The 72,089-nt window shown below is 44.5% G+C and overlaps 1 protein-coding gene across 2 annotated transcripts; it reads left to right on the top strand.

Annotated features, from left to right (window-relative positions):
* The first annotated feature begins 15,879 nt into the window (after nt 1-15,879).
* On the top strand, nt 15,880-70,002 carry TGM6 (transglutaminase 6). 2 transcript variants are annotated; one of them, XM_010379015.2, is made up of 13 exons: nt 15,880-15,952; nt 29,402-29,575; nt 30,144-30,386; nt 31,448-31,566; nt 32,846-32,974; nt 34,489-34,666; nt 35,228-35,366; nt 38,275-38,378; nt 38,460-38,702; nt 54,151-54,492; nt 68,209-68,363; nt 68,657-68,790; nt 69,739-70,002. In XM_010379015.2, the coding sequence occupies exons 1-13, from the start codon at nt 15,946-15,948 to the stop codon at nt 69,890-69,892; spliced, it is 2,121 nt and encodes a 706-aa protein (XP_010377317.2). In that variant the 5' UTR covers nt 15,880-15,945; the 3' UTR covers nt 69,893-70,002. The 2 variants fall into 2 exon arrangements, with proteins under 2 accessions (XP_010377317.2, XP_010377318.1); XM_010379016.2 differs by lacking the exon at nt 68,657-68,790.
* Nucleotides 70,003-72,089: the final 2,087 nt, after the last annotated feature.

Below are 72,089 nucleotides of genomic sequence, written 5' to 3'. Positions count from 1 at the left end.
TTCTGCTATATTGGTCTATGTGTCTGTTTTTGTACCTGTACCATGCTGTTTTGGTTACTGGTAGCTTTGTAGTATAGATTGATGTTGAGTAATGTGATGCCTCTAGCTTTGTTCTTTTTGCTTAGGATTGCTTTGGCTCTTCAGGCTGTTTGGGTTCCATATGGATTTTAGAATGGTTTTTCTAATTCTGTAAAAAAAGTCATCAAAAGTTTGATAGAAATAGCATTGAATCTGTACATTGCTTTGAGCAGTATGGCCATTTTAACAAGATTGATTCTTCCTACATTTGATGAGTTTTGATAATTGTACACACTATGTAAATACCACCCAAATCAAGATGTAGAACACTTCCATCTCCTCCCTAAAATAGAGGGTTTTTTTTTTTTTTCAATTTTTTATTGTGGTAAAATATGCATAGCATAAAATTACCTATTTTAACCATTTTTAAATGTACAGTTTAGTGGTATTAAATACATTCATATTTTTGTGCAACATCACCATCATTCATCTCAAAACCTCTTTTCATCATGCAAAAATAAAATTCTATACTCATTAAACAATAACTCTCCATTCCCCTTTTCCCTGTCCTGGAATTTACCATTTTACTTTCTGTCTCTATAAATTTGACTACTGTAAGTACCTCATATAACTGAAAGCACCCCATGGCTATTTTCTTTGTGTGACCATGGGGGTTACATTTAACATCCTAAAGTCATAGCACTCTAATTTGAATGTATACCACCTTAACTTCAGTCATACACAAAAATTCTGCTTCTTTACAGTTCCATCCCCACCCTTTCAGTTGTAAATATCACAAAATTAATCTCTTAAATCATGTGTAAAACAAAAAAAGGAGTTATAAACCACTGTTACAATAATACTAGCTTTTATACTTGCCCATGTATTTACCTTTACTGAGATTGCTATTTCTTCAAACAGCTTTGAGTCACTATATACTGTCCTTTTATTTCACCTAGAACAGGTTCAGCAGTGACACAGTCCTTCAGCTTTTGTTTATCTAGGGATGTCTTAATTTCTCTCTCATCCAAAGGACGGTTTTGCTGGATACAAGACTCTTAGTTGATAGTTTTTTTCTTTTAGCCCTTTTAGTATATCAGCTCACTGCCTTTGGGCCTCTAAAAGATTTTATGAGAAATTTACTTTTAATCTTTTTGAGATTCCCTTGTATGTGATGAGTTGCTTGTCTTTTGCTGCTCTTAAGATTTTCTGTCTTTGATTTTTGAGAGTTTGATTTTAATGTGTCTTGGTGTAGGTCTCTTTGAGTTCATTCTACTTGAAGTTCATTGAGCTTCTTGGATGTTTATATTCATATCTTCATCAAATTTGGGGAGTTTTCAGCAATTATTTCTTCAAATGTCGTCTCTGGCCCTTTCTCTCATTCTTCTCCTTTTGGGATTCTCACAATGCTTATGTTGGCCCACTTAATGGTGTACCACAGGTTTGTTAGGTTATGTTTACTTTTCTTCAATCTTTTTTTTTTCTGTTTCTTATATTCAATAATTTCAATTGTCCTGTCTTCAAGTTTGCTGATTCTTTCTTCTGCCTGTTCAAATAGACTTTTGAATCCCTCTATCAAATGTTTTTTTATTTCCTTTCCTGTACTTTTCAGTTCCAGAGTTTCTGATTCTCTTTTGGTTTTTATCTCTTTTATTAATATTTCCATTTTATTTATACATTTGTTCTTTACTTTCACTGCATTTTTCTTTAGTTCTTTGAGTATCTTTAAGACAGTTATTCTAAAGTCTTTGTCCAGTAGATCAAACCTTTTCCAGAGACAGTTTCTGCAAATTTATTTTTTCCTTTAAATGGGCCACACTTTCATGTTTCTTTGTACACGTTGTGATTTTTTGTTGAAAACTGGACATTTGAATCTAACAATGTGGTAACTCTGGAAATCCAATTCCCCTTAACCCAGAGTTTGCAGGTTTTTTGTTTTGTTTACGGCTTTTGACTTTTTTTCTTATAGACGGTCTCTGTGCTGAAAATCAGCCTAAGGTATAAACTTAAGGTTGTATTGGGTCTTTGCTGAGCCTGCGCCTTTTGGGAGCATGTGCAGTCGTTTTTTAATTTCCTCCATAAATACAGTTGCTTTTGAATGTCCTAGTGTCTAATGTCTGGTCCCCCAAATCACAAAAACAGAAAAATGAAGGGAAAGTCAGATGTCTCACCCCTTTAAGTACCCTGGAATTTGCTTCAGCTGGAGGGAGAGGGGCTTGCAGCAATGACAGGAGGTGTAACAACAGTGATTGCCCGCCTCTTTGGCTGTACCTCTGTGATTAGAAGCAGCAATCGGCAATCAGAGCACAGATTCCTGATATTTGGAGGACACCCTTTTGCCCACTCTGGCTCTTTTAAGTTGCTCCCAGAATGCATGCAAAGTTTCCTACTATGGAGAATGGGTAGTTGCTACTGCACTAAAAGCTAAAATTTAGTAAAATTAATTGCAATTTACCATCCAAACCTTCCCTTGGAATTTACAAGCCTTAGGTAGACTCCAGAGTTTCAAAATAGTTATATCAGACAGAGTCTGGCAGTTCAATTGTTGCCTAGGTGAGGAGACAGATTCCTGGTGCTTCTTATTCTTCCATGGCCCTAGAATCTTCTATGTACTTAATTTTGTTACTTAATATATTTCTTTAACGCAACTGCCCCCTTTTTCTTAGCATAATACTAAGCAATAATATTTATCTTTTATGGGAAGCCAGACCCAGCTCTAAACTGACACCAGGCCTCATTCTCCAAGTTGACCACCTGTTATATTCCTCATGAGTCTTTCAAAAACATGCAAAGAAAAGATGAAATAAAAATAAAGTTCACTTTTTTCTTTCTTTAGAAACAGGATCTCACTCTTTTGCCCAGGCTGGAGTGCAGTAGCACCATCGTAGCTCATTGTAACCTTGAACTCCTGGGTTCAAGCAGTCCTCTTGCCTCAGCCTCCCAAGTAGTTGGGACTACAGGCACTCATCGCCACACCTGCCTAACTAAAAAAAAAAATTTTTTTTGGAGACAAGGTCTCACTGTGCTGCACATTGCTTGACCTCCTGGTCTCAAGTGATCTTCCCACCTCAGCCTCCCAAAGCGCTGGAATTATAGGTGTGAGTCACCTTGCCTGGCCCCGAAGTTCACTTTTCTAATCAGCTTACTAAAAGGTGAAACAATAAAATGCTTTTCCCTCTTTTAAAGAAAGTATTTTTATTTTTACTTCTTATTAATGACTTATACGCTTATCAGGCCTGTCCTTAGCAATTGCCAGGCTGGGGCAAGAGTAGAAACGGAGGCTTATGAATTTGGTATGCAAATATTTAAAAGTCATAAGTCATGTTAATAAGCTGCTGAAAAATATGTATTCTCTACTCCAGCCTTGACAAATACGTATATTCAAAATGACCTAGAAGACCCAGTGTAAATTTTAGACAGCTCCAATTTTGTTTCATAAATAATAGTGTAGAAAAAACTCCCTACCCCGGCCCTAGATCATCTCTGTCTTCCTTCCCACCTGTGGCTCTGTGCCACCCTTCAGAGTATAAAATGACACCTCAGGACTCCCAGTTTAAACAACACATCATAGACTTGATCACCCCACTTGTCCCCACTGAGTACAACAATAAGCCCCAGAAATAACTCAAGAGGCAACCAAAGGAGAACTCTGAGAGATGGTAAGAAGAAGAGGAACTAGTTAGAGATCCCAGGACTAGAGGAACAACACAGCAGCCAAGCATCTTACAACTCACACCCATCAGAGGAAGGTTACCCAGCCCCAGCCCCAGTATAGCAACTGAAGGTGGCTCACGTTTCTGTAGGAAACATAAAAGACAGCACTACCCCAGTTTTGTTTGTTTGTCTGTTTGTTTTTTACTGCCTTTCTCTGGTTTTGCTATCATGGTAATACTGGCCTCTGACTTGTCGTGCATATCAACAGTTTGTTCCTCTTTGTAGCTGCGTAGAGGAACACAGTACAGATGTACCATGGTTTAACAATTCATCCGCGGAAGGACTGGCTGTTTTCAGCGTTGGAGTATTAAGAATAAAGTTGCTATGGACATTCATGTGCAGGTTTTAGTGTGAACATAAGTTTTCATCTCTCTAAGTTAAATGCCAAAGAGGACAATTGCTGAGTCATACGGAAATTGTATGTTTAGTTTTGTAAGAAACTGTCAAACTGTTTCCAGAGACGCTGTATTATTTTATATTCTCACCTGAAATGCATGACTGATCCTGGTTCTCTGCATCCTGGCCAGCATTTGGAAGAAACTATTAATACATATAACAATTGGAAGAATCCCATGGGAGTTACACTGTGTAGGAAAAAAAAGTTAACCCTAAAAAGTTACATACTGTATGTTTCTATTTATATAACATTCTTGAAATGACAAAAATTATAGAAATGAAGAACAGCCTAGTGGTTGCCAGTAGGACAGAGGGAGTGTGGGGCAGAAGTTGGTGAAGTTGATGTGGTTATAAAAGAACCTAAGAGGCCGGGTGCGGTGTGGCTCACGCCTGTAATCCCAGCACTTTGGGAGGCTGAGGCAGGTGGATCATGAGGTCAGGAGATCGAGACCATCCTGGCTAACACGGTGAAACCCCATCTCTACTAAAAATACAAAAAATTAGCCAGGCATGGCGGCGGGCACCTGTAGTCCCAGCTACTAGGGAGGCTGAGGCAGGAGAATGGTGTGAACCCAGGAGGCGGAGCTTGCAGTGAGCCGAGATCAAGCCACTGTACTCCAGCCTGGGCGACAGAGCGAGACTCCATCTCAAAAAAAAAAGAACATAAGGGAACCTTTTAGTGATGGGGTTGTTTTATACATTGGCTGTGGTGGTGGATATACAAACTTACACATTTAATAATATTTGCATACAAATAAACACACACACATCTGTAGGAGTAAAATCTAGGGAAATGTGCATAAGGTTGATGGGTTGCATCAATGTTAATATCAATTGGCCTTCTGATCATCTTTTTCTCTCTTGGACATCCTTGGTTTTCTTTTTAAACACCTTGCTGAGCAGTATCTTCAGCTTTATTGTCCTATCTGTATACTTTGAGATATTTTTATTTCCACTATCATATTTGTAAATTTCTAGAGCTTTTTTTGGTTTGGATGTTTCTTTTTTGTATCATATCCTGCTCTTGTTTTATGGTTGCGATATTTTTTCACAGCTCTGAAAACATCAAGAATAGTTTATTTTCCTGAATGTTCTTCTCCTCAAATAGGCTGTTTCCTCTGAGCTTCTTATTTTAGTATGTTTATTTTTTTTCCTTTCTGTTTCATGTTAGAAATTTTCTTTAGATGTCTGGCAAATCTTTTCTGCTCATATTTAAAAGGAGGGGCTAAAAACACTGATTGGGGCTGGGTGTGGTGGCTCACGCCTGTAATACCAATGCTTTGGGAAGCTGAGGCAGGATTGCTTGAGACTAAATTTAAGACCAGCATGGGCAACATAGTGAGACCCCAATCTTTACAAAACTTTTTTTTTTTTTTTTTTTTTTTTTTTTTTTTTTGAGACAGAGTCTCGCTCTGTCGCCCGGGCTGGAGTGCAGTGACCGGATCTCAGCTCACTGCAAGCTCCGCCTCCTGGGTTTACACCATTCTCCTGCCTCAGCCTCCCGAGTAGCTGGGACTACAGGCGCCCGCCACCTCGCCCAGCTAGTTTTTTGTATTTTTTAGTAGAGACAGGGTTTCACCGTGTTAGCCAGGATGGTCTCGATCTCCTGACCTCGTGATCCGCCCGTCTCGGCCTCCCAAAGTGCTGGGATTACAGGCTTGAGCCACCGCGCCCGGCCTACAAAACATTTTTAAATTAGCCAGGTGTGGTGGTGTGTGTCTGTGGTCCCAGCTCTTCAGGAGGCTGAGGTGGGAGGATCACTTGAGCCCAGGAAGGTCGAGGTGACAGTGAGCTGAGATGGCACCACTGCACTCCAGCCTGGGCAACAGAGTGAGACCCTTTCTCAAACATCAACAAGCAAACAAATAAAAAACTGGAAGTTCGGAGTGTGTGCTTGAGGGTGACCTTGTAGGGTGACTACACAGGGCTGTGGAGCTGAGGAAACTCCCATGTCAGTATCTTTAAGTCTATCCTTTGGAGCTGACAGATTCGTGAGCACTGTTTCCTCCTGGCTGCCGGCATCATGGTGGAGCACGTGGGCAGGTGGAGGTGGATGGGCCAGTGTCTCAGCATCCAGTAGACAAATGTCCCTTGAATGCGCCATTTTCAGCATAGGCCCGAGACCTCAGCTGAGCTTGCTGTGCTTTGGCCTGGAGACCCTCTCTTTTACTCTCACTGAAGAACAAAGTCGCAGACTTCTGTTGGGCCAAGGAAGGGGCAGTGATTCAGTTCACAGAGTGTGGAGGGGACCTGGGACCCAATACTTCATAAATAAGCTCTCAATTCTTATTTTCTTACACAAGCCCCTCCATCCCAACCTCCATCTACGGAGGCATCTGTCAAATTCCAGAGCTTTTCGGCTTGCTGCAAAGGAAGATTGGGTTGGTTTTCACCACTGCCTGGATTTCTCATTGCCAGGTAAGAACTCGTTTTTTGTTTTTTGTTTTCTGTTTTTCCCAGATCTGCTCGTTATTTACCTGTCTTCTCCCTGCTTTTGAGCTTTCGAGGTTTTGTTGCCGTTACTTTCTCTTTGAGTCTCCCAGTCCTTCTTGCCATACTGGTGAGGTTTCAGAAACTAACAGCAGGTGTTCACGCCAATATCTGTACCTGGAAGCCCCTTTTACTCCTCTGTTCTGCAAAGCTCTTGGTAAGCCATTTTTGTGTTTTAGGGAGCGGCATTCATGTCTGGCTTTCTGGAGTGACTGGCCTGAGGATGAGCCAGGCTGTACTGGCTGGGACACAGTCAGAGCTGGAAGATTATCACTCCTAACCATTTCATCTTTTTCTTCCTTGTTCATCTCCCTTGAGAGTTTGAAACATTCTTTAAGCACAGGAAAGACTGGGGATTCGATTGTAACAATATTTTTTTCAACTGATTTCCTTAAAAAACGCTTAGAATTTACAAGAAGTACATCATTCTCCCAACAGAATTAAATTACTTTCATTCTTTTTTCCCAGGAAAGTTTTGCTGGAAATGTCCTCTCCCAGCTCTGAGCTATTACAGCTCTCTGTTAATGTATTTCTTAGGAATCATCCGCTTCTACCATGGGCTGTCACTTTTGTGTATTTGTTTTTCTTTCTTATAGATAGTGAGTTCCTTTAAGGCTAGGAACTGTGTCTTATTCATTTTTAATCCTTCCCTCTTCCCCACCATTATCATCTGGATGAATGAATGAATGAATGAATGAATGAATGAATGAATGAATGAAAAGATTCTGAGCAAAGTAATGCCTGGTAGCAGGATCGGGTCTAATTCCTTACTCTTCCACAATGACTTGCCCACATAGGCACTAACATAGGCTTGGTGGTTGGCCAAATGAAGTGCAGAATCTTGAACAAAGTGATAACTGGAGCAGCAAAGCTAGAGCATGGCAACCTCCTTGTGTTTCTACCATGTCCATCCTTGCCCGTTTTAGCGCTAGCACCATGGTTAAGAAACTAGACACTAAACTCAGATTCTCTGGGTTCAAATTTTGACTCCATTCATTATCAACTTTGTGAACTTGAGAAGTATGTGTGTTCTTTCTGAGCCTCAGTTTTCCCTTCAGCAAAGTGGGAACAACACTGGTGCCTAGTAGTAGGTAAGATGCAAATTAGAGCAGCTCCTGACACATAGAAAGTGCATAGTAAATGGTAGCACTGCAGTTCTCCAATGGGTAATGAAATGATGACTTTATTTTTATCACTGAACTAATCTTTATTAGCCCTGGTCCTACTGGGCTCCAGAAAAGAAACACATTTTAAACTTGGGTCAATCATACCTTAGACTCTTCCAGTCCAAGCCGTCTTGCAATTATAATCCAGCCCCTGCTGAGTAAGTGCTTAATCTCTCAGACTCTTCCTCCTTCTGTTCTCCTCCAGGATTGCATCTAGGGAGCCTGGAATGGGAGCTTCTATGAGGGAGGTTGGGACCCACATGTTCTCTGTTTATAGACTTGTCTGGTTTGGCCTGGTCCTTGATTGGTGACAGTTGATGTGTGTCTGATCACATCTGGCCTTCTGGATGTGGTGCTGGCTCCCAGCACTGGAGGCTGTGGTCCCTGCCCTGTGCCTCCAGCTGAGAAGTCCTCACTTTCCATGGCTTCTGTGCCAACTCCAGGCTACAGCCATTTAACACGTTCTTTCAGCATCTCCATTCCCCTCCCTTGACCATGTGGGAACTTCTGGATCCCTACCTGCCGTGGACAGGAGGCTTGTTTCAGTCCTACCTCTCAAGTTCCTCTCTCTGCAAAAATGCATTTTTAAAAGGATAAAGGAGGACCCGCAGAATCATCAGGAGCACTCAGCTTCCAGGAATAAGATCCAGAACCTCAGAACCGGCTTGACGAGGAAATAGAAGCTGCTACCAACGCTCCTACCCCTGCTCTGCCAATGCTCCTCTGGGGCAGGAACTCATCCTGCAGCTACTAGTAACCATAATCCCCATGGAAGCTGGTCTCTGCCACCAGCCATGCCAATAGACCTGCTTCCTGCAACTAATCCATGCCATCCAATTGCATACTTCTGAGCTGGAGTCTTGCTTGCCTGGGTTTGATCTGATGAGTGCATGTGGCAGGCCTGCATCCTACCTACCAGGGAGGCTAGGCTTTGAGTTTTCTGTGTTCTGGCTTTGGATGGTGGGACTATTGAGGCTGGAAATTTGCAAAATACAGCAAAGGCATTCAAAAGGGTCTGCAAGCCATATGCAGTGGCATACGCCTGTAGTCCCAGCTACTCAGGAGGTTGACATGGAAGGATCTCTTGAGCCCAGGAATTCGAGTCCAGCCTGGGAAGCATAGCATAGACCTTGTTTCTTTAAAAAAAAATTGAAATAACAATAAAAAGAACTGGACAGCTGAACAACATGATGCTACATGAAGCAAAAACCCTTTTTTCATTTTATTATGAAAAATTTCAAACAGAGAGCAAAGTTAAAAGAATTTCATAGTGAACGCCATATGCCCCTCACCTAGGATCCTACCATTAACATTTTACTAAGCTTATTTTATCACTCTTCCATCCATCCATTCGTCCATCCACACATCCATCCAACCAAGTAATTTTTGGTGCATTTCAAAGTCAATTGCAGACATCGGTACACTTCCTTCTAAATACTTTAGCATGCCTATGGTTAACTAGAGTTTGTTTACAGTTTTTTTGTTTGTTTGTTTACAGTTTTTTTTTCTTGGTGTTAAATTCACATATAATGAGATATACAAATCTAAAGTGTACATTTGCTGCATTTTAATAAATGCCTATGTAACCAATATTCCAATCAAGATATAGAACAAATGGTCACTCCAGAAACTCCCCTCATGCCCCTTTCCAATCTCTGTCTCTAACCACCCCCAAAGGCAACCACCATTCTGATTTTCTTCCTACCATAGGTTGGTTGGCAAAGACCCTTTAATTTTGGCCTTTCCCTGAAACTATGGAAATTTGCCCCGGAAAGGTGAAACCAGATAGAGAATCTACAGGCTTCTCCTTCCTTGGTCTCACTTCTCTTCCCCCTACTCAGCAGAGATAGGCTCCCCTCAGTGCCCTGGCAGAAAAGACTTCCCTGAAATGGTATATCGAGGCCAGGTGCAGTGGTTCATGCCTGTAATCCCAACAACTGGGGAGACCAAGGCAGGAGGACCACTTGAGGCCAAGAGTTTGAGACAAGCCTGGGCAACACAGCGTGAGACGCTGCCTCTACAAAAAATAAAATACAATAAAAATTAGCCAGACATAGTGGCACATGCCTGTACTCCCAGCTACTCGGAAGGCTGAGGTGGGAGAATCACTTGAGCCCAGGAGATCCAGGCTACAATGAGCTATGATTCATTAAGCCTGGATCCTGATAGTTAATGGAAACTAAAAGAGTTTACTAAACCCTTTCTTGGCAAAGCCTAGCTTTAAAAACAACATTGTCTTATGAAGGACTAAACAAAACAAAACAGAAACCAAAAAACCTGATTGGGCAGTCCGTGCTGGATGATGACTCATTATAATTAGTCTCCTGTGCCCTTTCCCTGAAGCACAGAGACTCTTGGCTTCAGTGGGTGGGGAACCTCAGGGCAACATAATTTACCGGAAACATGGCTGAAAATATTTCAAAAACACTATCCTCATCACGGTGACTGAGCCGAACTGAACCAAGGGGATGATCTAGAATCAGATGACACTGAGACGTTGATAGACAAAGTGTCAGAACCACTGACATCTCAGTAAGTTCCACAGTGATTCTGCCTTTAGTGGGCATGAAGAAGTATTTGCTGAATGAGTTTTGACAGGAATGAATGAATGCAGAATAGATGACATGAATGAAGAGATAATAAGTGAGGTGATTCCTGAGCATCTAAAGCAGTGACACAGTGAGCTCTGCGGTCTTTGCAGCTTCAGAGCCACTTGTAGGAGCTAACAATGTGTGATGTATGGAAAGACAGATGGGGCCACAATAGGACACAGGTGACAGGGTTGAGGCCACCTCTTACCTCCAGGCTTGCCGCACAGCTCTGGCCTGCATAAGGTGGGCAAGGACGAAGGTCTGCTGATGACAGTACTAGAGCATCTTGCCTTCCGACTGGGTGAGCACCTCCCTGCAAGAGCTTGAACGCCAGCTGCCTATCACCTATGTCACCGGCTACAGGCATGGCCCTCAGGATGAGGTGATGTAGAGGTGAGTTAGAGCTTCACAATCTTTTATTAGCTGACGGATGACTTCACCCAAGGGTGAGAGAGAGCAGTATCGTCTTCCCTTTTATATCCAGGTAAACAGAGGCCCAGAGAGGGGAAGGGACACCCTGTTGCCCGACCAGTCCAGGTCTAGCTGTGATAGCTGTTCTAACTCATTGTCTTGTGAGGATGAATTCCCAAAACAACACAGGTGACTCCCAGCCAGAGTGCACAGGGAATCCTGTGTCCAGCTGATTACTTGGACCTTGGAACTCACCCATGGGCAGTACCAGGTCTGTGGTTGCTGGACCCATAGGGCTCTGTAAATGAGGGTTCCAAGCGGCAGAGAGGCCCGGGGTGCCACCCACAGAGTATAGCTGCTCTGGATTTTTCTGGCCAGCAGCCTCATCTTTACTTGAGTCCATAGCCTCAGGCCCCCTCCCCTGTGATTTGGGTCAGTCTGAAGTTTTCTCTTAAGGAACAGACCTGGAATCCTAGACGGGAAGTGCACTCTAGGCCAGCAGTTCTCAATCATTTGGGGCTCAACACCCCTTTACACTTTTAAAAATTATTGAGATTCCAAAGAGCACTTGCTTATGTGGGTTATATCTATAGATATTTACTGATTTGGAAGCTAACAATGAGAAACTTACAAAAATGTATGCATTAATTCACTTAGAAACTGAAAAACCTATTGCAGCTTAACACAAACAACATGTATTTATGAAAAATAATTGTACTGTCCAAGAACAAAAATAGCATTAGTAAGAGTGGCATTGTTTTAGATAAAAACTTTTTTTGCAAATTTCTTTAACTATTTAGTTCCATTTGGAAGGCTTAATAGAGAACAGCTGGATCCTTATAGCTGCTTTTGCATTCAATTTTTTAAACATTATATATCATGGAGCCTCTGGAAAATTCCACTGTACATTCAGGAGAAGATGAGAGTTAAACAGGCAAAAAACAAACAAAACCTTAATAGTAGCATTATAAAAATTCCCTAAAAGAGTCTTGAGGACCCTGGATCGCCCTTTAGGGACCACTGATGTAGATAGAGCACCCAAGGAACTGTTAAAATGCAGATTCTGGCTCAAGGGTCTTTCTTTTCTTTTTTTTGAGACAGGGTCTCATTCTCTCTCTCAGGCTGCCATGCAATGGTGTGATCTTGGCTCACTGCAACCTCAGCCTCCCGGGTTCAAGCGATTCCCCTGCCTTAGCCTCCCGAGTAGCTGGGATTACAGGAACACGCCACCACTCCCGGCTAATTTTTTGTATTTTTAGTAGAAACGAGGTTTCACTGTATTAGCCAGGATGGTATGGATCTCCTGACCTGGTGATCTGCCTGCCTCGGCCTCCCAAAGTGCTGGTAAAATATTTTTTTAAATTCAGGCCAGGCACAGTGGCTCAAGCCTGTTATCCCAGCACTTTGGGCAGATCCCTTGAGGCCAGGGTTTGAGACCAACCTGGCCAACATAGTGAAACCCCATCTCTACTAAAAACACAAAAAATTGGCTGGACGTGGTGGTGCACGCCTGTAATCCTAGCTACTCAGAGGCTGAAGCGGGAGAATCAAATCGCTTGAACCCAGGAGGCGGAGGTTGCAGTGAGCCAAGATCACACCACTGCACTCTAGCCTGGGGAACAAGAGTAAAACACCATCTCAAAAAAAAAAAAAAAAAAATTGTTTGCAAAGGCATTGAAGGCCACCATAAAGAGTTTGAACTTGGGACCTTATTGGCAGTGAGAAGCCACAGGGCCTTTGGAACCAGGAATGAAACAGAATAAAAATGGTGGTTTGAGAATACATATGTATCTAGGGGAAATTTGGCAAAATATACCATAATTTTGCTTGTTTATTTGTTTTTAGAGACAGAGTCTTGCTACGTTACCCAGGCTGGACCCAAACTGGGCTCAACGTATCTTCCCACCTCAGCCTCCCAAGTAGCTGGGACTACAGGTGCGCACCACCATGCCTGGCTTGTTATTTTAAAAAATAATAATAATGATGTTTTTGAAAGGTAGTATATACCCACAGTCAAACATTTCTAAGAGTTCAAAAATTAGGTTTCTCCCTGACTTCTCGTTTCTACCACCTCTTCTTTTTTTCACCTTACTTTTTGTTTTTAACTTGGCAATGTACCTAGGAGACCGTTTCACATCAACGTGTATCAGTCCGCCTCCACTTTTTAAATAACTACATAGTATTTTATTACATGGATAGATCATCATTTATCCCACTAATGAAGACAGGAGAGTTTTCACTCTTTCTGTTATAATTAATGTTGCAGTAAATATCCTTGTCCTTAAATCTTTCCACGCTTTTTGATCCATCTGTCGGACAAATTCCTGCACATGGAACTGCTGCCTTGAAGAGTGGGTTCACCTCAACAATTTCACTTTGCAGAAATTGTCACATCATAGAAGCACACAAAAATACACGCAAAGTTATATTTCTTTATAAGGACAAAAAAGTAGAAATGACCTAAATTCCTGTAAATTTAAGAGGGGTTAGTAAAATTATGTAAATTCACACAAGAGATGACATTTAATAATGACAATGCATAGCTATACTCTATGATTTAAAAAGCTGTAATCCCAGCACTTTGGGAGGCCAAGGCAGGTGGATCACAAGGTCTGGAGATTGAGAGCATCCTGGCTATGGTGAAACCCATCTCTACTAAAAATAAAAATAAAAAAATTAGCTGGGCATGGTGGCGGGGGCCTGTAGTCCCAGCTACTCGGGAGGCTGAGGCAGGAGAATGGTGTGACCCCCGGGAGGCGGAGCTTGCAGTGAGCCGAGATCAAGCCACGGCACTCCAGCTTGGGTGACAGAGCGAGACTCTGTCCCCCCCCAAAAAAAAAAGAAAAAAAGAAAAGGGAGCACCATATTTGGTCAAGCAAAAAGGACAGGTTACAAAACGGCTTCTGTGTACGATGCGGTTCATGTAAATTTATTGCCATGCGTATGCAGCAATATGCATGTATGCTTTCTTCATTCCCTGTATTGCTTGAATTTTGTACCTGAGTGTGTATTATCTTTATAGCCAGAAGAACAATTAAACTGCTTTTAAAGCATCTGATTATGCACCAGGCACAGATTTTAATTTGTGAAGCACCCACTTTATGCCTGGCATTGGGGTACCCTGAGCTGCCCAAGGCTTTGGCTCCTGTCATCTCTCTCCTGATCATCAGAATCAGAGCACGTTGGAACTGGTAACACCTAGTTCACACCCTTGTTTTACAGATGAAGGCAATAAGGCCCAAAGAAGGTAAGCAACCTGCTGAAGGTCACACAGCCAGTTTGGACCGGAGATAACAGAACCCAGGACTCTACTGCCAGGCTATGATGCTCACTTCTAAACTGAGTATGGGCCAGGTGCGGTGGCTCACACTTGTAATCTCAGCACTTCAGGAGGCTGAGGTGGGCAGATCATCTGAGGTCAGAAGTTTGAGACCAGCCTGGCCAACATGGTGAAACACTGTCTCTACTTTAAATACACAAAAAATTAGCAGGGCGTGGTGGCACACGCCTGTAGTCCCAGATACTCAGGAGGCTGAGGCAGGAGAATCGCTTGAACCCGGGAGGCAGAGGTTGCACCGAGCTGCACTCCACCCTGGGTGACAGAGCAAGACCCTGTCTCAAAAAAAACCTGAGGCATATGAATCATTATTTGGGGTCGCGAGGAGCAGGGCAGGGAGTGATTTTGATGCCCTGTCTTTTGGGAGCTCCCGTCCAAGCAAGCCCAGGATGAAAGATAAAAGGGCCCTGAATAAGACCATCATTAGTGGGGAGGAGCCTGACCCTGCATAGGCAGAAAAGCAGCTTCAGCAGGGCCTGGGGTCTGCAGAGCAGCAGCCTGCAGGGTGTTGAGGAAGGAGCTGCCCTGGGCTGGTGCCAGATGTCAGTAATTATAAGACTACGTGGGCCTGCAGACAGCCCATTAAAGATGCTTGATCTGCGTCAAACCAGGAAGCAGAACTCAGCCTCTTTGCCACTTTCTGTAAGAAATCCAACCACATCAAACACTTTGGGGTTTTTATGCAGTTTCCTGAATATTGGGGTGATCCCAGGGAGTGGCCTCATCATACTGTGCTCAGCAGACAGTCGTCTCCTTGCTCCTCCTTGTCTCTTTCCCTCAATTCTACCCCCTCCCACTTCCCATTCCTCACTGGCCCAGGCCACATCCAGCCTCCGATAGCCCCAAGTCATCCATCAAAACATTTCTCCAGCAAAAAGAAACCTACCCCACCAGCTCCCATGAGAATAAAATCCCCTCTATTTCATTACACAAAAGACTTCAGATGCCTTGAATTCTAGCATCTTCAAGCCCAGAATCTTAGACTTTGAGCTGGAATGGCCCTGAAGAATAATTGAGTCCAGTCCCTTTAGTTTATAGGTAGAAACACCAGGGTTCCAGGAGGGGAGAGGTCTTGCCCAATGTCACAGGACACCCATGGCCACCAGGCCTCTAAGCTCCTGGCTGGAGACCACTCACAAAGTCAGGGCAGATGGGCCTAGCTTCTGAATCAGAACCAGCCCTCCCCTTTTTCTTATCTACCTCCTCTCAAGAATCTAGTGTCCACTAGGGGAGTCTAGTGGCCCTGAAGGAGGATCATGGACCTCTGCCTCTTTAGATGCCTGCAGAACAGAGAGGAGCTGTGGGCCCAGGAATCTTCTGGTCTCACCCAGGAGGGCAGAGGGAGCCCTAGACTGACCCAGCTCTGCAGCATGTAACCATGTACCTTGGGGTCCTCGCGCTGGGCCTGCTTTTTCTCATCTGAGGGTTGTTGTGAAGGCTAAGAATAGTCAACCATAAATCCTAGTTCCCTCCCACTCTTCTCTCCTTCCCCATTCTGTTTCTTGCCAGCCTTGTGACCTTTCTGAGCCTCAGTTTCTCCACAGTCCCACTCGCAACTCCATGTTTCCAAGGTCTCTTGGATGGAGCCACTTCCACAGTGAACCCCTCTAGGTGCAATTACAGGATGATTTTGTGTCTCGTGGGTGTCACTGCTAGGGTGGAGGGCCACGCCTCCTCTTTTGAATTCTGACTTTCCAGCCTAGGAGTGTCCCAAGGTTTTCCTTGTTAAAATTGGTCTGGCTGGCTGCTGTGACATGCCACACTGCCCTGACGGTGCACACACCACTGTGGGGAGGAACAGAGGAGTCCAGCTGGCCATCGCATGGCAGGTGAGTGGGCAGAACCTGGGGCCTTGGGGCACCAGGGCATATGAGAGGGACTTCAAGAAACACGGGTCTGTGGGATGACGTTTGATCATTGATTGTTAGGGTTTTATAGCTGGACGGCCCACCATGAACACATGAACTCTTCATGTGTGTTCATGAGGCCCAGGACGAAAAAACCAGCCCTAGGCCACCCAGCAAGTCCATGGCAGAGGCTGGCTCAAGCGCTGTCTTCTGGGCTGGGGCCAGGTCTCACCCCTGTGCCTCACAGGACTGAAGGAGGCGGGCACAGGACGGCAGGGGCAGAAGAAAGAAAATCTTCTTGCACCCCATGCACATTCTATGGATCCAGAGACTTTTCTGGGCATAGTTGGGAATTGTGGCCTGGGTAGGAAGGAGTGAGAGGCCCCCACAGGCTGCATCCTCACCTGATTCCCACCCCAAGCACTTGGCAAGAGCAGCTCTGGCTGAAGTGAAAAGAGCTATATGACCTTGAGCAAGAAAATTTGCCTTTGGTACCTCTGTTTTCTGATCTGTGTAATGGGGATTATAATGCAAATTATCTCACAGCCCTGCTGTGAGGAGTTGGTGAGACCATGTGTGCTGTTCTCCCACCACACATCTCAAGTGGGGACTTGTAAACAGTAGACTCAGAAAATGTGGGTCGGGCACAGTGGCTCATGCCTCTAATCTCAGCATTTTTGGAGGCTGAGTTGGGAGTGGAATTATGGAGCTCAGGAGTTCGAAACCAGCCTGGGCAATGTGGCAAACCCCATCTATACAAAAAAAATACAACAATTAGCTGGGCATGGTGGTGGACACCTGAAGTCCCAGCTACTTGGGAGGCTGAGGTGAGAGGATCGCTTGAGCTCAGGGGGTCGAGGCTACAGTGAGCCAAGATGGCGCCACTGCACTGCAGCCTGGGCAACAGAGTGAGACCCTGTCTGAAGAAAAAGAAAAAAAGAAAACGTGTCCCCCATGACCTCAATATAGTGAGCAGCAAACTCCCCCTCAAGAAATTTTCTGTTAGATGCTGGGGCCCAGTAATGAGCAAGTCAGCAGAATCGGGGGTCCTACACTCAGGTATTCAAGGGGCTTGTCTGAGTCTGTGTCTGCCAGTTTTAATTGTTCAGCATTATGTGACAGTTTCATCAATCAACTATTTTTTTTTAACTTTCAAAGGCAGATATTTTAATTTCCTCATCATAGTCTAGCTCCCTCTTCCTATTTCCTCCTGGCAGTTAACAGCATTGCTGGACATGTTGGGCCCTTCAGGCTCCTAGGATAGGTCTGTTCTCCTGAAGACCAGGCCTTGCCAACCCAGCTCACAGTCCAGACTGCCTGTTTCCAGAGCTGGGGTTGCCTCCCTAATGGCCCTGGTACAGAAGGGATTGCCTCTGTTCCTCCAAGATCTGCTTCTCAAGGCTCACCTAGACGATTCCTCTTCCCTGGGCCTTTGACAACCTATCAGACTTAAACTTGACAGTGCCAAGGTTAATTGCTGAGGAAGGAAAAAAGTTGATGATGATGCCTTTTGTCAGGTCTGTAACTAACTTGCTGGGTTCCTCTCTCTGAATCTCTGTTTCTCTGTCTGTGAAATGTCAGCATCGGAGTTGTCATGCCTATGTAAATGGACTATGTGTTGGGTTGGATTCAATTCCCTGGGTCTTCTGGGTCCTCTTGGCTTCTTGGGAGGATCTGCTTATCAGAGCAGTAGGTCATGCCTACTACATGCTCTGTGCCTGAATGGCTGAGACATCAGATCCTAGATGGAAAGTGTATTCATCTTCCTGGAGCTCCTCCTATTCCCCCTCCCTCACTCCGTCCATGGTGGGCATCCCTAGTTGACCCCAGAGTTCTTCCCTCTGGAGCCTGGATGTGGCCCTAGAATGCTCAACCCAGTTCTTCAAGTACCAGTTGATCAGTTGGCAAAGGAGGTGAGACCCTTTTGCCATGATTAAATTATAATCATCTTTCAGCTCAGAGATTCCAAGAATTGAGTGGAAAACTGTGTGTGAGGTGGGCTCTGGCTGGGACATTGGGCTGGAGTTGATGCGTCACTGCCTCCTGGTGAGAGAGAGACCAGCAGCTTCCAACAATACCAGGAAGGAAAGGAAAATGGGGCAGTGGCCCCAGAAAGTCCCCAAGCAACTCCCAGTTAATCATTTAGTCATGGAGTTCAGGTGCCCATGATGCATACTAAGCATAGGATCATAATGGGGCCCATTAGAAACCAATTATGCTTAGTCCAGAGTCTGGGAGATGCTGCTGGCTTCAACAGAGCTTCCAGGGCTCAACCCCACTGGGCTGAGACAAAGCATTGGGGAGGATTATATCACTCAGCTCTCTGGTGTCACCCAAGGGCAGGAGAAGGAAGATGGATGAGCTAGGCCTTGGGGTGGGGATGGGTGGAGAGCTAAGTGGGCAGGAAGCAATGTTCTGCACATGGACACTTCCCTTTCTTAGGTGGAGCTCTGGGGCCAGCTGGTGAGCAAGTGAGATGGGGAGGAGGCGAGGAGGTCAGAGGGCCAGAAGTGATGGGCAGGGCCTGTCAAGGACCTTGAATGCCTACAAGATGGTTGTAGATTCCATGGTAATTGAGCAGGGAAAATGACATGCTGACACTCAGAAAAGTCCCTTCCCCTCTCTGAATCTCAGTTTCTCCATAGTGATGGGATGGATTGAACAGGATGAGCTGAAAATCTCTGAGGCTGTTGGGGCCATGCAGTCACTTAAGCAAGAGACAAAGAGGGGAGAATAACAAGAAACCCGGTGCATGTAGGAACTGGAGAGAGGAGGACCAAAGTGATGAGGGAGATGTGGGGAAAGGAGGTGATGATGTAAAAATCCCTGTTTGCAAGCCAGGCGCAGTGGCTCACGCCTGTAATCACAGCACTTTGGGAGGCTGAGGCAAGTGGATCACGAGGTCAGGAGATTGAGACCATCCTGGCTAACACGGTGAAACTCCATCACTACTAAAAATACAGAAAATTAGCCGGGCATGGTGGCGGGCGCCTGTAGTCCAAGCTACTCGGGAGGCTGAGGCAGGAGAATGGCATGAACCTGGGAGGCAGAGCTTGCAGTGAGCCGAGATCGTGCCACTGCACTCCAGCCTGGGTGACAGAGCGAGACTCTGTCTCAAAGAAAAAAAAAAAATCCCTGTTTGTAGAGCACATCACTGCGGACCCAGCACTAGGCTATGTACTCGATGAATAGGGAGACATTCATCCTTTTGGAAGCCTGTTGCCCTAGCGTGTTTATTAATGGCTTCTGCTTTCACTCTCAGAATTTCCTGGTTTAAGTGATGCATTTTATCACTACCCTATTTATAATTACTAATTCACTTAATCCTCCTCAAAGCCCTAGAAGAAAGATATTATTATTGCCACGTTCCAGAGGAGGAAATCAGATCCTCAGAGAGGCCCAGTAACTGATCCAGGGCCACACAGCCAACAAGGAGATGATTCAGGATGGCAGGAATTGGCAGAGCACTGGAATGGCAGCCAGGAGGTCCTGTGTAAGTACTAATGATGATAACACTCACATTTCCTGAGAACCTAGTATGTGCCTGGTATCAGTCTAAATACTCTATGTGAATCCTCCCAACCTGAGGAGGCGGGTACGATCATCACCCTCATTATCACCAGGAGACTAAGTTTCAGAGCTCACTCACTTGCCACACAGCCAACAAGGGGCAAAGCCTGCATGAGAGCTCAAGTGTGTACCTCCGAAATCAGGCTCCTAGTTGCTGTGCAGAGTGAAAGGAAGCCCCGAGAAGATGGTGAGAGGGAGAAGGGGAGGAGAACAGTCAAGCTGGAGGGGCTATGAGGCTTGGGATAACAGGCAGGTGGAGGGAGCACTCTTACCACATCCTTTCCCTGTGCCTAGGGGGTACAGCCTCAGCCCTCGGGTTGGCGAGCCTTCAGCCCTGGGCTGGGAGTTCACCCTGCATATCCCAAGGGTGAAGGCCCCCGGGGCTGAAAACAGGCTGCCCATTCTGTCCTCAGGGCCTTGGGTTCACTGTCAACTGGAGCAGTCTCAGAGCAGATGTTACCTCTCCCATCCCCTCCATTGGGCAGTGGGTGAGCTACCTCTCAGAGGTATGGCAAGCTGGGACCATAATCCAGTATCCACCAAGAATTTGGCCAAGGGAATTTGTGTCTGGGCAGGAAGTTGTGAGAGAGATAGTCCCTGAGATTTGAGGATAATGATGATAATGGCAGTTCTGACTCATCCCACCTCCTCTTGCACGTCTGTGATAAGGATGCAGATGCCTCAGAGGGTGATGGGAGCTGCTTTGGGCTGTGGCAGAGAAGGGGGAAAACCAGTGCAGGAAAACCATGTCCCAGGGGCGATGTGACAATCTTCACATCAGCACACTCTTGGTGGGGGGTGGGGGTGCGGGGGGAGGTGTCTTGTAGGGAGGAGCGCTGAGAAGGGTCCTTGCGGGTAATCAGAGGCACTTGCTTCAGCAAACCACAAACTATCCAAACCATAAGAGTCCTTCTGGGTCATTTCACAGAGAAGAAAACAGACCCAGAGAGGCAATGCGTGGGGGTGGGTGGTCAGTGATCCGTCTACCTGCCCATGTCAGAGGCCTCACACACCCTCCTCTTTCACACTCTGTGGAAGGAAAAAGTTAAGAAGGAAAGGCAGGCTTTGGAATGTGACAGCTTGAGAGAGAGGGATTATAGGGTGGGTGGGGTGTGGACTGTCGGAGCGTGAGCAGCTGACAGGGTGTGGGTGCTGATTCTCGAGGGCGGACCCAGGACACTGCAGAGCATCAGCTCCCCCTTCCATATCCCAGCCGAGGGATGAGGAAGGAGATTCATCCATTCATCCAACCAACATTCACTGAGTACCTAATATGCCCTGAGCCCTTAGCCAGGTTCTAGCAACCCAGAGAGGAGGAGACTCAGCCTTCGCCTTCATGGAGCTCTCAGTCCAGTGGGGGAGAGACATATGCAAGCAAACAACTATAACACAGCATCCCTGATCACAGATAAGGGACAGAAGCCTCCACCTTAACAGAATTTGAGCTGAGGACATGGAAGGGGTGATGCTGGGTTTATTTTGACAAGGGGCCTGGAAACCATCCCAAGTGCACATCTATCTCCTTGCCTTGGGCTGCCCTATACCTAGGAGCCTCTGCCTATGCCCATCAGTCTCACTGTCCCCATGAGGGCCAGGAAGGACACTGGCTAGGACAGAACTTATCTGTAATCACCAGTAGTTCCCCCTGCAGAATCTTGGACCCCAGGCCTGGCCATTACCCCACAAATGGCAGGTCATGGAGGTGAGATGCTGATGGGTGTGGGTGACTTAGATCACCAAAGCAGCAGCTCCAGGGACAGATTCCACAGGGATTATAACAGCGACCTCCTGGGTTATGGGGTGAGTGTAGAGTTGGGCAGGGGACGGGCCGGGGGCTGGCAGGTTGGGATTTCTAGGTAATGTTTCTGTAAAACCCCATCAAAGAGCAAAGGAAGAAGTGTGTTCTATGGGGGTGATAGGGAGCAAAATAGGGACAAATGAGAAGAAGTTGCAAGAAGAAAGCTTGGCTTAGCAGAAGGAAGGACTTTCTAACACTGGGCGGTGAGTGAGCTACCTCTCAGAGGTATGGCAAGCTAGGACCATGATCAAGTATCCACCAAGGATTCGGCCAAGGGAATTTGCACCTGGGCAGGAAGTTGTGAGAGAGATGGTCTCTGAGATTCGAGGACAGTGATGATAATGACAGTTCTGACTCATCCCACCATCTCCTCTTGGCTGTCTGTGATAAGGATGCAGATGCCTCAGAGGGTGATGGGAGCTGCTTTGGGCTGTGGCAGGGAAGAGGGGAAACCAGTGCAGGATCCATAGAGTTTAAACCCATGACCCAGGATCCAGCAGTCCTCATCCAATCCCAAACTCCCCTTGTATCCAGCCTTGGGGCATACCAGGGCTGAGAATATTACCACCCAACAACCTCATCCCCTGCTTCTGACTCATCCACTGAAAAAATAGCATCCTGTTCTGGCCTGTCCCTACATATATTGCTTGGGAAGTAGCAACATGAATTGTGGGCTACAAATCCACTGTGTCCTCAGGCAAGAAGTCCCTTTCTTCCCACTTCTGGATCTCAGTTGCTATGTCAGTAAATGGAGACCTGAGCTCCTAATGGCTCTTCCAGCTCTGCTGATATTAGACTTGACAATTCTATGTACAAGGTGCCTGGTTGGGGGAGAGGGTCCTGCCTGTGTTTTCTGACTAAACCAAGGTCATCTGAGCTCAAAGTTTTGGAGTTTCAGAGGTTTGTGCCTGCCCTAGAATGACTGGGGCTAACTTGATGTGAAAGCTTTGGTTCTACTTTCCATTGTGAGAATTGGCAAGGGTAATGGGAAAGCCCCCTGGCACTGTTGTTCCAGCTCATGCCACATGGGGTCACTGTTGAACACTGGTCCTGCACAGTCTTTGCTCACTTACCACAACAGGGACTGTAGGAGCTCCCAATCTTGGGACACATGTGTCAGCCATGTGAGTTCCTACCCACATGTTCAGTCATTATCCCCATATCATGATGTCAGCAGGGGCTTCCGGCCTAAGCTAAGCTAAAACTAGTTTTTTCCATGAATCTCAAGCCTGAGTATTGAGACCACAGCACCAACCTAGACAGCTCACAGGTGGAGAGCAGTTGGGAGGCTGTTGTGGTCTAGACAAGAATCTTGGCTCTCTCCATGTTTCAGTTATCAATTGCTGTGTAGCAAACCACCCCAGCACTTAGGGGTTTCAGACAACAATCATTCTCCTGCTGATGAACCTGCAATTTGGGCAGAGCTCAGTAGGGACAGCTTGTGTCTGCATCAGCTGGGGCAGCTTGCCTGGGGGCTGAAGGACCCACTTGCCAGATGGCTGAGTCCCATGGCTTCCAAGTAGTTCTGTCTGTCAGCTGGGAGCTCAGTGGGCTGTGGGTTGGAAGCCTTGGTGGCTCTCCAGGTGAGCTTCTCCATGGGCCATTTGGGTTTCTTCATTGCATGGTGGCTGGGTTCTAATAACAAGCAACCCAAGGGAACTAGAAAGAAGCTGTATTAACTTTTATAATCTAGCCTTAGAAGTCACAGTGTGTCACTGTGTCTCAGCCACAAGTCTTCCAGGTCCAGAGGGTGGGAATATATACTCTACTTCTCAATGAGAGGAGAATCAACATCATATTGAAAGAAGAGTATGTGGGATGGGAGATATTACTGCAACCATCTTTGGAAAATGCAATCTGCCACATGCTATTAACCAAAAGATTGTACAAAGATGCTGGAATATTTAAAAAGTCAAGCATTTTGACCAGCCCTGTCCAGACACTTGCACACACAAGCCACTCTTCTGATGACTGTGGTGAAGCTCATGTTGAATTTTATAGTCTGGAACTTCTAGGCTGTGACTCCTTTGGAGTCAAACATAAAGACACCATAGCCTGGGGATAGAAAAGCCACAGACTCAGGAGGCAGATTCCCAGCTCCATCACTTAGAAGGCTGTGTAACTCTGAATCATGCGCAGTGGCTCATGCCTGTAATCCCAGCACTTTGTGAGGCTGAGATGGGAGGATTGCTTGAGGCCAGGAGTTGGGACCAATCTGGTCAACATAGCAAGACCCTATCTCAAATTAAAAAAAAAAAGAAAAGAAAAGAAAACAGATTGTGTAACTCTGTACCTCAGTTTTCTCATCTGTGACATTGAGTTAACAGTAGTACCTCCCTCATATGGTTTATTAAGATTAAATGAGCTAATATTTATAAAATACTTGGAAAAGCACTTGGTTCATAGGAAGTTTTATTAAATAAAACCTATCCAATGGTCTAGCCAACAATTACTGAACATTTCCTGTATGGTTGACATCAAATAAGATACAGTCAAGAGTTGCATGACAAGTGTCCTTGGGTGGGGAGTACTTGGTGATACAACTTCAGTGGTTCTCAACTGTGGCAGATTATATTTCACAGGGTGGTCATATCTGTATACATCTCATCTCAGTGTTCTTTTTGCAATGGGACACGACATTGGTACATTTTCAGCAAGAGATGGGGCATGTTTCTTCTCTTTGAACCTAGGTAGGCCTTTGTAACTGCCTTGACCCATAGGATAAGGTGAAGGTGACATTGTGTAACTTCTGAGGTTACGTCATAAAAACCATTGCATCTTCCACCATGGTCTCTCAGGTCACTTGCTGAGGGGAAACTAAGCACCATGCCAGGAGGATACTCATGCATTCCCATGGAGAAATCCACATGGAAAGGAACCAAGGTGCTTCAACCTGTATTCAGCACCAATTTGCCAACCATGTAAGTTAGTCACCTTTAAAGTGGATTCTCTAGCCTCAGTCAAGCCTTCAGATGAGTATGGCCGCAGCTAACACATGATTGCAACTGCATAAGCAACTCCAGTTCAGAGCTGGCCAGTGGAGCTCTGCCCAAATTCCTGACCCACAGAAACCATGAAGGATAACATATGATTATCATTTTTCCAAGCTAAACTCTGGGTTAAACAGATTGGTTAAGAAGCAATAGATGAGTAAAACATCAACTCTTTTGTCCCTAATACCCTCCCTCTCAATATAACAAATATTTAATAGTGTCCCTTCACCAACCTGAAATTGAATTGACACAGCTTACCTACCTCTATATGCCACTTTTTAAAAAATTGTATCCTAACTATAATATAAATAGTAAATAAAAGGAAATCAGTTTTTACTAAACATACTTAAGTATGTAAATGCTTATTGAAACTTTACCAGAAGACATGATGAAGTGATCAGATGCCATCCTGTGACTGTAGTGAATCAAGACAAAAACAAGACCACTTCATAATCATGAGTGAACACAGACAAAAACATGAACATTGTCTAAGCCATTTACTGGTCTCCACTAACTGACATATTAGCCCTAAAGCTGGGTTAATATGAATAATGGCTGCTTCTTTATCACTTATGACACTAGCCTCAATTCATTCTTCCCACCTTCTATGTAGGACTATTAAGATACTCAGATATAGACTTGCCTCACTGCAAGAGCAGCCTCCAACCCAGAGCAAAGCCCTGCTTCTCTGAAATTCCCCAAAACCATCTAACACAAGTCGCAATCTGTAAGTCCTCTCTAATATCCTCTTCCCAAGATGTTCTGTGGTTCTTTGTGGTGAGCGTTCTTTCTCATTGCCATGAGCGATGAGCCCTTCCTGTTCATTGTATTAATGTGTTGCTGGTGGTCTTTGGCTAGAGAGCTTTGACAGAAAAGAAAATAAATTTCAGTGTTCATCATTCATAATAAGGGGAAATAGTAATGAAACTTTTGTTTCAGTTTATATCTGTGCATGTATATATGTTTGCAGGTATATGGAGTATGGAACATTTAAAACTGTTTCTTATGTCAATCACAATAAAACTAGTATAACCACTGACCCAGTGGTCAACAGCTGGAAGACTCCACTCCAGCCCTTGCTTGTTTGTGTGCCCTTTGGCAAGTTATTTCACTTCTCTTGACCTCAGTTTCCTCATTCATTCATTAACACAGTTAAGAAATATTTGTTGAGCACCTTCCATGTATCAGGCACTGAAGATTCATCAATGAACAAAACAGACACAGCTCCCTGCCCTTATGGCGTTGATATTCTTGAAAGGGAAAGTAAGCAATTAAAGAAATAAAATATATTGTAAGATGTCAGTAAGTGCCGTGGAGGAAAATAGTGGAAAAGGAGGGTAGGGGTGATTTGCAATTTATAAAGGGGTGGTCAGGGAAGGTCCCACTGAAAAGGTGCCATTTGAAGAAGGAGGCAAGGGAGCAGGTTCTGCAGGAATCTGAAAGGAGAGCAATCCACATAGAGGGAACAGCAGGTGCAAAAGCCCTGAAGAAGGAGCCTGTCCACAGGTTCAAAGAGAAATAAGAAGGTCAATGTGGCTTAAGGGGATGAAAGAGGGGAAGAGAAACAGAACGCCCGAAAAGATATCAAAGTGCCCAATCTGGAAGGGCTTGAGGGTCATTGTCAGGACTTCAACTCTGCTGACACAGACAGGAACCAATGGAGAGCTTGAGAGCAACCAAGTGATCTTAGATTTTAACAGGATCCTTCTGACTTCCATGTTGAGAATGAGCCCTGGGGACATGCGGGGGTGGGGAGCACAGGGGAGGTGAAATAGGGAACCCAGTAAGCATGACGGCATCTAGAAAATGAAAAGGGTCACAGTACCTCCCTTAGGTGTATGTTAGAAGGCATAAGCACTTGAATACATACAAAGATTTTATTATTGTTGTTTGTATTATCCCAAATCTAATAGCTGATTGGACAAAGGAGAGATTAACTCTGGTGGCAGGGCCGAGGCAGGAACATCTCAGGGGACAATCACAGGCACCCCAACCAGGAGGGGCCTTAGGAAAAGCACAAGACAGGAAAGAGATGTGTGGGATGTCGGGGCAGGAGGTTGCAGAGGTAGAGTCTGATGCAGCCAGAGCAAAGAGTAACTGAGCTGTGAGGGGATGGGTGTGAGCTGGAGGGGTCAGATCTTGGACAGATCATAATAGACAATGGGGCATCCAGTGGAGGCTTGGGAGCAGATGTTTGACAAGATGAAATAGCAGTTTCATGAAACATCCCTCTGCTTACTAAAGCATCTCACCAGATATCACTAATTAATCTTCTACATGGCACCAGAATGATCTTTCCAAGGTGCAAATCTGATTACATCACAGCTTTGCTTAAAACAATATTTGACTGACTACAGTCCTTAGGATAAAAGGCAGACTTCTCATCCCACTCCAAGCGTTGGTGGTCTGCCGACTACGGGCCCCTCCAACCTCATTGCCTTCCCCACACATCTGCTTTCTCTCAAATTTTAGAAGTCACCATGCTCCCTCCTGTCTCTCTGTCTAGCGCCATAGCTGCTGGCTAGAATTCAAGGCTGCACACATCCTAGAGTTTTAAGCTGTTGCTTATAGTACTCTGGCGAATAGTTTTGTTAACGTAACTACTTTAGTTTAGGTGTTCTGTGACACCTAATGCCTCTGGGACTCCCAATGCCTCTCCCGTAGGGTTCATCTCAAAGCTTGCCCTAAATGTTTGAGGTCTATCTGCTTAATGCCAGTCTTCTCCACTGGGCTATCAACTGTGTGATGTCAGGGCCAGAGGGTATTTGATGGACTGTTGGGTCTGTAGCATCCAGCACAATGCCCAGCACTTGAATGAATGAATGCTGAATAGAGGAAGAGGATGCTTGGACTGAGACTAGATCCATCACTCAACTCTTTCCTGGAGATACCCATCCAATTTAAGACTCAGCCTCAATTCCGCCTTCTCAAGGAAGCCTTGCTTGTCCTGCTTCAGACCAGGACAAGCCCTCCATTACTGTTCTTTCAGCTCCCATCCTTCTCCCTGATAGCATGTATCAAAGCAAGAATTAGTTACGTGGACTCACCTACTTAGGTGTCACCCCTGGAACATAATAAGTAACATTTATTGAGCTCTCATCTTCTGAGGACTCTAAATGACAGGGGCCATTATCCTCACAATCACGCCACAGGCATTATTCCCATTCTGCAGAGCGGGGAACTGAGAGACAGAGAGGTCAAGAAGGCAGGCTAGGAACAGTGGTCACACCTGTAATCCCAGCACTTTGGGAGGCCAAGGTGGGCAGATTGCTTGAGTTCAGGAGTTCAGAGTGACATGGCAAAACCTGGTCTCTACCAACAATACAAAAAATTAGCTGAGTACGGTGGCATGTGCCTGCAGTCCCAGCTACTTGGGAGGCAGAGATGAGAGGATCACTTGAGCCTGGGATGCAGAGATTGCAGTGAGCCGAGATCGCGCCACTGCACTCCAGCCTGGGTGACAGAGCGACACTCAGTTTCAGACAAAGAAAGGAAGGTGGGTCAACCAGTAGATGGCCAAGTCAGAATCTGAACCCATATCAGCTGCCCCCAGACGACCTGCTCATAACCATTGAGCCAGACAGTCTCACCACACCATGCATTGAAGGCAAGCCCACATCTACATCCTCAGCACCAGACACCAGCCTGGCATAGAGAATATAAAGTCAATCCTCAGTGCTTGTGGATTCTGTATATGCACATTGCTAATATTTATTTTTAAATCCAAAATCTATACTCTGCACTTCCTTAGCCATTCACAGACATGCACAGAATGCAGAAAAATTGTCACCTGACCTGACACGCATATTCCCAGCTGAAGCTGAACAGGCAACATTCTCCCTTCTTGTTTCAGCTCTCATACTATAAACAAATAACCTTTGTCTGTCCATTTAAAACTGGGGGTTTTTTGCATTTTTGTGCTTTTTTTGTTGGTGATTTCTCTGTTTAAAATGGCCGCTGAGCACAGGACTAAAGTGCTGTCTCGTGTTCCCAGGAAAGCTGCAGGAAAAGCAGGAAAAGCAGGAGCAGTAAAGCTGCGATGTGCCTTACATGAAAAATATGTGTTAGGTGAACATTCAGGCATGAACTATAGCGCTGCTGGCCACAAGTTCAATATTAATGAATCAACAATATATATTAAATAATATTTGTTTCTTCTGAGAGGGAGAGTCTTGCTCTGTGGCCCAGGCTAGAGTGCGGTGGTACAATCTTAGCTCACTAACTTCCACCTCCCGGGTTCAAGCGATTCTCCTGCCTCAGTCTCCCTAGTGGCTGACATTACGGGCACCCACGACCATGCCCAGCTCATTTTTTTGTATTTTAGTAGAGATGAGGTTTCACCATGATGGCCCCAGGGTGGTCTCGAGCTCCTGAGCTCAGGCAGTCCACCCACCTCGGCCTCCCAAAGTGCTAGGATTACAGGCATGAGTCACCACACCCAGCCTGAATAATGTGTCTTTAAACAGAAACGCACATTTATATACTGATCAATTGATGAATAAGTTGGGACCAGAGGCTCACAGGAACCTAAACCTGTATTTATTTTCCCTAAGGGCAATGGGTCAGTTCTCATTAATTCAACCTTTGCAGTGATTTTACAGAACTTAATGACTAAGAGGCTGGGCATGGTGCCTCACACCTGTAATCCCAGCACTGTGGGAGGCCGAGGCAGGCAGATCACCTGAGGTCAGGAGTTCAAGACCAGCCTGGCCAACATGGCAAAACCCCATCTCTCCAAAAATATACAAAGAAATTACCCAGGTGTGGTGATGTACACCTGTAGTTCCAGCTCCTCGGGAAGCTGAGGCACAAGAATTGCTTGAACGCAGTAGGCAGAGGTTGCAGTGAACCAAGATCACACCACTGCACTCCAGCCTGAGTGATAGAGTGAGACCCTGTGTTAAAAACAAAACAAAACAAAACAAAACAAAAAAAACAGAGAATTGTTGACATATGATAAATAGCAGTTGGATGAACAAATGACTGGCTGGGATTGAATGGGAGGACAAGCCCAGAGTGGGTGAGAAACACAAGGCCGTGTCCTCATCTCCCTGTCCTCTCCCCACCCAGGGATCAGAGTCACCAAGGTGGACTGGCAGCGGTCGAGGAATGGCGCTGCCCACCACACCCAGGAGTACCCCTGCCCTGAGCTGGTGGTTCGCAGGGGCCAGTCGTTCAGCCTTACGCTGGAGCTGAGCAGAGCCCCGGACTGCGAGGAGACCCTCATCTTCATGGTGGAGACAGGTAACTGGGCTCGCCAGCACCCCCTTCTCATCCGCAGCTGGAGGGACCTGTCTTATGACCCAGTAACCTGAGACCTTGCAGTCAGCAGCTCAGGCTCTGGGGGAAGCAAGTCCCTGTAGGTAGATGGAGCCTTGAATTCTGGAGGCTTCTGGTGGCAGCTTTCTGGGGGTGGTTGGCAGGTGCTGCCAGCAGACAGTGGGATGGATGGGATGATGTCTCTGGAACCCTGTGTGTACCAGACACCCAGGGCTCTGGAAGGGTATGAAAAACCATCAAGCACTTTAAAGCCCAAGCTTTTCTTTCCTTTCCCTGGCTCGACATAGGCAGACTTTGGTTTCAAAGGATGCTGTCACTTTCTCCTTAGCCTGGAAGTGACTGGGGTGTCAGGGCAGCTGAGGTGGACCCTCACTCGGCCACTGGCCTTCTTGCTTTTGGTCAGGTCCTTCTCCCAAAGCCTCCCAGCAGTTTAGGGGTGAAGGCGGGGCTTCCAGGCCTGTAGCTTTTTTCGCTTCTCTAAAGCTGGGTTTCCCAGGGACAGGGTCTCCTGAGTCCCTCTCCCCTCCTCCAGGACCCCGGGCTTCTGAGGCCCTCCACACCAAAGCTGTGTTCCAGACATCAGAGTTGGAGCTGGGTGAGGGCTGGACAGCAGCAAAGGAGGCTCAGATGGAGAACACTCTGACTGTCAGTCTTGCCAGCCCTCCCAATGCTGTCATTGGCCGCTACCTGCTGAGCATCAGGCTTTCCTCTCACCGCAAACATAGCAACCGGAGGCTGGGCGAGTTTGTTCTTCTTTTCAACCCATGGTGTGCAGGTAGGAGTGGCCAAGTCCAAGGTAGAGGTGTTTCCAAAAGACATCCTCAGAGGAGGGCCTGCCCTTGGAGGGAGCCTGGGAGGTGGGTTAAAGGACAAGACGGTGAATGCCAAGAGCTGGGCAAGTACTTGGCCTAGGCAGAGGTAGGCAATGGTCAGAGAAACCTGGTAGCAGGTGCTTCAAAGCCTGTGCCAGAGGACCCAGTGGGCAGGAGAGGCCCAGGGGTGGGTAAGAGCCAGGACTTGGGAATCAGATTGCCTTGGTTTAGTCCCAGCTCTGCTGAGCTGCTCCCCTCTACCAGTCTCCATTTCCTCCTCTGTAATACGGGAAAAATAACAGTGCCTACCTCTTAGGACTATGGTAAAAATCCATAGAGGTAAAACTTGTAACGTATGAGATACATCATAAGGCCTTAGTAAGGAGTGGCCAGGATCTAAATTAATATTTAAGAAATATGGCCGGGCTTAGTGGCTTACACCTGTAATCCCGGCACTTTCGGAGGCCGAGGCGAGTGGCCATCACCTGAGGTCGGGAGTTCAAGACCAGCCTGACCAACATGGAGAAACCCCATCTGTGCTAAAAATACAAAATTAGCCAGGTGTGGTGGCACATGCCTGTAACCCCAGCTACTCAGGAGGCTGAGGTAGCAGAATTTCTTGAACCCAGGAGGCAGAGGTTGTGGTAAGCTGAGATTGAGCCATTGCACTCCAGCTTGGGCAACAAGAGCAAAACTCTGTCTCAAAAAAAGAAGAAAACCAAAAAAAAAAAAAAAAAAAAAAGAAAGAAAGAAAGAAAAAAGAAATATGAGGCTAATGTGTCAGGTCCCATAAAACTCTTCAGTCTTGGGCTGTTTGGGGATTGGTCCCTGCTTGGATAAAGACTTGCCGGGGGGGAGGGAGTTTGGCAAGGAGGCAGCACGGGAGCTCGCAAGCCGCCTGTTGACCTCTCCTGCCCCAGTCAGCCTCCGGGCACTGTCCTGCTGCTGATCCCTGATGCAGCCCTTCCCCAGGCCAGCAAGGCCAGAGCCCCAGTCCACACCGGGCCTGATGACTGCTTTTCAGAGGACGATGTGTTTCTGGCTTCAGAGGAGGAGAGACAGGAGTACGTGCTCAACGACAGCGGCATCATCTTCCGAGGCGTGGAGAAGCACATACGAGCCCAGGGCTGGAACTACGGGCAGGTCTCCAGGGGCACAGGCCAGACAGGGACATGGGCTGGGGCATGGGGAGGTCGGTGGGACTGGAGTTCCTCTGTCTGCTCACTCTTCTCAGGAGGGACAAGGGGTACTCACTCCTAGAGAAAATCCACTCGTTCATTCATTTGTCTACTATTCACTGGGCCAGGGTGTGCACTGTGTCCTGGGGAAGGGGAATTGCTTTGGACATGGTATGGACACAGAATAGGTCAGTATTGTTGTGGAAAAATGAATAGCTCTGATCAGTGGTTTTCAGACTCGAGCATACATCAGAATCCCAGGAGGGATGGCGTGCTGGACCCCACCCCCAGAGCTGCCCACTGAGTAGGTCTTGGGCAGGGCCTGAGAATGTGCATTTCTAACCAGTTCCCAGGTGATGCTGATGCTGCTGGTCTGGGACCATGCTCTGAGAGCCACTGGCTTAGATAAGTAGTTCCAATACCAGGGGAAGGAAAAAGAATGATAGGGATGGAAGCAAAGGGAGTTCAGAAGAGGGTGAAAGGAACCTCCACCTCGGCCATTGTGGAGGCTTGCATGATATTGGGGTTGGGTCTCTACAGTGAGGCAGGATCTGCCCAGGCATAGGGAAGAGAAGCAGAGCCACATGGAGGTGTGAAGTAGGGAGTCCTGAGTCTGCTAGAGGAGTTCTGTCTGCCTGAGCTCCGGGTGCCCAGCAGAAGGAAGATTGGACTTGACTGTCAGGCTGAGGAGTCGCGCACTGCCCTGCAGGCCAGGGGTTTAAAGCATTCGGGATTCGGGTGCTGGACAGGGAAGATATAGGGAAGGATTTAGGGTCCATCTAAGGGGTAGCCACTACTCAGCACCCAGTTTTTGTTGCCAGACCTTCCAAATTATCAGTGACCAGAAACCTAAATGTGTATGCAAAAATCCCCCAGCTTTTACATATTGTTAACTAATTCAAATGTGTTTGAAAACATCATGTAGACCAAATGAGCATATCAGTGAGGTAGATGTGGCTCAAGAGCCATCGATTTTAGCCCAGACTTTACTGTGGGTAGTCGGGAGCCACGGGAGGTTGTTGAGCAGGGGAGAGGCATGATTAAGGCTGAGGTTCTGATTCCCCAGGTGACTCTCTGAGGAAGGGTTTCCAAGACTAGGGGCTGCTCTGTGCTGCCCCTGGTGGTTGGAAGGGGCAGCAAACTGCCCTGCACAGATGGGGTGACTGACGGGGTGAGGGCTGTGGGAGGGTCTGGAATATGGGTGACTAAGCACAGCCTCTAAGCACAGCCTCTCTGGGGAGCAGTTTGAGGAGGACATCCTGAACATCTGCCTCTCCATCCTGGATCGAAGCCCCGGTCACCAAAACAACCCAGCCACTGACGTGTCCTGCCGCCACGACCCCATCTACGTCGCCAGGGTCATCAGCGCCATGGTGAGAAGCCCCTTCATCCCTGCACGTGTACTTCCTCAAGGATCCCCCAACCAACCCTGGGGCCACACCCTGTGATTCTTCCCATCACCCCTTGTTTTAATTTGCTGTTGTTGCACAACCAACCACCCCAAAACTCAGTGGTGTAAAACAACCCTTTATTATGCTTACAGTTCTTTAGACTAGGAATTTGGGCAGGGCACCATGAGAATGGTTTGTCTCTGCTCCAAGATGCTTCTTCTGGGGGTGTCTTAATGGCTGCATATGTCTGGGATGGTTTGACAGGACATCTGTCTGGGGCTTTGGTTCTGGTGGTTGGCAGTTCCTAGGTTGTCGTCTACGTCATGTCTCCTGGAACTGGAACGTCCAGGATGGCTTCCTCACCCTCATGTCAGGCCCTGGGCTGGGGTGGCTGTAGCAGCTGGGACTCACCAGTCATCACTCTTTCCACACAGCCTTTCCATGTGGCTATCTTGCGCTTCCTCACAATATGGCAGTCTCATGCATAGCAATGGCTCCCCCACCCCCACCTCCCTGCCCCAAGCAATCCTTCCAAGAAAGAGGAAGTGGAAACTCCCAGTCTTATAAGGCCTAGGCCTGGAAACTGGCACAGCATCACTTCTGCCATAGTCAGTGGTCAAAGTAGTCACAGGCCAGCCCAGACTCAAGAGGACCCCTCCTGTTGAGTGGGATGTAGACCCACCTCTCCACTGGGGGGCATGACAACTTTAACCTATCACAGGCCTCAGGCCATGGTGTTTCCTCCCAAAAGATGTCTGCAGGGCCCACCAGCTCCCTCTACCACATGCAGGTATTAAGGTCAGTGGGTGGTATCTGAGATTCCAAAATTACACAAAGCTATATTTCTCCTATTTGATACTCTTAATTCCTCAAGACCTCAGAGAGCAGTTGGAGCAAAGAGAATTAACATGAGTGACAGTCCCAAACAGCAGAGCATCACAGCCCTGAGGACAGTGAAAGTCCTGAACTCTAGGCTCCCGAGTCCAAGTCCTAGACTCATGGATCACCACTTGGACTAACTTGCTGTGTGATTTGGGCAGGTCCCTGAATGCTTCTGAAGCTCAGTTTTCACATCTGAAAAAAAAAAAAAGGATAATAATCAAGCCTACATTGTAAACTTCAACAGGTTAATATAGTGTGCACAAAATTCTTGGCATAGTGGTGTCTGGCACACAATAAGCGTTGAATAAATGTTAGCTGTCCCTATAATTATTATGCCAACAGTTCCCCAAAACAGATCATTTAACACAGGAAATGCCCTAAAGTTGTAATGATTTTTACAACGCAGTATGCAAATGGAAGATAATTGAAAATGACAAGTGCTACCAAAAAGTAGGTATTTTAAGGCCACAGATGCCCCTAATTTTCAGACAGTTAAAAAGCAAGAGTGACCCCGATTGACCTGGTGGTCCAAAGTTGGAGAGGATTTTACCACAATGCGGTTCTTGAGGTAGGAAGCCCTGTCTGGTGGTGGACCCGTGCCCTCCTCTGCCCAGGTGAACAGCAACAATGACCGAGGTGTGGTGCAAGGACAGTGGCAGGGCAAGTACGGCGGCGGCACCAGCCCGCTGCACTGGCGCGGCAGCGTGGCCATTCTGCAGAAGTGGCTCAAGGGCAGGTACAAGCCCGTCAAGTACGGCCAGTGCTGGGTCTTCGCGGGAGTCATGTGCACAGGTACCCTGGGAGAGAAGGGCCCCTCCCCCAGCCTCCTCTATCTAAATGTATTTACATATATTTGCATATGCTACAACCCATCTTCATTGATGGATTCATTGAAGGGGGAGAACTAAGTCTGGCTAATGAAGAGAGAAGCCAGAGAATTTATTTCCTTCACAGCTGATCTTTTATTTTGAAGGAGTTACCTACCTCCCTCTGTCTCATTCATTGAGTGCTTTGGGCGAGCCCTGTGGCTCCCTTGGCCTCCAGTCCCCTCAGGAAGATGAGTGGGCTCTATTAGGTGGCTTCCAAGCTCCTGCCAGCCTCAAAGCCTGTCTGCTTACATGAGGTGGCAGCAGCATCTCCTGAAGTCCTTGAGAGAATGTGCAGGAGATGGTGGTATTTCTGAGGGTGGAGATGGGAGTCTCAGCCCCGCAACCTGCCGAAGTAGACAGACAGACAAAGATGGCGGGCGGAGGGCCTTGGCCACAAATGAGCCAGGGCACCTGTGGAAGCCAGGCCCCTCCCTTAGGGGCCGGGGTCCCGCCTGCTCCGAGCCTCCCAGTCTCTGCTCTGCAGTCCTCAGGTGCTTGGGGATAGCCACACGGGTGGTGTCCAACTTCAACTCAGCCCACGACACAGACCAGAACCTGAGTGTGGACAAATACGTGGACTCCTTCGGGCGGACCCTGGAGGACCTGACAGAAGACAGCATGTGGTAGGTCCTGCCCCTAGTCCAGGCCCAAGGGCTCCGGAAGCCCTGCAGGTGGAGTAAGGCGTCATCTTCCATAACACCACCAGGGAGCGGCAGGCCCAGAGCCCAGCTCTCCTGAGTCTGAGCCGGCTCTGGAGGGAGCGAGAGGCGCCCTGAGGACAGAGTGGTACCTCTTCCAAGATGTAAGGTCTGAGGTCAAGAGATGTAGACTCAGAGGTCAGGAGGTGCCTCAAGATTTGATTGCCTCGAACGCCTGGTTCTACTCTCTGGGAATCTGCGGCTTCCTGAGGTGGGGTGGGAACCCCATCCGCACAGGTAACTCTTCCGTATCGGATCAGGAGGCTCCTGCTTCCGTATCAGCTGCGGTTCTCCGTGCTGTGTGTCTCAGGTGGGAAACAGACTCCTTCTTCAGTTAAAACAAAATTCTTCACATAAAGCTTTAAAAAATTCATTCTAGGCTGGGCGCGGTGGCTCACGACCGTAGTCCCAGCTACTCGGGAGGCTAAGGCAGGAGAATTGCTTGAACCCAGGAGGCAGAGGTTGCAGTGAGCTGAGATTACCCCATTCCACTCCACCCTGGTCAACATAGTGAAACCCCATCCCTACCAAAAATACAAAAGTTAGCCAAGCGTGGTGGCAGGCGCCTGTAGTCTCAGCTACTCTGGAGGCTGAGGCAGGAGAATCGCTTGAACCTGGGAGGCAGAGGTTGCCTCTGTGAGCCAAGATCACACCACTGTACTCCAGACTGGGTGACAGAGTGAGACTCCATCTCAAAAACCAAAAATAAAATTCATTCTAACTTAATTTTCTGAAATAGAAAATACATTTATGTGGTTTAATATTCAAAAGGTACAAAATGGGTTGCAGTGATGTCTCCCTCTCGCCCAGTTCCCCAGCCTCCCCATCCTCCTCCTGGAGGCAACACTATCACTGTCTCCTACATCTCCTATCAGAGAGATGCTCTGCAGACACCAGAACATCCGTACCTGCAGTGCCTCCCTGCCTTTTCCCCACTTAAATAGTATTGGCAGCTTTATGTGATACTGTTCTTGCTGGAACATTTAACAATTCCACATCAATACACAAAGAAGTTTTCCTTATTTTCCATAATATTTAAAGTAATAACGTAACACTCACCAAACACCTAGCCTGTGCCAGGTCTAGTTCTAAGTGCTGTATATAGATTAACTCATGTATTTCTTCAAACAACCTGTGAATAAGTTAAGATCATTGATTCTATTTTGCAGATGATAAAACTGAAGCACAGAGAGGTTAAGTAACCCATCCAAGGCCACACAGCTAGTGAATGGAAGCATAAGGGTATGAACCCAGTCTGCCTCTCAGTTACATGAAAAAGCCATTGTTCATCTAACCATCGCATATGAATGGACATTTCAGTTGCCTCAGTTAAAAATAAGTTTGTTTTTACAAGCAACGCTTCAGTGAATAAACTTGTTCAAATGTCTGTTCACATGTGTGCAAGTCTGCCACTCAAAGCCAACTTTCTAAAGATTAGGAGAGACGGCCAGGCGCGGTGGCTCATGCCTGTAATCCCAACACTTTGGGAAGCCGAGGCTGGCAGATCACTTGAGGTCAGGAGTTTGAGACCAGCCTGGCCAACACGGTGAAACCCCATCTGTACTAAAAATAAAAAATAAAAAATAACCGGGTGTGGTGTCACGTCTATAATCCCAGCTACTGGGGAGGGTGAGGCGTGAGAATTGCTTGAACCTGGGAAGCAGAGGTTGCAGTAAGCTGAGATTGCACCATTGCACTCCAGCCTAGGGGACAGAGCGAGACTCTATCTCAAAATAAATAAATAAATAAATAAAAATTTTAAAATACAGATTAGGAGAGACAGTGAAGAGAACACAACACAGAGACACAGAGAGCCTTGTATCCTTGTTCCCCAGGGGAGCCTGCCAGGAACCTTTCCCGAGCTGGCCTCCAGCTCAGACCATCTCTGCTCCCCTTGGTCTCTCCTCTTTTTTGGTTCTCTTCATTCCCTGGAAGCCCAAAATACTCACATCCTTCTCTTTTCTTCATGCAGAAAGCACAGACACTGCATTTTGATGTTGAGGACTCTGTCACCACCCAGGTTATCAGGGTCCCACTTTTAATCCCCAAATGCTAATCAAGATACTTTCCCCAAAAAAGACAGTTGCCTGCCAAAGGAGTTCTGAGGCCGGCTGTAAAGATGCCAAGACAGGCAAACCAGGAATCAGGTTTCCCTCTGCTCCTTTCTTTCTGCAAGACCTTGAGCAAGTGATATCACGTTTCCTACTCATATTCTCATCTTTAACACAGGGAATTAAAAATAAGGCTGGAATTACCAGGGTCTACAGGGCTCTGCATAATCAGAACCCTACCTACCCTCTCTGCTGGCCATATCCCAGAGATACTTAAATACTTTCTGCTCCCTGAACACACTAGGCTTTTTCTCGTCTCACTCAGGACCTTCACTCTTCCTATAGCTTATTCTTCCTCACTTAAGTTTCATCTTCAATGTCATTTACCTAGAGTAGGTCTATAGGGGTTGTTCTCTAGCTCAAGCTCCTCTTTATCTTCATAATATTTATTGTCACTTGCATTTCTTTATCTGCTGACTTAGCTTTGCCTGTCTCCTTTGTTAGAATGTGAGCAGCATGAGAGTAAGGATCTTCTGTCTTAGTTACAGTACCTTGAACAACAGGTTCTTGATAAATATACATACACATCTGTATACACACATACACATATATACAAACATATATGCATGCCGTGTGCTCATTAGTGTGGTTGAAGGAATGATTCACAAGATGCAGCCACAGTTCTTGTGCAGAGTAGGGAGCCCAGGGCCTGCCTCTCAGTAGGATCTTCCCTTCCTATGCCCTCACTCTAGGCAGCTTCACCCATTCTCTCTCTGTGACAGGAATTTCCATGTCTGGAATGAGAGCTGGTTTGCCCGGCAGGACCTAGGCCCCTCTTACAATGGCTGGCAGGTTCTGGATGCCACCCCGCAGGAGGAGAGTGAAGGTATGCTCAACTGGGTGGGATAGGTTCCAGACCTCTGCTTTTCCCTTACCCATGCTGCTCATGCCCACCCCTCCTGCCCAGGTGTGTTCCGGTGCGGCCCAGCCTCAGTCACTGCCATCCGTGAGGGCGATGTGCACCTGGCCCATGATGGCCCCTTCGTGTTTGCGGAGGTCAACGCCGACTACATCACCTGGCTATGGCATGAGGATGAGAGCCGAGAGCGTGTATACTCGGACACGAAGAAGATTGGGAGATGCATCAGCACCAAGGCGGTGGGCAGCAACTCCCGCGTGGACATCACTGACCTCTACAAGTATCCAGAAGGTAAGGGCCACATGGAAGCCTTTATTACCTTTATTACCTTCCCCAGGATGGCCCATGTGCTGCAGAGATCCCACTGCGGGTAGCCTGGGGTCAGGCTCCGCCCCATGTGTATGACGCTGACAGCAGCTTCCATGCACATTGTCTCTGTGCTCTGAGCCAAGTGCCTTTATTTAGGCTACATTAATAACTTGCTCTGTTTGCTAAGCACCTCTTCTGCCTTAGAAGATTTCCTATATGTAATAATAATAGCTACATTTCCTTGAACACTTGCCATATACCAGGCACTGCATTAGGTATGTTCACATACAATAATAATCACTACTAGTAATAATGATGATAGTAGCAGGTATTATTTATTGAACACCTAGGACAAATGCGTGGCACAGGCCCAATTCAGACAAATAATAATACCATCTCCTGTTTAGCATCTGCCAGGGCCTGTGCCATGATACCAATTTATGGCCACTGGTTTATTGAAGAGCCCTTACTTGTTAGGCTACAAAAACAAAACAGTTATATTTTTTCTTACAGCTGCTTCCAACTATACACTTTAAAAATCTCCCTTTCCCACTGTGTAACAGTTTCCTTAGCAATGTTATGATCTGATTAACATATTTTCAACCATTTCTGCTTGTTAAAGCCATGTCACCAAGTAATTATGACTTCAAGCTCAAACTTGAATTAGACCCTGTCTCCTCCTGTCCCCTGAGCACAAGCTAGAGCAATGACCCTGGAAGGTTGCTAAAGAGGAGACACAGTCTGCTCTGAACACCTCCTCACCTCCCTTTTCTACTCTCTAGCATCATATTTGACAGCTCTGGTTGCACATTTTTTTTTCCTTTGAGATGGAGTCTCACTCTTGTTGCCCAGACTGGAGTGCAATGATGTGATCTCAACTCACTGCAACCTCTGCCTCCTGGGTTCAAACGATTTTCCTGCCTCATCCTCCCGAGTAGCTGGGATTACAGGAGCTGACCACCATGCCCGGCTAATTTTTGTATTTTTAGTAGAGATGGGGTTTCACCATGTTGGCCAGGCTGCCCTTGAACTCCTGACCTCAGGTGATCTGCCCACCTCGACCTACCAAAGTGCTGGGATTACAGATGTGAGCCACTGCACCCGACCCCTGGTTGCACACTTGAATTATCCAGGGAGCTGTTTCAGTTATGTATCTTAAACAATAATTACTTATTTGGTCAATTCTGTGGGTCAGCAATTTGGGCTGTGCTCAGCTGGGATGGTTCATCTCCAGGTGGTGTTGGCTGGGATCTCACATATGTCTGTCACATGGGACTGCTGAGATGGCTGGGTCTGTGTTCCCACTTGGCCTCTCTTGTCCCAACAGGCCAGCCCTTGCTATTGTCCCAATAGCAGCAACATTCCTAGAAGGTGAGAGATGAAGCTGTGAAGTTTCTAGAGGCCTGGCTCAGAATGTGCACCATGTCACTTCTGCCACATTCTATTAGTCAAAGCAATTCATGAGCCCAATCCAGATTCAAGGGGTGGGAAGTTGCAAGGCATTATGGCCATTTTTAATCTACCTCAGCAGTCCAGATTGCACCCCTGACTAATTGAATCATAGTCTCTACAGGATGTGGTTCTGGCATCGGGACTTTTTAAAGCTCCCAGGTGGTCTCTAGTGTGCTACCAATGCTGAGAGCACTGTTAGGCTAAGGGGGAGGAAAAGAGGAGAGAAGAGAGCAGATGCCTTTGTCTTAACTGGGTGAGGATTCAGTGCCGGCTAAGTGGGCGGGTACTGCTGCCCTAGTTTCCTATCTATGCTTGCTGAGGACAGATGGTGGCTCCATCACAACCTGCTGCCATCAAGGCTAATTTCTGTGCTGTTCCTGTAGACACTGCTGATTTCTTGTGCTATTTGGGCCTTTTCAACACAGTTTCTTTCTGATGCATGGTGACTTTTGTCCCCAAGTTCTGCTGAGGTTTTACAAGGCTGTGGTGCCCCACCCTAACTTCCACTGTCTCCCACTCCAAGGCTGGGAACTGAAACCTGACACTTGTGGGTAGGAGGAGCAGTCTTGACTGGCTGTCTCCCATCTGCTGTCTCTCTTCAGTTCTCTTCTCCCTGCTCAGGTAGTACACAGCTTAGTAAGTAAGACGGGATGAACAGATCTCCCACAGGGAGGGGAATACCAACTTCCCTTTCTGTAGGCACCCCCAATCTTGATCAGCCAGTCATTTCTTGCTGAAGATACCCCCAAATCTTAACATATTCTTTTTTTTTTTTTTTTTTTGGAGACAGAGTCTCGCTCTGTCACCCAGGCTGGAGTGCAGTGGCCAGATCTCAGCTCACTGCAGGCTCCGCCTCCCGGGTTTATGCCATTCTCCTGCCTCAGCCTCCTGAGTAGCTGGGACTACAGGCGCCGCCACCTCGCCCGGCTAGTTTTTTGGGTTTTTTTTTTAGTAGAGATGGGGTTTCACCGTGTTAGCCAGGATGGTCTCGATCTCCTGACCTCGTGATCCGCCCGTCTCGGCCTCCCAAAGTGCTGGGATTACAGGCATGAGCCACTGCGCCCGGCCCCTTAACACATTCTTTTAAACACCTACACACACCCCCAACTCACACTTTAGCTCCTATCTCCAGGAACATGGCACTTTCTGGACTGTCAAAGACATCTTCCACTTTAGTCATCTTCTTACTGTCTTGGGTGGGCTATGGATGAGGGTAGTAGGTGATAAGGCCTCTTCTGAGCTGGCACCTCTCTGATAAGACCTACAGATTGATGGCTGGGTCCCTTCTGCTGGGAGCTTCTGGAACTTAGAACGTGGGGTCTAGCCTGGGCAACATGGCAAAACCCCATCTCTACAAAAAATACAAAAGAATTAGCCAGGAATGGTGGTATGTGCCTGTAGTCCCAGCTACTCAGGAGGCTCCAGTGGAAGGATCACTTGATTCTGGGAAGCGGAGGTTGCAGTGAGACAAGATTGTGCCACTGCACTCCAGCCTGAGCAACACAGTGAGACCCTGTCTCAAGAAAAACAAAACAAAACAAACAAACAAACAAAACAAAACAAAAAAACATGAGATCTGTGGGTCTTTTGTCCTAAGATTTAGCCATGATCAGCTGGGTGCAGTGGCTCGCACCTGTAATCCCAGCACTTTGGGAGGCCGAGGCAGGCAGATCACCTGAGGTCCGGAGTTCTAGACCAGCCTGGCCAACATGGCGAAACCCCATCTCTACTAAAAATACAAAATTAGCCGGGCATGGTGGCGCATGCCTGTAGTCCCAGCTACTTGGGAGGCTGAGGCAGGAGAATCGCTTGAACCTGGGGGGCGGAGGTTGCAGTGAGCCAAGATCGTGCCACTGCACTCCAGCCTGGGCAACAAGAGCAAAACTCCATCTCAAAAAAAAAAAAGCCACAGGAGAAATTAACATCCTGTTACATGATGACAGTGATGGCAATCACTGTCACTGAGCGCCTGCTGTGGGCTGGCTATTTTCACAAGTTATGTAGTTATTTTATGTAACAAATGTTTACAAAGCTCTTACCATGAGCTTTTAAGTGAGACACGGATACAGCGTTTATTTTACAGAGGAGAAGACAGAGGCACAGAGAGGCAAGTTGACCCAGCCAGAGAAGATAGCTAGTAAGGGAGAACTCCCCTGCAGAATCCGGAGCCCATGCTCCTCACTCTGCACTGCACTGCCACTGTTTAATTATACTATTGTTTACTGTTTATTGACTGCCTACTGTGGGCAACGTGATTTCACCTCTAGGTTAACAAAAATAATAATAATAGTATCTAGAACTTGCTAAGCACAATGGCAAGCAATGTCCATGCATTAGTTCATTTAATATTTATTTTATTTTATTTTATTTTATTTTTTTAATTGTTTTTTTGAAACGGAGTCTCGCTCTGCCACCGAGGCTGGAGTACAGTGGCCAGATCTCAGCTCACTACAAGCTCCACCTCGCAGGTTTATGCCATTCTCCTGCCTCAGCCTCCCGAGTACCTGGAACTACAGGCACCCGCCACCTTGCCCAGCTAGTTTTTTTTTTTTTTTTTTTTTTTTTTGTATTTTTTAGTACAGACGGGGTTTCACCGTGTTAGCCAGGCTGGTCTTGATCTCCTGACCTCATGATCCGCCCATCTCGGCCTCCCAAAGTGCTGGGATTACAGGCTTGAGCCACCACCCCTGGCCTTAATATTTATTTTAAAATCATTTTATGAACCAGGCATGGTGGCTCACACCTGTAATCCCAGCACTTTGGGAAGTCACAGTGGGCAGATCACCTGAGGTCAGGAGTTCAAGACTAGCCTAGCTAACATGGCGAAATCCCATCTCTATTAAAAATACAAAAATTAGCAGGGCGCGGTGGTGGTTGCCTGTAGTCCCAGCTTCTCAGGAGGCTGAAGCAAGAGAATTGCTTGATCTCAGGAGGCGGAGGTTGCAGTGAGCCAAGATTACGTCACTACACCCCAGCCTACAGAGCGAGACTCCATCTCAAAAAATAAAATAAAGTCATTTTATGGATAATCAAACTGAGGCACAGGGAGGTTAAGTAACTTCTCCAAGTTTTCAGAGCCCAGAAGAGCTGGAGTTCTAACGAGGCAGTCTAGTCTCAGGGCCTCTGCCCTCCCCGCTATGCTAGACTGCCCCTCTTCACTGAGTGGCCTCGGTGTGCCATACACCATGCTAGGCTTTTTTCATGTGCTCTCAAAGTAGAGAGCCTCCTGAGTGCCAGGCATGTTTCAGAGGCAAGGGGACAAAGAGAGGTCCCCAGAGAACACACCACATGGTGAGCTGACAACACAGAACAATTCAGAGTGACTGTCACTGTACTGGGGTGTCCAGAGGCTAAAGGATCAGAGAGGAGGAGTCTCTAACTCGGCCAGGGTAGAAGGTATCAGGAAAAGCAGCCTATGGGAGGGAATGCTGAAGGGAGTAAGATTCAGCCAGGAGATGAAAGGTTGAGAAGGCATTCCAGGAAGACAGGGTCCAGCCGAATTCCAGACTCATGCTGGGCAATACTGCTCATAGAAGCCAAGACATCCTTGACTTGCATGAGCAGTATTCTATAGATGAAATGACAGGGGCTTGTGCCTCTCTGAGTCATGAGCCCTTGCTCTGTCTGTGGAACCAGGACACATGCTAGAGCACAAAGATTCAGAGCCCCTGGGTAAAATGTGCTTTGCCCATACTCCTAAGACAGCCTGGAGACTAAGCAAACAGAGAATGAACCTTCCAAGCAAAGAAAATACAAAGCCAAGATCTTAGTTGGTAAGGCTGGTACCAGCAGCCAACAGGGAAGCAAGGCTGGTGCACCTGTCCAGCCATCAGCTTCTGGTCCTGTGTATTAGTTTCCTGGGCCTGCCATAATAAATTACCACAAACTTGGGTGGCTTAAACCATCAGAAATTTATTATCTCACAGTCTGGAGGCCAGAAGTCCAAAATCAAGGTGCTGGCTGGGCCATGCTCCATCCAGAGGCTCTAGGAGAGATTCTTTCCTTGACTCTTCTAACTTTTGGTGGCTCAGGCATTCCTTGGCCTGTAGTCACATCACTCCAATCTCTGCCTCCACCTTCTCATGGCCTTCTTTCCTCCTATGTGTTTCAAATTCCTATCTCCTTTCTCTTACAAGGACAAAAGTCATTGGATTTTGAACCTACCCTAAATCCAGGATGATCTTATCCCAAGATCTTGAATTATATCTTCAAAAATCCTATTCACAGATTATATTCACACATACCAGGAGTTAGGACTTGGGCATATTGTTGAGGAGGACATTGTTCAACCCACTGCAGCCTGTGTGGGAAGACCAAGCACCTGCTGCCCAGGGCCTGGCTGGCCAAGCAGACAGGAAATAGTGAGTGCAGTGGCTGTGGGGCTACAGCTGCTGAGAGGTTGATGCAGAGACCCTGTGACCAGCCCAGGACACTCTCCTTCCACACTCTCTGTCTGTCTCCCAGCCATTCTGCTCTCTGCCTTTCTACTGTGCCTTTCTCTCTCCCTCCCTTCTTGCATTTAGTGGGCACCCCCAAATACCAGGTGAGAGGGTGGACAGGAAGCACAGGAAAGCAGATAACCCCAATGCAGTGTGATAAGGTCAGGCTGCCGAGGTACAGAATGATCAGGTTACAGCAGCAGGGAGGACAGTGCTTGTTCAGGTAACAGCAAGAGGGAAAGGTCATTAGCAGCTCTTTTATACCTGAAGGACTTGGCACAAGATGCTTTCTTTGCCTGGGAAGGACCTGCTGACTTCACCCCAAACTTTTGCCTGGCCAGTCACCCTATTGACTTCCTTCTAAGCACATATCACAACTTGATGTTTGCTTGAATCTTTATTGTCTACCTAGAACTTGAGAGTTCTAGGATGGCGGGGAGCCTGACTGTTTTGTTCACTGCTTTATCCCCAACCCCTACAGCAGCATCAACTGCATAGTAAGTGCTCAGTACAGATCCATGGAATGAATGAATTGGGGCCAACAACATATGAAGGGCTTTTAATGTCATAAGGAGTTTGAGCTGTATCAAGAAGGGCCTTGCTTTGTTGATTGTAGGACTGGCTTATGTGAAGCTACAGGACATGTAAGCCACATTTTCACATTGTTTTCTATTAGCATGTGTTTATTGAGCATTTACCAGGCACCAGCCAACCAGTGAGCAAAATGCATATGATCTTTATCTTAAAGGAGCTGACATTCTAGTGGGGCAGGTAAAAGTAAACAAATAAGTAAAACGACTAGTATTTCAGATAGTGATAAGTAATCTGGGGGAAAATAAAGAAGGGAAAGAGTTTAGGGACTGGTTGAGAGGAAGCGAGCATTTGTCATTTAAAATCAGGTGGACACTAACAGACACCTATAGAAGATTCCACATTATAGTAGCAACATATACACATTCTTGGAAAGTACAAGGGTAGCATTATCTAGAATTGACCATATGCTCAGCCATAAAATAAGCCTCCTTAAACTTAAGAAGATTGAAATCATACAAAGTATATAATCTTATTGCAATAGAATTCAATTAGAAATCAGTATCAGAAGATAATTTGATACATTTATAATATGTGAAAATTAAACAACACATACATCTAAATATCCAATGAGCCAAAGGAAAAATCACAAGTCAAATTAGAAAATACTTTGCAGTGAAAGAAAATGAAAACACAATATGCCAAAATTTATAAGATGCAGCTAAAGCAGTACACAGAGGGAAATTTATAGCCATAAAAACCTATATTAAAGAAGAAAGATTTCAAACCAATAGCCTAATCTTCTACCTTAAAAACCTAGAAAAATGGCTGGGCACAGTGGCTCACACCTATAATCCCAGCACTTTGGGAGACTGAGGTGGGCAGATTACCTGAGGTCAGGAGTTCGAGACTAGCCTGGCCAACATTAGGAAACCCTGTCTCTACTAAAAATGCAAAAATTATTTGGGTATGGGGGCATACACCTGTAGTCCCAGCTACTCAGGAGGCTGAGACAGGAGAATCACTTGAACCCGGGAGGTGGAGGTTGCAGTGAGCCTAGATCAGGCCCCTGCACTCCAGCCTGGGCCACAAAAAAAAAAAAAAACGACTCTGTCTAAAAAAAAAAAAAAAAAAAAAAAACAAAAACAAAACAAACAAACAAACAAACAAAAAAACCTAGAAAAAGAAGAGCAAAGTAAACCCCTAAAAAAGCAGAAAGAGAAAACAAGAAAGATTAAAGTGGAAATAAATGTAAATGAAATAAAGAGCAGAAAAATCATTAAAGAAAATCAACAAAAGCAGTTGATTCTTTGAAAAGATTGATAAAATTGATAAACCTTTAGCTAGACTAAGCGAAGAATCAAATTACTAAAATTAGAGAGGACATCACTACCAACCCTACAAAAATGAAAAGAATTATAAAGAGTGTGGTTTTTAAAGAAAAGTATTTGGTTATCATCCCCAGTTCCTGGCACACAGCTCCTAAAACCTTGGAGTCTTCAGAATGAGAAGAGCATCAGCTATAGTATGTTAGTGAGATGACTAGGTGCACCTAGATCACTTTCAGCATGGGGCTGGTTGCCTGAAAAATCAAGACATGATTAGGGATTTGGGACTTTAAACCCCACCTCTGACCTCCAGGGAGGGGAGAGAGGCTGAAGATTGAGTTAATCACCAAAGGCCTATGATTTAATCAGTCATGCCTATGTAATGAAACTCTGAACTGTTTTTCTGAGTTCTGTGGACCACTCTAACAAATTATCAAACCTAAGGCTGTGGGCAGTTGTGATAACCCCAAATCTGTAGCAAAGTTAGACAGAAGTGTGAGTAACCCTGGGTAACCAATACTTGTGACTGGAATCTGAAGTCTCAGTCTTGTGGGAATGAGCCTTTAAACCTGTGGAGTCTGATGCTAACTCCAGGTAGTTAGTGAATGGAATGGAATGGAATGGAATGGAATGGAATGGAATGGAATGGAATGGAATGGAAGGAGACCCAGTTGGTGCCCAGAGAGTTGGAGAACTGGTTAGTATGAAAACCCCCCACACATTTGGAGTCAGAATTGCTATAATTAATGACAGTTTATTAGGGGATACTATGAGCAACTGTATGACAACATATTAGATAACTTTAGATTAAATGGGTAAATTTCTAGAAAGACACAACTTACCAAGACTATCTCAAAAAGAAGTAGAAAATCTGATTAGATTCACAACAAGTAAAGAACTAGTAACAGTTCATATTGAACTACTAATATGAAAACTTCCCACAAAGAAATAATCAGGCCCAGATTATGTCACTGGTGAATTCTACCAAATATTAAAAGAACTAATATCAATTATTCATGAATTATTCCAAAAATTAGAAAATGAGGGAATACCTCTCAACTCATTCTATGAAGTCAGTATTATCCTGATACCAAAACCAGATGACAACATCAGAAGAAAAGAAAACTATATATCTATCTCCCTTATGAATGTGAAAGCAAAAATCAATAATGAAAGCAAAAATTCATGAATATGAAATGAATTCAGTTGACTGATAAACTGAATTCAGCAACATATAAAAAAGATTATATGCTATGAGTAAGTGGGATTTATCCCAGGAATGCAAAATGGGTTTAACATTGAAAATCAGCTAATATAATACACTGTATCAATAGAAAAAAGGACAAAACCACATGATCATCTCCATTTGACAAATTCTCATACCCCTTTATGATTAAAAAGAAAAAACATTCAGCAAATTAAGAATAGAAGTAGTCACCCATAAAAAAGCCACAGCTAAAATGATATTTAATAGTGAAAGGTTGAACACTTGTACCCCAAAAGCAGGGCAAGACCAAAATGTCCTTTTTTGCCACATTGTTTCATTATTTTGATGGAAGTGCTAACCAAGGAAATTAAGCAAGAAAAAGAAATAGATATCTTTTTAAAAATTGTGTTGGGAAAACTGTATATCTATGTGCAAAAGACTGAATGAAGTTAGACTCTTGCATTATATAGAAAAATTAACTGAAAATGGATCAAAGGTCTAAACGTGAGAGCTAAAATTATAAAACTCTTAGAAAAAAACATAGGAGAAAAATTTCATGATGTTGGATTTGGCACTGATGTCTTGAATATGTTGCCAAAAGCATAGGCAACAACAAAAAATATATAAATTGGACTACATCAAAATTTAAAATGTCAGTTCATCAAAGGATACATTCAAGAGAATGAAAAGGCAATTCAGAGAATGAGAGGAAATATTTGCAAATGATATTTCTGATAGGGGACTACTATCCAGAATATATTAAAAACTCCTATAACTCAACAACAAAAACCAAATAGCTTAATTAAAAAATAGGCAAAGGGCTTGAGTAGCCATTCTCCAGAGAAGATATACAAATGTCCAATAAACACATAAAAAGATGTTCAAAATCACTAATCTTTAGGGAAATGCAAATTAAATCTGCAATGAGATACCACCTCATACCTACTAAGATGGCTACTATCAAATAAAAAAGTGTTAGAAGGAATGTGGAGAGAGTGGAATTGGTGGGAGTTGAGAATGTAAAATGGTGCTGCCACGGTGGAAAATAATATGGCTATTTCTCAGAATATCAAAAATAGAATTATCATACAATACAGCAATTCAACTTCTGGGTATATACCCAAAAGAATTGAAAGCAGGACCTTGAAGAGATATTTGTACACCTATGTTCAGAGCAGCATTATTCAAAGTAGCCAAAATATCTACAGCTATACCACCCTGAATGCGCCCGATCTCATCAAAATGGCCAAAAGGTGAAAGCAACCCAAGTGTCCATCATTGAATGAATGAACAAACAAAATGTGGTATATACATACAATGGAATATTATTTAGCCTTAAAAAGAAAGAAAGTATCAACAAATGCTGGAACACAGATGAAACTTGAGGACATTATGCTAAGTTAAATAAACCAGACATAAAAGAACAAATATTCTATGATGCTGCTTATATCTATGAAGTACTTAGATTAGCCAGACTCATAGAGACAGAAAGTAGGATGGTGGTTGTCAGGGGCTAAGATCTGGGGAGAATGGGCATTATTGTTTAATAGGTACAGAGTTTCAATCAAGATGAAAAGAGCTCTGGATAGATGGCAGTGATGGTTACACAACAATAAGAATGTACTTAGTGACACTGAAGTGTACAATTAAAAATGGTTAAGATGGTAAATTTTATGTTGTGTATTTTATCACAATTTTTAAAATAGGAAGAAGAGAAAAGAAGGGAGGGAGGGAGAGAGGGAGAGAAAGAAGAAATGGAAATAGAGAAATTTCCAAATTAGAAAGATATAAAACTATTTCTATTTGCACACAACATAATCTTGTATATATAAAATCCTAAGGAATCCATTAAAAAGCTATTAGAAATGATAAACAAGTTCAGCAAGTTTGTAGAACACAAGATCAATATACAAAAATTAATCATGTTTCTAGATACTAGCAATGAATAATCCAAAAATGAAATTAAGAAAATAAATCCATTTACAATAGTATCAAAAAGAATAAAATACTTAGGAATAAATTCAACAAAAGAAGAGCAAGACTTATATGCTAAAACTACAAAACATTGTTGAAAGAAATTAATGATATAAATAAATGAAAAGGCATCCCATTTTCATGGATTGAAAGGGTTTATATTGTTAAAATTGCAAGACTCTCAAAATTGATCTACAGACTCAACAAAATCCTATCAAAGTTACAGCTGAGTTTTTTTCCCAAAATTAGCAACCTGATCATTAAATTCATTTGGAAATGCAAGGGGACTGCCAAATAGCCCAAACAGTCTTGAAAAAGAAGTTGGAGGGCTCATACTTCCCAAATTCAAAACTTACTGCAGCCAGGCATGGTGGCTTATGTCTGTGATCCCAGCACTTTAGGAGGCTAAGTCAGGAGACTCCCTCCAGGTCAGGAAATCTCCTTTCAGGCCAGCTGGGCAACATGGAAGACCTCATCTCTACAAAAAAATTTTAAAAATTAGCAGATTGTGGTGGCATGGCTACCAGCTACTCAGGAGGCTGAGGTGGGAGGATTGCTTGAGCCTGGAAGGTTGAGGTTGCAATGAGCCATGATTGTACCACTGTACTCCAGCCTGGGTGGCAGAGTGAGATTCTGTCTCAAAAATAAACAGACAAACAAAATTACAACAAATATATAGTAACCCAGACAGTGTGATACTGGCGTGAGAATGGACATATAGATCAAAGAAATTGAACTGAGAGTCCAAAAATAAGCCCTTAAAATGATGTTCAATTGATTCTACAAGAGTGTCAAGACAATTCAATGAAGAAAGAATAAGAATAGTCTTTTTAGCAAATGGTGTTGGGACCACTGTATATCCACATGCAAAAGAATGAAGTTGTTATACCTCACTGGTCACATGAAAAATTTTAAAAAGGAAAAGAAAAAGAATGAAGTTGGCCTCCTATCTCATGCGATACACAAAAATTCCTCAAAATGCTTTATAGACTTATATGTTAGAGCTAAAACTATAAAATTTTTGGAAGAAAACATAGGAGTAAATCTTCATAATCTTGGATTAGACCAAGACTTTTCAGATACAACACCAAAAGCACAAGTAACAAGGGAGAAAATTGGACTTTCCCAAAGTTAAAAACTTGTCCTGCAAACAGTACCATCAGGAAAGTGGAAAGATAGCCCATGGAACAGGAGAGAATATTTGCAAATCATGTATTGAATGGATAAAGTACTCTTACCTTGAAAAAAAATTATATATATATATATATATGTCACTCTTACAACTCAACCATTAAAAAAATAATTTAAGAGCACTGGAAAGGCCAAGTGCTTCTCCCACCTTGGCCTCTCAAGGTGCTAGGATTACAGGCATGAGTCACCATGCTTGGCCCATCCTAGCACCTTGAGAGGCTAAGGCGGGAGGAGCACTTGAGGTTAGGAGTTCAAGACCAGCTGAGCAACATAGCAAGACTCCATCTCTACAAAATAAACAAATAAATAATCCAATTTTAAAATGGCAAAGGATGTGAATGAACATCTCCCCAAGGACCATATATAAATGGCCAATAAGCACAGAAAAACATGCTTAACATCATTAAGTCATTAGGAACATGCATGTCAAAACCACAATGAGATGCCACTTCACATCCACTAGATCTACTGTCATCAAGAAGACAGACAATTAGTGTTGGTGAAGATGTGGAGAAATTGGAACACTCATACATTGCTGGTGGGAATTTACAATTGCGCAGCCACTTTGGGAAACACTTTGACAGCTTCTCAAAATGTTAAACGTGGTGTTACTGTGACCCGGCAATTGCACTCCCAGCTACATGTCCAAGAGAAATGAAAACAAACACCCACACAAAAACTTTACATGAATATTTATAGAAACATTATTTAAAATAGATAAAAGGTAGAAACAGCCCAAGTACCCATCAATGATAAATAAAGTGTATATCCATCTGATGGAATACCAGTCAGAAATGAAAAGGAATTCAGTACTGATACATGCTACGACATGAACGAACCTTGAAAACATTATGTTAAGTGGAAAAAATTTCACAAAAGACTACATGTTGTATGATTCCCTTTATATGAAATGTCCAGAATAGGCAAATTATGAATTAAATTAGTGGTTGCCTAGGGCTGGGGTTGGGGTGGGGAGGAATGGGAAATGACTCCTGATGGTTACAGAATTATTTTAGGGGGAGTGACCAAAACGTTCGAAAATTAGATTGTGGTGATGGGTGCACAATTCTGTGAACATACTAAGAAACATTGAATTGCACTCTTAAAATGGGTGAACTGTATGTTATGGAATTGTATCACAATAAAGCTGTTTTAAAAAATCAGGTGATCAGAGAAGGCCTCCATGAGAAGGTGGCATTAAATTCTTCGGCAGGGAAATGAAACATTGTCATAGTAAAAATATATTGTGCAGTAGCAGAATTCACATACATTTTAATAATAAAACATGGAGTGTTAAAGAACCTTGGTGTCCACAGCAACACCAAGCGATCACCAAGTGATCTGACCAGGGTCAACAGTATCAGGGTACCTTTTGGGGAGAGTGGTGTGAAGAACACATGCCGCAGGTTTCAAGTAGGGAAGGGGAACCATCAGAATTGGATTTTGGAATCATCAGAGTGGAAACAGAACTGGAACGGGATGGATCCTACATTCCCAGGAAGGGAGGGGACATTCTTGATTATTGTGCTCAGTGCCTTGCCTGTGGGCCTCTTGTCCCCACTTTACAGAGAGGAAAACTGAAGCTTGCAGGGACAGAGTAATGAAAACGGTAATAAAAGTTCACACGCTGACCTCATGGTGAGGTTGTTTGTATGGTGATCTGATGGGGGAAGAGAGATGAGAGAAGAGGACAGATTCCAGAGCCTAAGGAGGATGCTCAGCAGGACCTGGTGAGGGCTCTGTTGTGAGTGATGAAGGTGAGAGAAGAGTCAAGAACACCCTCAGGCTTCTGGCTTGTACACCTGGGCTCATGGCTGCACCATTGGCTGGGATGAGGAATGATGCTGGGCAGTTGGTGGGTTTGGTTGGATTTGAGGCACCTGTGGGACACCTAGGGGGTGTTGTCCAGTTCTTCGTATTGTTCTGGAGCTCAAAAGAGAGGTCTGTGCTAGCAGCGGGGAAAGTGGTGTATCAGGGGCCCTAAACTCACATGTCTACAGGAGCCCCACAGATAGAACCTCCTGAGTGAGAATTACAGGGTGAAGATCATGGACAACCAGAGAGTACATTCCCTCTAGGGGGCGCTGCTATTGCTCAACTCCTAGACTGATTTAGGGCATGCAGCTTAGCCCAGGAGGGTTCCTGGCATCACCCAGGAAAGAATTCAAGGATGCGCCAGTGGTGTTAGCAAGTTTTCTTAAAGGAGCAGTGTGCAGCAACAGCGAAGGTGATGCTCCTTGTGGGCCAGGGCTACCACATAGGCAATATGCCCAGCATAGCAGCTCTGGGTGACAGAGTGAGATCCTGTCTCAAAAACAGACAGACAAAAAGTACTACAAATATATAGAAACTCAGACGGTGTGGTATTGGCATGAGAATGGACATATAGATCAAAGAAATTGAACTGAGAGTCCAAAAATAAGCCCTTAAAATTATGTTCAATTGATTTCTATAAGGGTGTCAAGACAATTCAATGGAGAAAGAATGAAAATAGTCTTTTCAGCAAATGGTGTTGGGACCACTGTATATCCACATGCAAAAGAATGAAGTTGTTATACCCTACAGTTTTATAATCATATTTACACTCAGTTTCCATTACATGCAAATTAAGGGGCAGATTATGCAGAAATTTTTAGGAAAAGCGTGTTAACTTCCAGGTTATTGCCTTGAAAAGGGGTAGTAAGTTCTGGGTGTTACCATAGCACTGGTGGGCGTGTCTTATAGAGAAGTGCTTTTGCCTCCTCCCTGTTTCCATTAGTCTTTAATCTAGTCCTGAGTTTGAGCCCCAACTCCCGCCTCCTGCCTCAAGACCATTATTGCCATGTGGAGAGTGGTAAGGGAGCATAAATGGAATTTGGAGCTTTACTGCCTGGTTCAAGTCCCAGCTCCCTCACTTAACACATAAGCTGTGTGATTGAGGAATTACTTTACTTCTCCGTGTCTTGGCTTCCTTGTCTGTTAAATGTAGCTGATACTAATACCTCTGTAGTACCTCCTAGAGAAAAAAAAACACAGCACCAAGTGCTATAGTACACATCGCAAATCTGCAAAAGTGCTAGCTATCATTACTATATGAGGCTTTTGACCCAGCTGTCAGAGAAGCTGGAAATTTGCATTTTTATGTGAAATTTCCTGACCTGAAGTTGTTGGCAACTGATTTAAAATTTTATTTACATAGAGAATCAAACAGAAGGCCTGTGGCCCCGGTGTGTATATGGCTCTTCAACTGCCAGTTTGGCTTCCACGAGCCATGGTAAATTAAAGGAGCAAGGGGGTGCCTGCTGCTGACGTTGTGCGATGCCCTGCAGGGTCCCGGAAAGAGAGGCAGGTGTATAGCAAGGCGGTGAAGAGGTTGTTCAGCCTGAAAGCCTCTGGAAGGAGAACCTGGATCCGCAGGGCTGGGGGGCGCTGTCACTGGCATGATGACCTCCTGGAGCCCGCCACCAAGCCCAGTATCACTGGCAAGTTCAAGCTGCTAGAGCCTCCCATGCTGGGCCACGACCTGAGACTGGCCCTGTGCTTGGCCAACCTCACCTCCCGGGTCCAGCAGGTGAGGGTCAACCTGAGCGGTGCCACCATCCTCTACACCCGCAAGCCGGTGGCAGAGATCCTGCATGAATCCCACGCCGTGAGGCTGGGGCGACAAGAAGGTAAGTGTACCCTGGCTTGGTGGAATCAGGCCAACCCACCTCCTTTTTCAGGAGAGTTGTGGAGGTCGGGGGTATTTCCCAGGATCTGCATTCATCCCCAGGAAGAAAGGGGATATTCCTGGGCATTGTGCTCAGTGCCTTGCCTCTTGTCCCCACTTTACAGATGAGAAAACTGAGACTCGGAGGGGCAAAACAATAATAACAGTAATACAAGTCCACATGCATCTGGTGGCAATCTGATGAAGATGTGATTTATAGTTTCTATTTGTTTTAATTAGAATGAATATTTACACACCAAATAAATACATGCTGGGGGTATTTCAGCATGTATGGAATATGCCATGCATTACTTTTCTAACATCCAAAAAAAAAAAATTCTGGAGCCCATTTGGCTCCAGATGATCTGTGGGAGAGGGCTGGACTGGTAACAGATGGTTTTCTTTGTTTTGGTTTTCAATTTTTTTTGAGACAGAGTCTTACTCTCTCACCCAGGCTGGAGTGAAGTGGTGTGATCTTAGCTCACTGCAACCTCCACCTCCCAGATTCAAGGGATTCTCTTGCCTCAGCCTCCTGAGTAGCTGGGACTTCAGGCATGCACCACCACACCCAGATAATTTTTGTATTTTTAGTAGAGAAGGGGTTTCGCGATGTTGCCCCGGCTGGACTCAAGTGATCTGCCCGCCTTGGCCTCCCAAAGTACTGGGATGACAGGCTTGAGCCAGGCCAGAGATGTTTATTAAGTGCTTACATGTGCCAAGCCCTGTCCCAAGAATTCTGCATGCGACAGCATAATCCCTCCAGCCACCTTGTACGTGGTACTAGTGCTAGCTCCATCTTTGAAAGGAGAAGACTCACACCAAGAACGGTGAAATCACGAGTTCAGAGTCACACAGTCAGTGTGCATAGTTGCAGGACCCAAATCCAGACAGTCTGGCATGAGAGACACACTCCTGACCAAGGCCAGGAAGGGGCAAAGCCAGGGTTCAAGGCCAGGGATGTTGACCACAGTGCACATTTACGCAGCTGATGCAATTGCTTGACTGCAGGTTATGGAATGGTCAGAGCCCACACCAAATATGCTCAACACGCCTAATGGTACCTTTGCCTAAAATTTATCCTTAGTATTTCATAGCAGAAGAGAATGGCTTCAGTCTTTTTAAAGGTTTTTGTATTTTTTTAACTGACCTTATTCCAACTGCTTCTTAAAAAATATATCGAGGTCAGGCGCGGTGGCTCACGCCTGTAATCCCAGCACTTTCGGAGGCCAAGGCGGGTGGATCACGAGGTCAGGAGATCGAAACCATCCTGGCTAACACAGTGAAACCTCGTCTCTACTAAAAATACAAAAAATTAGCCGGGCGTGGTGGCACACGCCTGTAGTCCCAGCTACTCAGGAGGCTGAGGCAGGAGACTCACTTGAACCCAGGAGGCTGAGGTTAAAGGATTTTTTTCGTGATCCTTGAACATATAGCGCTTCATGAATGATTTATTAAATCTGTCCCCTTTGATTATTCTTGCACTTTTTTCCTAGTCTGTCTGTCTTTTTGCCTGTGTCTCCCTCTCCATCTGTCTCTCCTTCCCTGTCTCTCTTTCTGTCTCTGTCCTTTTGGCTTTTTCGCCTGTCTCTCTATCTCTCCTCTCTCTCTGTCTGTCAGTCTGTCTCTGCATCTCTATCTCTCCTTTGCCTCCCTCTCCTTTCACATACTTTCTGAACTCTAAGGATTCAATTAAACAAAGAAGTTGTTGCTCTGGGCCAGCTTCTGGTAAGTGAAGCTTGTGGATTTTTCACAGGGTGTGAAAATGTATGAAGGAGGTGTCACACTTTTTTAGCTTTTTTTGTCATTTATTTTTCACAAAGTCTAAATCACAAAATAACACTTCATCATACAATTTTAATTAACATACACTTCCCTCTGGCTTTTAGCAATTTTTTTCATATTAAAAGTAATACATATTCATAAAAATTTGGAAAGCAAAAGAGAAAAATCACCTATGATTCTGCCACCCACCTACAAACTGTTAATGAATTTTACTTCCAAATTTTTAATGCCTGTTTGCTTTTTGAAAAACAGTTCTAGTTAAAGATTGCAAATAGTCATTAATGCCCTGCTCTTTTCATATTACATTGAATTTTAAATATTTTTATGAGCTCCTCGCAAACATCATTTTAATAGATGTTTAAATAAAATTTAATAGATCTTTAAATAAATAATATGGTGACCTATCTTTTCTTCTTTAGGTAGTTATCAGCTTATTGCTATTAAAAATAAAACTAAACTTTTGTTTAATTTATCTACAGAGTGTCAGGCAAGCAAGTAAACATTTTGATGCAAAAAGAAATCATCTTTTTTCCTCTGGATTCTGGACTTTTGTTAGACTATATCACAAAAGTGAAATTCTTGGGCGGGGCACAGTGGCTCATGCCTGTAATGCCAGCATTTTGGGAGGCCGAGGCGGGCGGATCACGAGGTTGGGAGAGCAAGACCATCCTGGCTAACACGGTGAAACCCTGTCTCTACTAAAACTACAAAAAAATTAGCCGGGCGTGGCGGCGGGTGCCTGTAGTCCCAGCTACTCGGGAGTCTGAGGCAGGAGAATAGCGTGAACCCGGGAGGAGGAGCTTGCAGTGAGTCGAGATCTCGCCACTGCACTCCAGCCTGGGTGACAGAGCAAGACTCTGTCTAAAAAGAAAAAAAAAAGTGAAACTCTTTGGCCAAATGATAGACTATTAAAACCTATACTTTTTTAAATTATTGGATTTTTAAGTAGTTTTAGGTTTTCAGAAAGCTTTCAGTGGGAAGTACAGAGAGTTCCCATATCCCTGCCCACCACCACACCTCTCCTTCTGTTATTAACATCTTGCTTTAGTGTGGTACATTTGTTACAATTAATGGGCCGATATTGACACAGTATTATTAACTAAAATTCATAGTTTACATTAGGGTTCACTCTGTGTTGTGCATTCTGTGGCTTTTGACAAATGTATAATGGTATGTATCTAATATTCCACTATCATACAGAATAGTTTCACCCGCTCTCCAATATCCCCATGTTCCACCTATTCATCCCTCCTTCCCTTGCCTGAAGCCCCAGTAACCACTGATTTTTTTAGTGTCTCCACACTTTTGCCTGTTCCATAATGTCATCTAGTTGAAATCATACAGTATAATTAGGCTTTTTCAGACAGGCTTCTTTCACTTAGCAATATGTATTTAAGGATCCCTTATGGTTTTTGTGTCTTGATAGGTCATTTCTTCTTATTGCAAAATAGTATTCCATTATATGGATGTACACAGTTTATCCATTCACCTACTTAAGGACATCTTGGTTGATTCCTAGTTTTGGCAATTATGAATAAAGCTGCTGTAAACATCCTTATGCAGGTTTTTGTGTGGGCTTGAGTTTTTAATTCTTTTTTTTTTTTTGAGACAGAGTCTCACTCTGTCACCAGGCTAAAGTGCAGTGGTGCAATCTTGGTCACTGTAATCTCTGCCTCCCGGGTTCAAGCCATTCTCCTGCCTCAGCCTCCCGAGTAGCTGGGACTACGGGCACACACCACCACACCTAGCTAATTTTTGTATTTTTAGTAGCGACAAGGTTTCAGCATGTTGGCCAGGATGGTCTTGATCTCCTGACCTCATGATCCACTTGCCTCAGCCTCCCAAGGTGCTGGGATGACAGGCATGAGCCACCGCAGCAGGCCCGAATTTTTAATTCTTTAGATAAATACCAAGGAGCACACTTGCTGGATTTTATGGTAAGAGTATGTTTAGTTTGGTAAGAAACTGACAAACTGTCTTCCCAAGTAGCTGTATCCTTTTGAATTCCCACCAGGGATATATGAGAATTCCTGTTGTTCCCTATTCTATCCAGCAGACGGTGTTGTGTGTTTTGGATTATTGACATTGTACATCCTGGCTAACACCGTGAAACCCCGTCTCTACTAAAAAATACAAAAAACTAGCCGGGCGAGGTGGCGGGCGCCTGTAGTCCCAGCTACTCGGGAGGCTGAGGCAGGAGAATGGTGTAAACCCCGGAGGCAGAGCTTGCAGTGAGCTGAGATCCAGCCACTGCACTCCAGCCTGGGCGATAGAGCGAGACTCTGTCTCAAAAAAAAAAAAAAGAAAAAGAAAAAAAAAATGACATTGTAATAGGTGTGTAATAGTGTATCAGAGTTTACTATTCACTGATGACATATGACATTGAGCATCTTTTCATATACTTATTTGACATCTGTATCTCTTCTTTGGTGAGGTGTACAGATCTTTTGCCCATGTTTTAATTGGGTTGTTCATTTTCTCCTTGCTGGTTTTTGAAAGGTCTTTGTGTATTTTGGGTAACAGTCTTTTATCCGATGTCTTTTGCAAATATTTTCTCCCAGTCTGTGTCCTCTCTTCTCAGTCTCTTCACAGTGTTTTTGCAGAGCAAAGTTTTTAGTTTTAATAAAGTCCAACTTATCAATTTTTTCTTTCATGGATCATGCCTTTGGTACTGTATCAAAAAAATTATTACCGGCTAGACACGGTGGCTCATGCCTGTAATCCCAGCACTTTGGGAGGCTGAAGCAGGTGGATCATGAGGTCAGGAGGTTGAGACCAGCCTGGCCAACATGGTGAAACCCCATCTCTACTAAAAATACAAAAATTAGCTGGGCATGGTGGTGTGCCTATAATCCCAGCTACTCGGGAGGCTGAGGCAGGAGAATCGCTTGAACCTAGGAGGTGGAGTTTGCAGTGAGCCAAAATCATGGCACTGCACTCCAACCTGGACAATAGAGCAAGACTCCATCTCAAAAAAAAAAAAATTATTACCAATCTCGGGTCATCTAGATTTTTCTCCCATGTTATCCTTAAGAGTTCTGTAGTTTTGCATTTTACATTTAGGTCAATGATTCAGTTTAGTAAATTTTGTAAAGAATGTAAGGCCTTTCTCTAGATTTTCTTTTCCCCGTGTGGATAACCAGTTGCTTCAGCACCATTTGTTGACTATCTTTTCTCCATTGTATTTCCTTTGCTACTTTGTCAAAGATCAACTGACTATATTTGTGCAGGTCTATTTCTGAACTCTCTTCTATTCTATTGATCCACAGACATAACTCAGAGATATTGCGGGTTTGGTTCCAGACCACCACAATAATAGGAATATTGCAATAAAGCAAGTCACACAAATGTTTTGGTTTCCCAGAGCATATAAAAGTTATGTTTATATTATACTGTAGTCTATAAAGTGTGCAATAGCACTATTCCTTTAAAAAAATAGTGTAGACCTTAATTTTAAAATACTTTATGGCTATCAAATGCTAACAATTGGGGCCAGGCACAGGTGGTGCATACCTGTAATCCCAGCACTTTGGGAGGCTGAGGCAGAAGGATCACTTGAGCTCAAGAGCTCAAGACCAGCCTGGGCAACATGGTGAAACCCCATCTCTACAAAAAAAAATAAAGAAAGAAAACAAAAAAATTAGCCAGGCATGGTGGTACACATCTGTTGTCTCAGCTACTCAGAAGCGAGGCGAGAGGCTCACTGCACTCCAGCCTGGTTAACAAAGGGAGACTCTTTCTCAAAAAAAAAAAAAAAAAAAAAAAAAAAAGCTAACAATCTGAACCTTCACTGAGTTATAATATTTTTGCTGGTGGAAGGTCTTGCCTCAATGTTGATGACTGCTAACTGATCAGGGTAGTGGTTGCCAAAGGTTGGGGTGGTTGTGGCAATTTCTTAAAATAAGACAACAATGAAGTTTGCCACACTGAATGACTTTCTTCCTTTCACGAAGGATTTCTCTGTAGTATGTGATGGTGTTTGACAGCATTTTACTCACAGTAGAACTTCTTTCGAATCTGGAGTCAATCCTCTCAAACCCTGCCACTGCTTTATCAACTAAGTTTATATAATATTCAAAATCTTTTGTTGCCGTTTCAACAATGTTTAGAGCATCTTCACCAGGAATAGATTCCATCTTTGAAAAACACTTTCTTTGCTCACACATAAGAAGCAACTCTTCAACTGTTCAAGTTTTACCATCAGATGGAGCAATTTAGTCACATCTTTAGGCTGCACTCTAATTCTCTTGCTATTTCCACCACATCATCAGTGACTTCCTGCACTGAAATCCTGAATCCCTCAAAGTCATCCATAAGAGTTGGAATCAACTTCTTTCCAACTCCTATTAATGTTGATATTTTTACCTTCTTCCATGAATCATGAATATACTTAATGGTGTCTAGAATGGTGAATCTTTTCCAGAAGGTTTTCAATTGAATTTACCCAGAGCCATTAGAGGAATCACTATCTATGGCAGCTACGGCTTTATGAAATGTATTTCTTAAAGAAAAAGACTTGAAAGTTAAAATTACTCCTTGATTCATGGTCTGCAGAATGGATGTTATGTTAACAGGCATCAAAATAACATTAATCTCATTGTACACCTCCATCAGAATTCTTGAGTGACTAGGTGCATTGTCAATGAGCAGTAATGCTTTGACAAGAATCTTCTTTTCTGATCAGTAGGTCTCAACAGTTGGTCTAAAATATTCAGTAAACCATGCTATAAACAGATGTGCTATCATCCTGGCTTCATTGTTCCTTTATGGACCACAGGTAAAGTAGATTAAGCATAATTCTTAAGGGCCCCAGGATTTAGAAATGGTAAATGAGCGTTGGCTTCATCTTAAAGTCACCAGCTGCATTAGCTCTTTAATGCACAGAGTCAGCCTGTCCTTTGAAGCTTTGAAACCAGGCATTGACTTCTGTCTAGCTGTGAAAGTCCTAGATGGCATCTTCTTCCAATATAAAATTATTTTTTCTACATTGAAAATCTGTTGTTTTATGTAGCCGTCTTCACCAACGATCTTAGCTAGAGTCTGGATAACTTTCTGTGGCTTCTACATCAGCACTTGTTGCTTCAGCTTGCACTTTTATGTTATAGAGATGACTTCTTTCCTTAAACCTTATGAACCAATCTGTGCTAGCTTCAAACTTGTCTTCTGTAGCTTCCTAACATCTCTCAATCCTTATAGAATTGAAGAGCATTAGGGCCTTGCTCTGGATTAGGCTTTGGCTTAATGGAATGTTATGGCTGGTGTGATCTTATATGGAGATCACTAAAACTTTGTCCGTATTAGCAATAAGGCTATTTTGCTTTCTTATAATTCCTAAGTCACTTTTAGTTTCCTTCAAGAGTAGCACTTTTAATTTCCTTCAAGAACTTTCCCTTGCATTCAAAACCTTGCTGTTTGGCACAAGAGGCCTAGCTTTTGGCTCATCTTGGCTTTCTATGTGCCTTCCTCACTAAGCTTAATCATTTCTAGCTTTTGATTTAAAGTGAAAGACATGTAACTCTCATTAACTTGAACACCTAGAGGCCATTGTAGGTTTATTAATTGGCCTAATTTAAATATTGTTGTGTATCTAGGAATAGGGAGGCCCGAGGAAAGGGAGAGAGATGGGGAAATGGCCAGTGAGTGGAGCAGTCAGAACTCACACAACATTTATCAATTAAGTTCAACATCTTATAGGGCATGGTTTGTGGTGCCAGCAAAGAGTTACAATAGTAGCATCAAAGATCACTGATCAAGGGCTGGGCACAGGGGCTCATATATGTAATCCCAATCCCAATCACTTTTGGAGGTCAAAGTGAGAGAATTGCTTGAACCTAGGAGTTTGAGACCAGCTTGGGCAACACAGCAAAACCCCATCTCTACAAAAATTAAAATAAAAAATATCTGATGGGTGTGGTGGCATGCTCCCATAGTCTTAGCTACTTGAAGGCTGAGGCAGGAGGATTGTTTGAGCCCAGGAGTTGGAGGTTTGCAGTGAGCTATGATCACACCACTGCACCTACAGCCTGGGTGACAGAGCAAGACCTTGTCTTAAAGAGAAAAAAAAAAAAAGATCACTGATCATAGAAGCAAACACATGCTCTTGGAAAAATGGCTCTTATAGACTTGCCTGACTCAGGGTTGCCACAAACCTTCAATTTGTAAAAAATGCAATATCTGCAAAGTACAATAAAATGAAGCACAATAAAATAAGGTATGCCTGTCTTTGTCCATTCTTTCACTAATACCACACTGTCTTGATTACTGTACCTTTATAGTAAATCTTGAAGTCAGGTAGTGGCAGTCCTCTAACTTTGTTCCTCTCCTTCAATATTTTACAATTGTACAATTGTGTTGACTACTGTGGATCTTTTGCCTCTTGACATAAACTTTTTTATGTCATGGATCTTTAAAAAAATCTTAATTGATATATCATAGTAGTACATATTTTGTGGGTACACATGATATTTTCATACATGTATAGAATGTGTAACAATCAAATCAGGGTAACTGGAATATCCATCACCTTATACATTTATCTGTATCTTTTGTGTTGGAAACATTACAGTTTATTCTAGCTATTTAGAAATATACCACAAATCACAGTTAACTATAATTTCCCTACTGTATTATGAAATATTAGAACTTGGCCGGGCGCGGTGGCTCAAGCCTGTAATCCCAGCACTTTGGGAGGCCGAGACGGGCGAATCACAAGGTCAGGAGATCGAGACCATCCTGGCTAACACCGTGAAACCCCGTATCTACTAAAAAATACAAAAAACTAGCTGGGCGAGGTGGCGGGCGCCTGTAGTCCCAGCTACTCGGGAGGCTGAGGCAGGAGAATGGCGTAAACCCGGGAGGCGGAGCTTGCAGTGAGCTGAGATCCGGCCACTGCACTCCAGCCCGGGCGACAGAGCAAGACTCCATCTCAAAAAATAAAAAAATTAAAAAAAAAGAAATATTAGAACTTATCCTTTCTAACTATCTTGTACCCATTATCCAACTTCTCTTCATTCCTGTCTCCCACCCACACATAAAGTTTGGAATCAGTTTGTCAATATCCACAAAATAACTTCTTCAGATTGCTTTGAATCTATAGATCAAGTTAGGAAAAATTGACATTTTAACAATATTGAGCCTTTCTATCCATGAACATGGAATATCTCTTCATTTATTTAGTTCTTTCATCAGAGTTTTACAGTTCTTCTTGTGTAGATCTTATACATATTTTGTTAATGCCTACATTTTCCATTTTTGGTGGTGCTAACATAAATGGTATTATCTTTTTAATTTTAATTTCTAGTTGTTCATTGCTGGTATATAGGAAAGTGATTGACTTCTGTATATTGGTAATCTTATACCCTGTAACCTTGCTATAACCACTCATTAGTTCCAGGATTTTTTGTGTGTTGTGGTTGACAATTCTTTTGGATTTTCTACATAGACAATTATATCATTTGTGAACAAAGACTGTTTTATTTCTTCCTTCCCAATCGGTATACATTTTATTTCCTTGTTTTACCTTATTGCATTAGCTAGGACTCCCAATATGATGTTGACAAGGAATAGTAAGAGGGGACATCCTTGCCTTGTTCCTAATCATCATGGGAAAGCTTGCAGTTCCTCACCATTAAGGATAATGTTTGCTGTAGGTTTTTTGTAGATATTCTTTATCAAGTTGAGTAAATTCCTCCTCTATTCCTAGTTTGCTAAGAGCTTTATCAGGAATGGGTGTTGGATTTTATCAAATTCTTTTTCTGCATCTATTGATATGATCATGTTATTTTTTTCCTGTTGATTTGATGGACTATATTAATTGAACTTTAATATTGACCCAGCCTTACATGCCTAGAGTAAATCCCACTTGATCATGGCATGTAATTTTTTACACATTGTTGATTCAATTTACCAACATTTTGTTGAGAATTTTTTTTTATTTATTCATTCATTTATTGAGTATATTGTAATTGACAAAATCATGCAATATCTATTACACATGAGGTTTTTTATAGATCTGGAAATACAGGAACTGTTAGATATTGCTTCTTACTTCTAGTAGCTCATTCTCTTATGAAGGGAATCAAATAATAATAATAATAGAAAAAAATCAATATATTGAATGACTCTTTGAAATTTAAATGTATATTATCCATGCATGTTCCATTATTTTACATGAAAATTCATATTGGTCTGTAGTTTTCTTTTCTTGCAATGTCTTTGACTGGTTTTTGGCATTAAGGTAATGCTGGCCTCATAGAATGAATTAGGAAGTATTTCTCTGCTTCCATTTTCTGGAAGAGATTGTAGAGAATTGCTATAATTTTTTATCCTTAAATACTTGGTATGTTTCACCAGTGAACCCATCTGGGCTTAATGCATTCTGGTTTGGAAGGTTATTAAGTCCTGATTCAATTTTGTAATAGATATAGGCCTATTCAGGTTGTCTTTTTCTTCTTATGTGAATTTTAGCCGATTTTTTCTTTCAGGAACTGGTCCCTTTCATCTAGGTTATCAAACCTGTGGGCATAAAGTTGTTCATAATATTCCTTTACTATCTGTTTTTTTCCTGACTCCCCAAACTTGTTACCTTTACTATCTTTTTAGTGTTCATGGGATCTGGAGAGATGTCCTCTCTTGCCTTTATCATGTTAATAACTTGTGCCTTCTCTCTTTTTTTTCTAAGTTAGCCTTGCTATAAGCTTATTGACTTTATTGATCTTTTCAAAGAACCAGCTTTTGATTTTGCTGATTTTCTCTATTGATCTCTGATTTTCAATTTTACTGATTTCTGCTCTAATTTTTATTATTTTTTTCTTCTGCTTAAGATGAGTTTAACACGTTCTCCTTTTTACAGTTTCCTAAAGCAGAAATTTAGATTATTGGTTTTAGATCTTTCTTCTTTTCTATCATATGTATTTAATACTATAAACTTCTCTCTAAGCACTGCTTTTGCTGCGTCCTACAAATGTGTGTGTTGGGGGAGGGGTGTTTGTTTTGTTTTGCTTTTCAGACAGTCTCATTGTGTCACCCAGGCTGGGGTGCAGTGGCACAATCATGGCTCAGTGTAGCCTCAACTTCCCGGGCTCAGGTGATTTTCCCTCCTCAGCCTCCCAAGTAACTGGGACTACAGGCATGCGCCCAGAAATTTTGATAAGTTGTAGTTTCATTTTCATTTACTTCAAAATAATTTTAAATTTCTCTTGAGACTTCTTCTGTGTCCCATGTGTTCTTCTAGAAGTGTGTTGTTTAATCTCTAGTTATTTTAGATTTTTCAGCTCTGTCTGTCGTTGATTTCCAGTTTGATTTCATTGTGTTCTGGGGGCATATATTGCATAATTTCTATTATTTTAAACTTGTTAATGTGTCATTTATGCCGCAGAATGTGATCCATTTTTGTGAATGCTCCGTGTGAGATTGAGAAGAATGTGTATCCTGCTGTTGTCGGATGCAATATTCTACAGATGTCAGTTATGTCCAGCTGAGTGACGGTGCTATTGAGAACCATTGTTCTAGGGAAAGGAGTCTCAGCTTTTATTAGATTGTTAGTGGAGTCTGTGAGTCAAAGGACTTCAAGAAGCCCTGATCCAAACATTTTATTTTATTTTATTTTATTTTTTTATTTATTTATTTTTTTTTTTTTTTTGAGATGGAGTCTCGCTGTGTCTCCCAGACTGGAGTGCAGTGGCACGATCTCGGCTCACTGCAAGCTCCACCTCCCGGGTTCACGCCATTCTCCTGCCTCAGCCTCCCGAGTAGCTGGGACTACAGGCGCCCGCCACCATGCCCGGCTAATTGATCCAAACATTTTAAAGGGCAACTTTTCTCCTCCTTTCTCCCAGGGTCTGAGCTGATGCCCAGAGCTCTGCTCATGTGTATCATATGGTGGCATATGGTGGTTCTTCATGCTGGACACTGAGAATTTACATTTCTAACAAGTTACCAGGTGACGCTGATGCTGCTGGTCCCAGGACCACACTTGGAGAACCATGGTCTATCACCATGCAAGGAGTAAATGATATAATGTATATAAAGTATTTGGCATCATTCCTACTACCTGATGAACATTCAATTTATGATGTTTATTATCAGTGTTTTTGATATTGTTATCAATAATATTATCAATAAAATAATAAATCAATAAAATAAAAATAATAATACCTGCTCATGGAATTGTTGTAAGGTTTAAACAAGTCAGTCTGCGAAAGCACTTCCAAGTGCAGTACACTTTATTCCCTTAGTAAAAGTTAGCTTTTATATTTATAATAATTATTGTTATTGTTATTGTTATTTTGAGACAGAGTCTTGCTCTGTCGCTCAGGCTGGAGTGCAATGGCCCAGTCTCAGCTCACTGCAACCTCCGCCTCCTGGGTTCAAGCAATTCTCCTGCCTCAGTCTCCCAAGTAGATGGGATTACAGGCACACAACACCACGCCCTGCTAATTTTGTAATTTTTTTTCAGTAGAGACAGGGTTTCTCCATGTTGGTCAGACTGGACTCGAACTCCTGACCTCAGGTGATCCACCCACCTTCGCCTCCCAAAGTGCTGGGATTACAAGTGTGAGTCACTGCACTGGCCTATAATTATTACTTATTACTGTTATTGTAATAAAGTTCTTCCAGTAATGACCTACCGAACAAAGGGAGCCCATAAAAAAAAAATATCATGCTTTAACACATGAATCGGCCTACTGGCATTCAGGAGAATCTATGATACGCAAAGCACTGGGGTAGCAGAGCGCATGAACCATGTTGAGCCCTTTAAGGACCTTTTCCATGAGTTAAAAACTCAGATGCCTTCAGAGTCAGGAAGAAAACAGAAATAAAGGAAGCAGTGGGAGTAGAACAATAGGGAATGAGGGGGCCTGAGAGCAAACCAGAAAGAGCACATTGAACCTAAAAGAAAGAATACATAGTAGTCAGGAAAAAAAAAAAAAAAACACCTGTAACTCCAGCACTTTAGGAGGCCAAGGTGAGCGGATCATGAGGTCAAGAGATTGAGACCATCCTGGCAAACGTGATGAAGCTCCATCTCTACTAAGAATACAAAAATTAGCTGGGTGTGGTGGCATGTGCCTGTAGTCTCAGCTACTCAGGAGGCTGAGGCAGGAGAATCGTTTGAACTCAGGAGGTGGAGGTTGCAGTGAACTGAGATCATGCCACCACTGCACTCCAGCCTCGCAACAGAGCAAGACTCTGTCTTCAAAAAAAAAAAAAAAAAAAAAAAAAAAAAGACTGAGGTTTGTGGTGATCCATGCTTACAAGAAAAGAATACCTAGGCAGGATGTTTGTGACTGGTGAGAGGCAGATAGAGATGGCCAGGACCACAAGAGCTCAGAGAGCATGAGAGCACTGGCTGGAGGCGTCAGTGAAGACTTCCCTCAGTTGGTGGGGCTGACCAGGACTGGGCCTTGGAGGGGGGCATTTGGAAAAGTTGTAGGGAAATTGGCCTCACAGGATTGGAAGATTGAGGCAGGCCTTTGGTCTTCCTCTTCTCTACACCTAGCACATAATAGGTGCTCAATAAACAGTGAAGGAGGGGATGAATGGTTGATGGGCTGAGAGATTTCCATCTGGAATAAGTAGGGAAAGCTTGGAAACATCTCTGGGGGCTCTTGGCTCTTGGAGAAATAGTCTGGTATTGTGGTAGCTCCCTGACCTGAATTTGACTCCCACCTCATCCTAATTTCTTGGTTTACTTCCTATATGAGTTTGGACAAGAAAATACCCGCTCTGGGCCTTAGGTTTCTTCATCTGAGAACTGAGGAGAATAAAGCCTGTCACAGAATGGTTGCAAGGACCGGAGAGAAAGGAGCTATTAGTTGGGCCTTCCCTTCCTTCTTCCCAGTGCCATTGAAGAAAGACACCAAACCCCAACTCCCACCTCTGCTTTCCCTTCCAGAGAAGAGAATCCCAATTACAATATCTTACTCTAAGTATAAAGAAGACCTGACAGAGGACAAGAAGATCCTGTTGGCTGCCATGTGCCTCGTCACCAAAGGAGAGAAGCTTCTGGTGGAGAAGGACATTACTCTAGAGGACTTCATCACCATCAAGGTGACCTCAGCCTGCACCTACCATGCTGTTCCAAGCAGCACCCACTCCCCAGAGCTGGGGGAGAGTGTCAGAAGCTGGGCATTTTGTGCCTTTAACTCCAGCTTTAGCTCTCCAAGGTGGGAGGGGTGGGTTGGACATAAGGGGATGAATGCAATGGTGGCACTCAGTAATGGGGTATACGGAGGCAGGGGTGGACATGACTAATGATCCATCCTCTAACTCAGCCAGGACCATCGATTTCCTGCAGGGAGGAGGGGTAGACACGATGGCTGATCCGTGTTGTCCCCTTTCAGGTTCTGGGCCCAGCCATGGTGGGAGTGGCAGTTACGGTGGAAGTGACAGTAGTCAACCCCCTCTTAGAAAGAGTGAAGGACTGTGCGCTGATGGTGGAGGGCAGCGGCTTTCTCCAGGAACAGCTCAGAATCGAGTAAGTGCCAGCCTGGGGGGTTGGCAGGGAATGGGGCTCCCTTCCTTATGGATGAGCCAAAGAGAAGTTGCCAGGGATAGGGAGTGTGGGAGAGATTCTGGACCCCCCAGGAACCAGCCCACAGCCTATCCATATCAGCCTGCATTCACTTATTTATTCCTTTATTCATTGATTCATTTACTCAAATCATATAACTCGTTCACTCAGTCATTCACTCACATAATTCATTCATATTTTCACTTATTTATCCATTTATTTATTCACTCACTTTCATTCATTTTCTCTCACTGGTGTTGTCAGGGAAGGTCTCCTGGAAGAAGAGAACTTGATTTGGGCCTTGGGTGGATTGGAATATCCTAGGTGGGAGGAACAGAGCCGATGAAAGCCCAGAGGAGGGAAGTTCAGGGCACAGACAGAAAACTAGCCTGGCTGGATGGGAAGAGTGCAGGTGGTAGAAGAGAAAATTAAATTGGAAACATGTTTTTTTGTTGTTTTGTTTGTTTGTTTGTTTGTTTGTTTGTTTTTGAGACAGAGTCTCACTCTGTTGCCCAGGCTGGAGTGTAATGGTGCAATCTCAGCTCACTGCAACCTCCCCCTCCCAGATTCAAGCAATTCTCCTGTCTCGACTTCCTGAGTAGCTGGGATTACAGGTGTGCACCACCACTCCCAGCTGATTTTTGTATTTTAGTAGAGATGGGATTTCACCATGTTAGTCAGACTGGTCTCGTACTCCTGACCTCAGGTGATCCACCTGCCTCGGCCTCCCAAAGTGCTGGGATTCCAGGAGTGAGCCACCGCACCTGGCCTGGAAACATGTTGATAAGTCTTGTATGTCAAGCCACAAGGTGAACTTGATCCTGAGGAGTTTGGGGAGCCGTGGATTGGCAGGCCAGACTCAGAATGGCAAGAGGACTGACAGTCTGCCTTTCTTACCTCCTTTTCCTCTAGCGTGCCCACCCTGGAGCCTCAGGAGAAGGCCTCAGTCCGGTTTGACATCACTCCCTCCAAGAGTGGCCCAAGGCAGTTGCAGGTGGACCTTGTAAGCCCTCACTTCCCGGACATCAAGGGTTTTGTGATCATCCATGTGGCCACTGCCAAGTGATGGATCATGAGGGACTGAGAGGGGGCAATTTGGCCCCTGTCCGCCTCCTGCCCATTCTTTGTCTCTTCCACGTGGGAGCCAGGGGACCTCAGTTAATCCTGCTTCAACCTCTGCCCTACTTGGTAAATTTAGGCAAGTTCCTTCTCCTCCTGGGCCTCAGTTTACTCTTCTGTAAAATGAAGTGTTGCACTCAGTAATCTTTAAACTTTTGGACAACCATAGATGATGTAAGAAGCTAGGGAGCCTCTCCAACCTTCATGTCTCATCCCCATAGCTGGGAGGCTGACAGACCCAAGCATCACAGTAACCCTGGCCCACTCAGTTCTGCCGTACTCTGCCCTGCCAGCTCACCGTCACCCTGGCTGACCCTTGGACTCTCCTTGCTTCTCAAATGTCCTGGCCACATCAAGAGCCAAGGATCCTCCCCACAGTCCTGACAGAGAACCCAAAAGTGTAAGAGCTGGAACCTAACCATCCCTCAATACTCCCATTACAGAGAAGAAGGAAACTTATTGAGGTCACAGAGTGAGCTAGAGGCAGAGTTGAGGCCCATGTGTGTGCCATTTATACCTCCTAAGTCCCTATCCTAAAAAGCATTAGATTTTAAGCAAAGGGAGATTTTCCCTCAGTGAAGACATAGGCCCAGGATCTGAGGCGTGACTGCTGCCTGGGATAATCTAAGAAGATAAAGGAAGGGCCCAAACTGGATGGCATTCCCCTAAAATCTGCAGCTCCAAATCTGAAGAGGGCCAGTGACTAACAGCACAAACAACAGCCAACACCTCACCGGGCCCAGCTTACACAATTCTGACTGAACAATTAAAGTTGAGAAAATGCTTCATTCAATGGGTGCCAAAACTATTGCCCCCAGATCAGCTGCAAACACGAACAGAGCCTTCCGTGGAAATTGTAAACAAGGGATCAAAATCCCGAAGCATTTCTTCAAAGAATTGTAACAGGATGGAACGCGGCTTTACCAATACAGTCCTGAAGACAAAGCACAATCGAAGCAATGGCTACCAAGAGGGGGAAGTGGTTCAGTCAAAGCAACAGTGGACCGGCCGGCCGGGTGTGGTGGCCCACACCTGTAATCCCAGCACTTTGGGAGGTTGAGATGGGTGGATCACTTGAGGTCAGGAGATCGAGACCTGCCTGGCCAACATGGTGAAACCCCATCTCTACTAAAAATACAAAAATTAGCCAAGCGTTTTGGTGTGTAATCCCAGCTACTCAGAAGGCTAAGGCAGGAGAATCACTTGAACCCAGGAGGTAAAGCTTGCAGTGAACTGAGATTGCACCACTGCATTCCAGCCTGGGCAACAGAGCAAGACTGCCTCAAAAAAAAAAAAAAAAAAGTGGACCGGTCAGGCACAAAGGTCATGGAAACTGTTTTTTGGGATGCTCAAAGCATTCTGCTTGTTGGCTTTCTGGAGAACCAAAGAGTAAGAACTCCTGCTTATTATGAGTGTTTTGATAAAGTTAGCTGAAGCTTTCAGAAAAAGCCCCAGAAAAGCTTCACCAGAGAATCCTTCTCCACCACAATAGTGCTCCTGCTCATTCCTCTCATCAAACAAAGGCAATTTTGTGAGAGTGTTGACTGGAATTCATTAAGCATCTACCAGACTGTCCTGATTTGGCTCCATCTGACTTCTTTTTATTTCCTAATCTCTTTTTTTTTTTTTTTTTTTTTTTTTGAGACAGAGTCTTGCTCTGTCACCCAGGCTGGAGTGCAGTGGTGCAATTTCGGTTCACCATAACCTCTGCCTCCCGAGTTCAAGCGATTCTCCCTCCTCAGCCTCCTGAATAGCTGGGATTACAAGCGTGTGCCACCATGCCCAGCTAATTTTTGCATTTTTAGTAGAGACGGGGTTGGTCAGGCACGTCTCAAACTCCTGACCTCAAGTGAGCCTCCTGTCTCGGCCTCCCAAAGTGTTGGGATTACAGGCATGAGCCACTGTGCCCGGCCTGTTTCCTAATCTTAAAAACAAAATCTTTAAAGATGCCCATTTCTCTCAGTTAATTGTATTTAAAAAAAAAAAAAAAAAGACTGTGGTAACATGGTTAAATCCCTTGGACCCTCAGTTCTTTAGGGATGGACTAAATGGCAGGTATTATTGCTTACAAAAATATCTTGAACTTGACAGAGCTCATGTTGAGAAATGAAGTTTCTACTTTTTATGTTTATGTTTTAACGTTA

The sequence above is a fragment of the Rhinopithecus roxellana genome, chromosome 13, assembly GCF_007565055.1.
Source record: "Rhinopithecus roxellana isolate Shanxi Qingling chromosome 13, ASM756505v1, whole genome shotgun sequence".
In the NCBI taxonomy this organism is placed as follows: domain Eukaryota; kingdom Metazoa; phylum Chordata; class Mammalia; order Primates; family Cercopithecidae; genus Rhinopithecus; species Rhinopithecus roxellana.
The sequence above is the reverse complement of the archived record's forward strand: the minus strand, read 5'-3'. Positions and strand labels throughout refer to the sequence as shown.

Excerpts from the sequence above, each read along its gene's own strand:
- TGM6 (XM_010379015.2), top strand. Across the intron at positions 38,379-38,459 it reads CCCGCAGGAGGAGAGTGAAG|GTGTGTTCCGGTGCGGCCCA; the intron begins GTATGCTCAACT and ends CCTCCTGCCCAG. Across the intron at positions 68,791-69,738 it reads CAGGAACAGCTCAGAATCGA|CGTGCCCACCCTGGAGCCTC; the intron begins GTAAGTGCCAGC and ends CTTTTCCTCTAG.